The following is a 69859-nucleotide window of genomic DNA, read 5'->3' as shown; positions in this document are numbered from 1 at the left end:
TGTAACATATCATTCTTAGTTCTAAGGTCGGAAATAATAGTATTGCAAACTTCAAAAATTTTGGCCTTAGCAATCAAATTTTCATTTTCTACTCTAAGGCTAGCAAGAGACTCATTCAATTCCTTAATCTTTGCAGGCAAATCATCATTATCATTTCTAAGATTGGGAATTGAATCAATACAAACATGAGAATCAACCTTAGCAATTAATCTAGCATTTTCATTTCTAAGGTTGTTAATGGTCTCATGGCAAGTGCTTAGCTCACTAGACAATTTTTCACATTTTTCTACCTCTAGAGCATAAGCGTTTTTAACATTAACATGTTTCTTGTTTTCCTTGATTAGGAAATCCTCTTGGGAGTCCAAGAGATCATCCTTTTCATGGATAGCACTAATTAGCTCATTTAATTTTTCTTTTTGTTCCATGTTAAGGTTGGCAAAAAAGTTCTGCAAATTGTCTTCCTCACCACTAGCATTATCATCACTAGAAGATTCGTATTTAGTGGAGGATTTAGATTTAACCTTCTTCTTTTTGCCGTCCTTTGCCATGAGGCACTTGTGGCCGACGTTGGGGAAGAGGAGTCCCTTGGTGACGGCGATGTTGGCGGCGTCCTCGTCGTCGGAGGAGTCGCTAGAGCTTTCGTCGGAGTCCCACTCCCGACAAACATGGGCATCGCCGCCCTTCTTCTTGTAGTACCTCTTCTTCTCCTTTCTTCTCCCCTTCTTGTCGTCGCCCCTGTCACTATCACTTGATAATGGACATTTAGCAATAAAGTGACCGGGCTTACCACACTTGTAGCAAACCTTCTTGGAGCGGGACTTGTAGTCTTTCCCTCTCCTTTGCTTGAGGATTTGGCGGAAGCTCTTGATGACGAGCGCCATTTCCTCATTGTCGAGCTTGGAGGCGTCTATAGGTTGTCGACTTGGTGTAGCCTCCTCCTTCTTTTCCTCCGTCGCCTTGAATGCGATGGGTTGAGCTTCGGATGTGGAAGGATCATCAAGCTCGTTGATCTTCCTCGAGCCTTCGATCATGCACTCAAAACTTACAAAATTCCCGATAACTTCCTCGGGGGTCATTTTAGTATATCTAGGATTACCACGAATTAATTGAACTTGAGTGGGGTTAAGGAAAATAAGAGATCTTAGAATAACCTTAACCACTTCGTGGTCATCCCACTTTACGCTCCCGAGGTTGCGCACTTGATTCACCAAGGTCTTGAGCCGGTTGTACATGTGTTGTGGCTCCTCCCCTTTGCGAAGCCGGAACCGACCGAGCTCCCCCTCGATCGTTTCCCGCTTGGTGATCTTGGTGAGTTCATCACCCTCATGCGCGGTCTTGAGTAGGTCCCAAATCTCCTTTGCATTCTTCAACCCTTGCACTTTGTTGTATTCCTCCTTGCTTAAAGAGGCGAGGAGTATGGTTGTGGCTTGAGAGTTGAAGTGCTCGATTTGGGCCGCTTCATCCTCATCATAATCCTTATCCCCTACAGACGGTACCTGTGCACCAAACTCAACAACATCCCATATACTTTTGTGGAGTGAGGTTAGATGAAATCGCATTAAATCACTCCACCTAGCATAATCTTCACCATCAAAAGTTGGTGGTTTGCCTAATGGGACGGAAAGTAAAGGTGCATGTTTAGAAATGCGAGGGTAGTGTAGGGGGATCTTACTAAACTTCTTACGCTCTTGGCGTTTAGAAGTTACGGAGGGCGCATCGGAGTCAGAGGTCAATGTTGATGAAGTGTCGGTCTCGTAGTAGACCACTTTCCTCATCCTCTTTTGCTTGTCTCCATTTCGATGCGGCTTGTGGGAAGAAGATTTTTCCTTCTTCTCTTTGTGGTGAGAAGAAGATTTCTTCTCCTTCCCTTTGTTGGAGGAGCTCTTCTTCTTCTCCCTCCTTTTGGTGCGGGGCTCTTCCGATGAAGTGCTCCCGTGGCTTGTAGTGGGCTTTTCGCCGGTCTCCATCTCCTTCTTGGCGTGATCTCCCGACATCACTTCGAGCGGTTAGGCTCTAATGAAGCACCGGGTTCTGATACCAATTGAAAGTCGCCTAGAGGGGGGTGAATAGGGCGAAACTGAAATTTACAAATATAAACACAACTACAAGCCGGGTTAGCGTTAGAATTATAAACGAGTCCGCGAGAGAGGGCGCAAAACAAATCGCAAGCAAATGAAGAGTGTGACACGTGGATTTGTTTTACCGAGGTTCGGTTCTTGCAAACCTACTCCCCGTTGAGGAGGCCACAAAGGCCGGGTCTCTTTCAACCCTTCCCTCTCTCAAACGGTCCCTCGGACCGTGTGAGCTTCTCTTCTCAAATCACTTGGGAATCAAACTTCCCGCAAGGGCCACCACACAATTGGTGCCTCTTGCCTCAATTACAAGTGAGTGTTTGATCACAAGAAAGAATCAAGAAAGAAGAAAGCAATCCAAGCGCAAGAGCTCGAAAGAACACAAGCAAATCTCTCTCTCTAGTTACTAGGGCGTTGTGTGGAATATGGAGAGGATTTGATCTCTTTGGTGTGTCTAGAATTGAATGCTAGAGCTCTTGTAGTAGTTGGGAAGTAGAGAACTTGGATGCAATGAATGGTGGGGTGGTTGGGGTATTTATAGCCCCAACCACCAAAAGTGACCGTTGGTGGAGGCTGTCTGTTCGATGGCGCACCGGACAGTCCGGTGCACACCGGACAGTCCGGTGCCCCAGCCACGTCACCAGTTCCGTTGGATTCCGACCGTTGAAGCTTCTGACTTCTGGGCCCGCCTTGATGTCCGGTGGCGCACCGGACATGCACTGTAGGGTGTCCGGTGCGCCAGCATGGGCGTGTCTGACCTCTGCGCGCGCTGGCGCGCAATAAATGCGCTGCAGGTAGCCGTTGGCGCCTGAAGTAGCCGTTGCTCCACAGATGCACCGGACAGTCCGGTGTACACCGGACAGTCCGGTGTACACCGGATAGTCCGGTGAATTATAGCGGAGCGGCTGAAGTGAAAACCCGAGGCTGGCGAGTTCCTGAGGCCGCCCTTCCTTGGAGCACCGGACATGTCCGGTGCACACCGGACAGTCCGGTGAATTATAGCGGAGTGGTCTTTGGAAAATCCCGAAGCCGAGCAGTTCGAAGTTGGAGTCCCCTGGTGCACCGGACATGTCCGGTGGCACACCGGACAGTCCGGTGCGCCAGACCAGAGGAGCCTTCTGTTGCTCCTTTGCTCTTGTGTTGAACCCAACTCTTGGTCTTTTTATTGGCTAAGTGTGAACATTTTGCACCTGTATAACTTATACACTAGAGCAAACTAGTTAGTCCAATATTTGTGTTGGGCAATTCAACCACCAAAATTATTTAGGAACTAGGTGAAAGCCTAATTCCCTTTCAAAGGGAAAGAAGAAGGACAACGCGGGGAAGAAGAACAACGCTGCCAGAGAACGAAGAACGTGATGTTTGTTATTTTCTCGATAGCTCCTTCCCTCGGCCACCAATCGCCTATATATGGTTTCTGGTATGCCATTCTTACAGTATGTGATACATGGCCCAATTAGCAGGCCCATTGTAGTCCAGTCTATTCTGTGTTTGGCCTCCTTTGGCACTCGGCTTCTCGCCTTCGCTGCTCACACCGATTCCTTTCTTCTCACCGTCGTCCTTGTGCTCACTCGGATGAGGGATGTTGACATTCCCCCGACCTTCAGAACCAGCTTGCCCCCAAGCTGGCGTGGCTGGGAACTGCTCGCGAAGTGCATCAGCATCCTCCCAATTCGCAAACTCCTTCGCCATGCCCGACCATGTCACTTTGAGTTGAGTGAGGAATTCGCCTCCACGCTCCACCAGGCGTGTTTGCATAATGGTCAGAGGCACCTGCAAGGGATCAGATAGCTATGCAGCTAAGGAATTAGTGTAGAATCACAACCCACTGCTCGCTTCAACGACGACACATGAAAGATATGATGAATAGCACCTATGGCGGGTAGTTGCAACATGTCTGTCACTTCTTGTTCAATTTCATCATTCAGGTTAGGAGGGTATCTATAATGTTTCACTGAAAATGGTTGTGCACCAGGTACGAGTGGAATGATATGCTCACACTCTCGTTTGGGTGGTAGTCCTCTTGGGTCCTCAAGGACTGAATCATATTGGTGCAATATAGACTGAATCCTGGGATGCCAATTACAGTGTGGTACTGAAACAATAGATGAATCCACGATAGCAACTTAATGATAGTACAAGTAGGGATGACTTCAGATTTCCCTTGCAACATTACAGTGCTACCATTATAGGGAATGGTCAACCATTTTTTAGCCCATGCAACTCTCATGGAATTGAAGGAAGCTAGCCAATCCATGTCCATAGCCAAGTCATAATAGGGTAGAGGAAAAACATGACGTCAGAAACAAATTCATACTCCTGAATATACCAATGGGCTTGAAGTAACTGATGGCGACAGACCACCAAAATGCCATTTGCTACCCACCCTTTTAGAGAATGAGAGACTGTCTGAACACCTTGTAGAACCGACAAGAACTTCTCATTCACAATTGTATGAGAACTAATACTGTCCAATAGAATGAGCAAAGGCTGCTGTTGAATAGTACCATGTAGCTTAAGAGTCTGATGGGCTTTCAGATCCCAACCAGGTAGAATGAGACAAGTTCTTGAACAGTTAATCAACGGGTGCTTCGATAGACTCTACGTTAGGTGCAATAACAGATTCTTCAGCAAACAAATTCCACACCTCCTCCATGGCATGTAGTTGGGGCTGTTGGGTTGTGGCTGCACATTTACGACTTGAGAACCACTTTTCAACACAACCAGCGCATAACCCCTTCGCATGCCGATACTTTTTGAGTGATGCAACACGATTAGTTGGTGACGAATGGCGACTATTGTCAGGAATGGTCTTAGCCGCAACCAGAAATGGACCTGTGGAGCGCTTCATTCGGCCAGTACCTGATGACGGATTCCCAGTCGACCAAGCCATCATGTTGGTGGTCCTTGACAATATCCCTAGCACCTCACTTTGGTACCCAGAATAGCACTAAGCTGAAGGTATCCATGCTGGAAGCATGAGCAAACTAGAACACCCCCACCTGGCAGTAGCTTCATGGAATGCTCTAAAGGAGGGCCATGGTATTGGTCGCAGTTCGATACTGATGTTCTGTCGAAGTTGAAGTGGCCATGGCGGTTTCCAACGAACAACCCAACGCATGAAACAACAATTGCTCAATAGGAAGGAAATACAAAACTGAACTGAATCTTGCTGAATTTACATGATGACATTTGTGTCACATTCGCCTCCCTTGTGACTCTTCTGCTGTTGTCGTACGATATTCCTGTCCTTGGAAACATAGAGCTGGAAGGAACATATCCGCGGCCCAACAGAGTTGACCGCTTCAGCTCTTTGTTGCATTTCATCAAACGCCACCTGAGCATCAAATGAGGTAGATGAAAGCTTGCTTACAATCGTCACCATGGAGCCGACGCGGGCCACGTCAGTGAGCACCGTGGAGATGTCATACACGGTGGAGAGTCATGGCCTGCTGGGCTTATCCATTCTCAGGGAAGCCATGGCCAAGTCGATACGCTTCCGCGCACCATCGATGCCCTCAAGCAACACCACCCGCATCACATCGCTTGAGCGATCGTGCCCCAGAAGGTGGTGCTGGTCAAAGGGCTGGAGCAGACGATCATCGGGCGCGGGGCCCCTGTTGGCGGCCTTGCGGATGGTGGTGAGCACGCCGGGGAAGATGGGTTGCACAACGTCTCAAACGAGTGGGCGCGAAGCATGTCGTTGAAGTGCATGTTGTCGACGTTGAAGGTACCATGCTCCTCGTCGAATATGGGGCCCTCGTCGAAGATGGACTTCTCGTCAGAGTCGTTGATATCGAAGGGCGCCGCGCCATAGCCGTCGTGGTCGCTTGACTCGTCATAGACCACCACATCCACTTCCTGCTGGATGGTGTAGCCACGCGCTGTGAAGCGGCTGTGGAGCTCGTTGCATCGTGCGTCCACGCGACGCTCGGCGATGTCACAGCGACCGACAATCTTCTCGGTAAGGTGGACTTCCATCAGGTGCATTGCATCGAGCACCTTGCGAACGATGGCGTCGGATGACTACATAGTGGACGAACGGGGACACTGCGGGATGGCGCACGACAGATCCAGGAAGCCTAGACTGATACCAGATGTTAGCAGAGGGTAGCGTGGGGAAGGGAAAGAAAAAGGATAACGTGGGGAAGAAGAACAACGCCGCCAGAGAACGAAGAACGTGATGTTTGTTATTTTCTCGATAGCTCCTTCCCTCAGCCACCAATCGGCTATATATGGTTTCAGTATGCTGTATGCCATTCTTACAGTATGTGATACACGACCCAATTAGCAGACCCATTGTAGTCCAGTCTATTTCGTACTAGGCCTCCTTTGGCGCTCCTCGACTTCTCGCCTTCGCCGCTCACACCGTCTCCTTTCTTCTCACCGTCGTCTTTGTGCTCACTTGGATGAGGGATGTTGACACAGGCACTCCGATCGGCCCCGCCACATTAGGCCCCGTTCGGCAGCCCCATATTCGGCAGCCCCATATCTAAGCCAGACCGGTAACCAAGTCAACCCAAGATCGGGTGGAACATGGCTTGTTACTCATTCCTGGTCACCAACCCATTTTCAGATCAGGAACCAATCCAGGAGATAGACCACCTATACTCGTTTCAGGCCGAAATTTGAAGGAGGGAAGTTGAAGTCAAGTGGAATTGTTTCTGGCCCAACTTAAAACGAACATCACTAATATACTGGACCGGATTCTAACCTAGCCTGATTTATTCCACATAGAACTAGACCCGTAATGGGTAGCCTTAGGCGTAGCGAGGCCGGTTGCTCAGTCGGTCGGGCATACGATACCTGCTGGCTGCTGCAGTGCCGAGTGCATCCACTTCCGGTTGCATGTGCCCGACGGCTCCCACATCCTTGGGAGGCGGCTGCGAACACGAAGACAGAAGAAGACACAGAGGAAACGAAGCGCCTGCGTACGAAAAAGAGGGGATAAGACACGGGAGGAAAAGAATAGGAAACGACGAAGAGCGTTTTTGAAGCATCGTTTTGGTGCTTTGTGAAAAACGTGAAGTTAACCCCAACTTCACTTTTTTTTGGCAAAGTACACTTCTTGAAGCTAAGGTGTTTGACTTGCTATTTTCAAAGATGAGTATAATTTTGTTAAGTGAAGCAATACCAAACGCCCCTTATGATCTGTTTGGTTGGGCTATGGCTGTAAAAAAATGAATTGAGCTATGAAAAAGCTGCTGTGGAATCTGAGTTGTTAAAAAAATAACAATTATTAGGTGGAAACCACTAAAAGTCGATAAAATTTCTTTCAGATATATTTTCACAGTTTTATCCAAAAGCCACTAAAAACAGGTCTAGAGGTGATTTCAGTTTTGCAGCGCGAGAAAAGTCGACTTTTAGAAAGAGTTGTTTCCTGGATCCAGTCCTTTGGGTTAGCTTTTGGCTTTGAGAGGACAAAAGACTTAGACAAAAGTCAAACCAAACACACCCTTAAAGCCTATTTGAAAGCAATGTCTATCAAAACCATAATTTTTATAATGCTACACTTTACATTTGTTATGAGGATACTGTGGTTTTGGTAAGCTCAAAAAATACCATAGTTTTGACAAACATTGTTTGGATACAACATTATAAATCATGGTATTATACAAAAGATAATCATGCCATAAAAACTTAGGATTGAAGTGGAGTTTTCAACACTCTCAAAACTACCATGGTATCTAGAATACCATGTTTTGAAAACATATTTTTCAGAAATGCAACAAAACATCTCATACCATAAAATGCTATAGTATTATAAAAACCATAATATTGACCAGAAACTATACAAATACTTCGCTTCGAAACAGAGTCGCTTCTAAAGAGGGCCTTAGACCCTTAGTTTGTTCTAACGACGCAGGCAGACAAAAAATGACCTTGCCGCCCTCCCTGACTGAAGAGGAGCAAGAGACGGCGGAGCCGCGGAGGAGCTGCTGGAGCTTGTCCGGGGCACGGTGCCTGTGGCGGCACGAACGGCGGGTAGGTTCTCTGGCCGGTGGAAGGCGATCACCGCAAAGCTGGACAAGCTGCCGGCGTGCCTGTCTGACCTGTCCAGCCACCCTTGCTTTGCCAGGAACTCGCTGTGTCGGGAGCTGCTGCAAGTCGGTGGTGCCACGCACGCGGCGCGGTGCCCATCCATCGGCGGACGGCAAGTTGAGGACGTAGAGCGCCGTCAACGTGCTCGCCGGGAGGCTCGACCTCGCCTCCGCGACTGTGCGCTGCTCGTCAAGACCGACGTCTTATCGGACGTCGCCGGCCCATTCCCGCTGCAGGTGCCCGACGTCCAGGAGCTGCTCGTGCGGCTGCAGATCGGGCACACCGAGGCTAGGAGCCAGGTCGTGGACGCGCTGTGCAGGGACGAGCGGGGCGTGCTAGCGGCGCTCGGCCGTGCCATCGTCGCCACGCTGGTGCAGCTGCTCACGGCGTCAGCGCCAGCAGTCCGAGAGAAGGACGCCACAACCGTGTGCCACGTCGTGGGGTCGACCGCTGCTCGTGTTGAAGGGTGGGCTGCGCAGCCTACTGCTTTACTTGGAAGGCCCGGTGCCGTAGGAGCCTGCGGTGAGTGCGCTCCGGAACCTAGTGGGTGATGGACGAGAGGCTTGGTTGGGTCATTGGGTGCTGAGGCGAGGGGGAGGAGGAAGTATAGATGGCTAAATGGGCCGTGCCTAACGGGTTGGTCCGAAGCACGGCCCGTTTAATAGTGCCGGGTCCGGCCCGACACGAGAACCGTGCCGTGCTTGGACCGCTGCCTCCGCACGCAGTGCCGGCCCAGCCCGACACGATTATATATTTTTTATTTTATAAAACAAAGTATATATATATTTACATTTTATATTATCTATTTATAACAAACACACTCAAGTTATACTGGTTAGTGTCTTTTAGTTAGTGTTTTCAGCCTTATAGAGGGAGGTCGCGTGTTCAAATCCTCACTCAAACATATTTTTTTTGCTATTTTCTTCAATTAATGGGAAAACATGATCAGTTAAACGGGCCGGCCCGGCACGATTACCAGGCCGCCGTGCCTGGGCCGCGGCTGCGGCACGCGGGCCGGTCGGGCACGACCCGATTATCCGTCGGGCCTGACGGGCCCGTGCCGAGCTGGGCCGGGCCGCCCGTTTGGGCACCTCTAGGAGGAAGCGAACAACGCATTGAGATGGCCAAACGGGCGGCCCGGTCCGGTATGGCACGACACTGGCATGGCCCCCGCTTAGGGCACGACCCGTTTAGCACGATTATCATTCACAAACACAGTTAAAACATAATAAAATAGCTAATATTAAGCTGTTTAGTGAAATGACTGACTCATTAAAAACCTATCTAGGTAAAAACTCACTCTTGTGATAAAACCCTAGATAGGAAAAAGAGTACAGCCCACAGCTAACTAGTCGTGCTTTGATCTAATCATGCATAATCATGCATAATCGTGCTTTAGAGCTAATCGGGTCGTGCCTGTGCCGGCCCAGCGTGCTCGGCACTCGGCTCAGGCACGAGCCAGGCTCCACCCGTGCCGTGCCCAGGCACTACGGGTCGTGCCGTGCTCCGAGCCGGCCCGATTAGTCCGACACTATTGGCCATCTATACAACGCAACAGTACTGGAAAAAGAAACAGGGGGCAAATACTTCTTAGTTCCCAAATTTTTTTGATTAAATTTGATAGATTCTTCTTATTTGAAATTTTCACGAAAAACTAAAAATTCAAAGATAAAATTAAAACATATTATATGCTAAACAATACAATAGTAAAAAGTTATTATAATTATGTAATTTTTTAAATAAGACTTATAATTAAAAGGTAAACAAATTATAAATGAGAACAGAGGACAAACGAGCATGCTGCGGCAGGGGAAGGAATCATCCCCTCGTGCGTTTGAGATTTTAGCGGGAGTAACGTCATTTTTTTTTGTCTGCCCGAACTGTTAGAACAGGTTAAGTGGACGACGGCGGCAATACCAAACTGACGAGTACGCGCTGCGGGATGCCATTCCGGCGAAGCCGCCACGGGCGTATCATAATCCCCAAAAACATTGTGAGTGCGGATATCCTAAGCGAGGAAGCAGATAGGCCCCCCGCGACAGGAAATTAAGTTAGTATTTAGTTGAGTGTCAACGAGAGATGGGACAGGATCAACTCTAGGTTAACCCCGTCCCTTAATTTTTGAGGTATGGCCTCATCCATCATTTTTAAAGAATATTCCTTGACCCTAACTTTGAATCTTCAAACCAAACACATATCAAATTAAAATGATTCTATCTCATCCCTCTTCATCCATCCTCGTCCCTGCATCCAAACACCCTATAAGCTTACAGCCCCACACCGCCGGCCACCGCCACCGCCTCGCTGCCGATGGCGGCCGCCGCCGCCGCCCGGATCCTCCGCCTGGCCCCGCGCCGGATTCAGGTTCCCAAGACCTCCCCGCTCGCCGCACTCTCGTTCCCACTCCCTCGAACGGCGCCGATCGCCGCTGCCTCGGGAAGGCGGCAGCGCTTCTGCGCCGTGGCGCAGGCCCCCGCCCCCGCAGCCGCGGCGACAGGGGCGGCGGGAGAGGCCGTGGGGGAGTTCAGGAAGCGGCTGCGGGTGGCGGACGTGAAGGGCGGGGAGGACGAGGGCGCCGCGTGGGTGGGCAAGGAGCTCGCCGTGCGCGGGTGGGTGCGCACCTGCCGCGCCCAGAGGACCATAACCTTCGTCGAGGTGTCACATCTGCAACTCCATTTGCTATGGTTTTGATCAATTGGAATCTGGTGCAACGGTGATGCGTGCCGTAGTGAATGTAGTTATTGCTTTGCTTTTGTACCAGGAACCAGGCTATTAATAGGACTAGCGCCCGCGTGCAAGAAATTATGAAATTAAAGAGAATAGGAAGTATTATACTATAATGAAAAGAATTGAAAACTAAACATGTTTGAGCAGGACTGCAAGTGAAGTGGCACAAATAAAAGCTCCATTTCCAAGATATCTCATGTTGGTAACTAAATCCAAACTGTATGTGGAGAAAAGGTAAACACCATAATCAGCTAACAACATAGTTACTCCAGTAGACTTATTAGTGAATTGTACCTATGCTTGGATGCATTCTTCAGCATAATTTTGTCTACAAAAACAGCACCATACCTTCATCTAGACATGCACTCAATTATAGTTTTGTGAATACAGTGTTGTACAAACTGCAAATATATATATATATATATATATATTGTCGGCGTCTCGAGACCGGGGGGTCCCTCAGGCCGACGAGTGAGTGTGCCGCGTGCCCCAGCCCAGATGGGTCGAGCGCGTGGGCGAGCGCGAAGGGGGGAAGAGAGGTGGCCGGAGACGGGCGTGAGAGAGGTGGAAATCCCGCGGCCTTCGTGTTCGTCCCGCGCCCAGGTCGGGTGCGCTTGCAGTAGGGGGTTACAAGCGTCCACGCGGGTGAGGGAAGCGAGCGGCCCCAAGAGAGCGCCTGCCCCGTCCTCGTCCCCGCGCGGCCAACCTTTTTCTAAGAAGGCCCTGGTCCTTCCTTTTATAGGCGTAAGAGAGGATCCAGGTGTACAATGGGGGTGTAGCAGAGTGCTACGTGTCTAGCGGGGGAGAGCTAGCGCCCTAAGTACATGCCAATGTGGCAGCCGGAGAGATCTTGGCACCCTGCTGGTGTGATGTCGTGGCTGTCGGAGGAGCAATGGAGCCTGGCGGAGGGACAACTGTCGGAGCGGTTGAGTCCTTGCTGACGTCCCCCTGCTTCCGTAAGGGAGCTGAGAGCCGCCGTCGTCACAGGGCTAGCGGGGCGCCATCATTGCCTATCTGGCGGAGCTAGCTAGATGGGACACCGGTCTTGTTCTCTGTGGCCAGAGTCGGCTCGGGGTAGAGTGATGATGGTGCTTCCTGTTGACGTGGCGGGCCTGTGCCCTAGGTTGGGCGACGTGGAGGCTCCTCCGAAGCCGGGGTTGAATCTGTCTTCCATGGCCGAGGCCGAGCCCGAGCTCCTGGGTCGGGCGAGGCGGAGGTTGTTCGGCAGAGGCCAGGGCGGAGTCCGAGCCCTGGGGTCGGGGCGAAGCGGAGTTCGTCGTCTTCTGGGGCTGAGCCCGAGTCCGAGCCCTGGGTCGGGCGGAGCGGAGTTCGCCGTCTTCCGGGGCCTTAGCCCGTGTCCGAGCCCTGGGTCGGGCGGAGCGGAGTTCGCCGTCTTCCGGGGCCTTAGCCCGAGTCCGAGCCCTGGGTCGGGCGGAGCGGAGTTCGCCGTCTTCCAGGGCTTTAGCCCGAGTCCGAGCCCTGGGTCGGGCGGAGCGGAGTTCGCCGTCTTCCGGGGCCTTAGCCCGAGTCCGAGCCCTGGGTCGGGCGGAGCGGAGTTCGCCGTCTTCCGGGGCCTTAGCCCGAGTCCGAGCCCTGGGTCGGGCGGAGCGGAGTTCGCCGTCTTCCGGGGCCTTAGCCCGAGTCCGAGCCCTGGGTCGGGCGGAGCGGAGTTCGCCGTCTTCCGGGGCTTTAGCCCGAGTCCGAGCCCTGGGTCGGGCGGAGCGGAGTTTCCTATGGCGCCTTTGGCAAGGCCTGACTGCCTGTCAGTCTCACTCTGTCAAGTGGCACTGCAGTCGGAGTAGCGCAGGCGGCGCTGTCCTTTTGTCAGACCGGTCAGTGGAGCGGCGAAGTGACGGCGGTCACTTCGGCTCTGCCGGGGGGCGCGCGTCAGGATAAAGGTGTCAGGCCACCTTTGCGTTAAATGCTCCTGCGACTCGGTCGGTCGGCGCGGCGATTTAGTCAGGGCTGCTTCTTAGCGAAGGCAAGGCCTCGGGCGAGACGGAAACCCCTCGGGGTCGGCTGCCCTTGCCCGAGGCTAGGCTCGGGCGAGGCGTGATCGAGTCGCTCGTATGGACTGATCCCTGACTTAATCGCACCCATCAGGCCTCTGCAGCTTTATGCTGATGGGGGTTACCAGCTGAGAATTAGGCGTCTTGAGGGTACCCCTAATTATGGTCCCCGACAGTAGCCCCCGAGCCTCGAAGGAAGTGTTAGCACTCGCTTGGAGGCTTTCATCGCACTTTTTTGCAAGGGGACCAGCCTTTCTCGGTTACATTTTGTTCCGGTGGGTGCGCGCGAGCGCACCCGCCGGGTGTAGCCCCCGAGGCCTCGGAGGAGTGGTTTCACTCCTTCGAGGTCTTAATGCCTTGCGTAATGCTTCGGCTGGTCTGGTTGTTCCCTCATGCGAGCAGGCCGTAGCCCGGGTGCACGGTCGGGGCCCAAGTTCTCGGGCTGGTATGTTGACGCTGTCAACGGTTCGGCCGGAGCCGGGTTTGCGAGAGCAGCCCCCGAGCCTCTGCACAGAGCGAGAGGGCGATCAGGGACAGACTCGGCTTTTTTATATACGCCCCTACGTCGCCTTTCCGCAAGGAGGAGGGGGGGAGAGCGCCATGTTACCCTCGATGGGCACCGAACATGGTGTCTCCGGTGAGCTGCAAGCGGGTAATCCGAGTGGACGTCCGTGCCCCGTTCGTTGGGGGTCGGCTAGGGGCCCAGAGGCACGCCCAAAAGTACCTGCGGGTGATCTGCCGTACCCGGTCCCCTGGCGACGGGGTCCGATGGCTCGATGCCTCCCTCCGATGGGATTCCGTTACAAGATCGCTCCCGCTGGTCTCGGAAATGTCCTAGGGTACCTCGGGAGCGCAGCCCGAGCCTTGGTTATGTATCGAACGTACCCCTGGTCATCCCTCGCGCGGCGTCTGAGGCGACTGTGAACCCTTCGGGGGCCAGCCTTCGAACCCCTGATCAGTAATGGGCGCGGAGCTCGAGTAGCCTGAGGCGGCCGTGGAACCCTTCGGGGGGCCGGCCTTCGAACCTCTGACCAGTAGTGGGTGTCGGGCCCACGCGATCTGAGGCGGCTGTTGAACACTTCGGGGGGCCAGCCTTCGAACCTCTGATCAGTAAGGAGGCTCGGAGCCTGGTTCCTTCACGGGGAAGGATCCCTTTCGGGGTATCCCCCTTTCCCGGTCCCTGTCGCAAGAGATAGAGAAAAGAGGAAAAAAGGGAAAAGGATACAAAACCGAACGACGCGGCGTACCTTTTTTGGCGCGGTTGTTTCGGCGAAGGCGAAGCGTCGCCCGCTGCTCCTGCCAGAAACGCCGCCTGTCCAGCCGCGGAGTTAATGCGACGGGGCGAGTAGTTGGCGGGGCAGCCGTTGCGCGTGCGCGAGCCGTTCGAGGAGCGGCCGTTTCGCTTCGCGTTTTTGAATCCCGCGTCCGGTCCGGGCGGAACGTTGGAACCGTCTTCGCCTTGGTCTTTATATACCCCGGAGAGGGTCCGGTGACGGTTCTTTGCTCCGCTTCCTGCCTGCCCCTTAGGTTTTCGCAACCCGAGAGATCTAGCCAGAGAAGAGAGAACCGCCCTTCTTGCCCTTCGCGCCGCCATCCCCTTTAGCTTGGTGATGGCTAAGCGGGTGACCATCATTCCGTCGCGTGATCCATGGCCCCTTTCCACGGTGACGGCGAGCGACCTGGAAGATCTGGTCGGCGAGGGTTTGCTCCGTCCCCTCACCGATAAGCAGCGACCGGAATGGATTCCTCCCGCGGGTGAAGCCGCTCCGTCCCCACCGCCGGGGTACATCGTGAGCTTTGTCTCCTTCCACGAGCGGGGATTCGGCGTGCCGGCGGGCCGCTTCATGCGGGCGATCCTGTACCACTATGGGGTGGAGTTGCATAACCTCACCCCCAACTCCATCTCGCAGGCCGCCATCTTCGTTGCGGTGTGTGAGGGGTACTTGGGGATCGCCCCCCATTGGGATTTGTGGACCCATTTCTTTTGCGCGGAGCTTTTCGCCTCGCCGACGGGGGAGAGGAAAGTCCGTGCAGCGGTGCGGGCCGGCGACTGTACCCTTCTGCTGAGGCAGTCGCGGGCGTCGCTGTATATTCCTGCCATCCTTGCGTCCTCGAACAAGGGGTGGCAGCGCCGGTGGTTCTACCTCCGGAACGACGGCGAGTTGCTCCCGCCGTTCTCCCAGCGAGTAATCTCCGCTGCCACCGACGCCTGGCGCCACGGGACCCCGCACGAGAGGCAGAAGAACCTCGAGCCACTCCTTCAGGCCCTGGAGGCGTTGCGGGAAGGGGGACTCACCGCTGCGGGAGTGATTGACGCCATCCACCGTCGGAGGGTGCTTCCCTTGGCGGAGCGGCGGCTGTCGCTTTGGGAGATGACCCCGGAGGCCGACTGGGAGGGCTCGCGGATGTCCCCTGATCCTCTTCCCTTCGACGCCCTCCAATGGCGGGTGTCGGCTGCGATGGGGAAGCCGGACTCCCACGCCTTCTCCCAGCTTCGGATGCGCCCCGACCAGGGGTGCGTAACTCTGGTGAGTGTTCGCTCCTTCCTTCTTCATACATCGGGTTGCTCCTGGCTCTTACGATTGGGTTTCTTTCCCCCCTTCTTTAGGAGGTGGGGTGGCACAAGCCCTCCCTGCCACGGGTCCCGGAGGACGCGGTGGACCGAGCAGCGCGGCGGGTCGCCGCGGAGGAGAAGAAGAAGAAGAAGAAGGACGCGGAGAAGGCCCGGGCCCGCGAGCGGAGGCGGGCTCGGGACGCCTTGGAGAAGCGCCGTCGCCAGCAGGAGAGGGAAGGACTCCCAAGGGAGCCGTCGCCGGAGACACCCGACGACGATGATGACGACGATGATGAGGAGGAGGACGACATGGCCGCCCGTCTCGGCCTCAGCCCCAGCTTGGGGTGCGGCCAGGAGCCGTCGAGCCAGCCCCCGAGCGGGCCGACACCGTCAGTCCCCGGAGTTGGGGCGTCGGGGTCCCGGCCCGAGGCACGGGGACGACCCGAGAGGTCACCTGACCCCTCGGCTAGAGGAGCTGAGGTGGCTGCGGAGGGCCAGGTCAGGGCGTCTGCTCCCCAGGGGCCGCCGCTCGTACCGGCAGCGCATGGGGGTGACCCTCGAGTCATCGCGGCCGTGCCCGGGCCATCTGCTCCCCGGGCGTCCAAAGCAAAGGTGGCGCCGAAGTTGCCGGCGAAGCGGACCTCGGCGGCTGTTTCGGGAGCCGGGATCCAAGAAACCTCCCCCCAGGCGCGGTGGATCATGGCCCGAAGTGGGTAAGTACCTCGGAATGTCTTCGTCTTGGCTTCCCATTCATAGGTCTCAGCCGTGATTTTTCTTTTCTCCTCAGCAAGCGAAGCCATGGGCTGACCGACCTGGCACCCCGGAAGGCACTTAAGAAGACGCCGGCTTGTGCGGCCAGCGCCGCTTCGGGCCTTGCCATTCAACCGACCCTCTCGCACGGCGTTCCACCTCAGGGGGCTCAGACGGCGCCGGTCGCCGTGGAGCAGGTTCCCGAGGCCGGCTCCTCTGCCGAGGCGGCCATTGCGATAGGAGAGGCGGCTGACGCCGACGTGGTCCTGAGCCCACCGGTGGTGCCGACCATGCCGGCGCCTGTCGCTACCGAAGTCGCCGCCGTCCCGGTTGAGGAGCGTCCGGTGGCTGTCGACGCCGAGTCGGTTGATGTGTCGGCGCCTGGTGCCTCGGAAGAGGCGGGTGGGGAGGCTCGATTCGTCCTGCCGGGCGACGGCCTCGTCGCTGTGCAGCGAAGCCCCGAGGTCCGGCGCCAGCTGCTCCGGTTCCGGACCCGTGAGGCCTCGGACCCCGTCTTCGTTCTCGATGATGAACGGGAGGACCAGTCCTGGGACGAGCTCCGCGAGCGTGCCGAAGCAACGGTGGGGTCGCTCCGGTCGTTGCTGGAGGTTTTCTGCGGGGACGTCCCCAAACTCCTCCAGGTAACGGTTTCGGACATACCTTTGTTTTTCTTCTGTGACCGAGGCGTTTTTCGTGACGCCCCGCTTCCTTCCCTCAGGATCTGTCGGGTCGGAGCACCGCCAAGTCGTCGTTCATCCGCCGCGAAGTCGATGTCTGGGGCTCGCTGCGGTCCCTGAGGACCTCGCTTGCCAGGGCCACTGCGCGCCTTTCCCAGCAGGGTGCCGAGGTAGCGGACCTCCAGTTGCTCTGCGCTGACCTGAGAGCCGAGGCGGCAGCGGCGCGCACAGAGGCGACCGCGGCGCTCGCAGAGGTGCAACGGCAGCGGTCGGAGCTCGTCCAGGTCGTCGAGGAGCGGGACCGATCTCGGGGCCGGGCTGCCGAGGCCGAAAGCCGGGCCGACGCCCTCGCGGCCGACTTAGCCGCGGCCCAGGCCGCGACTTCGGAGCAACGCGCCCGGGCCGGGGGTAAGCCTTGACCATCCTTGGTTCTTGCTCTTGTTTGTTTCCTCTCCTTGTGTTTGAGATTTTTCTTCTGGTTGTTCGCAGAGCTCGAGTCCGCCCTCAAGGAGTCCGCCAAGGCGCTTGCCGAGGCGCTTGCCGGGGCGGCCGAGCAGAGGGAAGCCGACTTCACGGCCATGTCCGAAGCCATCTCGGACGTTTATCGGGTCCTTGGCTCCGACGACGTCCCCTCAGGAAGCTCCCCTCAAAGCCGCCTTCAAGCCTTGGGCGATCACGCGCGCGGCAGGCTCCGCGAGGCGCTACACCACGGCGTCAGGCGAGCCTTCGCCGTGCTCGCTTCCCACTACGTTGTGGACCTGGAGCGGGTTAGCGAGGGGTATTGTCTTCCTGACGAAGACGAAGCTGCCCTGGCGGAAATCCAGCGACTCGACGCGGTCGCCGCGGGTCCGAGCGCAGTGCTGGCGACCACCTTTGAGGCGGAAATCCTCCCCCCTGCGCCGTCGCCGGAAGCCGAGATGGACCTCACCGAAGGCGGAGACGGAGCTGAAGGCGCGGCTCCTTCCCAAGGCGACGCCTAACTCTTGCTGGACCCGTTTCTGTTGGATGTGCGCGCGTCCTCCTGTGGCCGCCGAGGCCTGAACACTTTGCTTCTATTGCATGAAGTCGTACTCTTCCTTTTATTTTGCGTGTCCGACTTTGTTCGTCAATAACAGGGTGGCTTCCCGAGCAGGGGTCATTCTTCGTGGCGGGTGACGAGTGAGGGTGTCCTTAACCCGGAGGTATAGGAATCCCTCGGCCCAGTCGGCCTTGCCACTTACATGCACCCACGTTTGCTCCTTGGGGCCCTGCTTCTGATATAGCCGGGAGAACGCAAAAAGCCTTTTTTGATCGAAAATTTTGGACGCGGAGAGGTACACCCAGTCTTGACGCAGGGAGGTTCCCCCTTTTTAGCCCCCGAGGGAGGGTCGGGCTCTGCCGAGGCGAGGCCGGCCCTTCCTTGATGACTGAGACTTGCGCGGGAGTGAGGTGTACGAACAACTTGAAAACGTCTTAAGGGTAGAAGCGACGTAGCTGTCGGACGTTCCGAGCGTTGCTGTAGACCTCGCCTTGACCGCCGGCCAACTTGTGCGTTCCGGGCTCCAGAACGCCGACGATGACAAGCGGCCTTTCCCGGGGGTGTGCGCAGCCCCCGGGTGTCATCCGCGCAGAGGCCATTTGACGGGTCGGGCTCCTGCCCGAATATCCAGCGAGTGCTCGGCAACATCCCTTGGTAAGCCGGGCATGCCCGAGGGACTCCTCGCGAAAACGTCGGCGTTCGCGCGGAGAAAGTTGCCGAGCACTGCTTCTTACTTGGGGCCGAGCTCGGAACCGATCCGGATCTGCTTAGAGGCGTCGCCACCGGGGTCGAGGGGGACGGCCTTAACCGTCTCCGCTGGCTCGAAGTTGCCGGCATGTCGCTTCACGTCTGGCACCTCTTTGGAGAGGTTCTCCAGGTCGGCGATGAGGGCCTCGGACTCGGCGAGGGCCTCGGCGTACTCCACGCACTCCACGTCGCATTCGAACGCGTGTTTGTACGTGGGGCCGACGGTGATGACCCCGTTGGGGCCCGGCATCTTGAGCTTCAGGTAGGTGTAGTTGGGGATGGCCATGAACTTCGCGTAGCATGGCCTCCCCAGCACCGCGTGGTAGGTTCCTCGGAACCCGACCACCTCGAACGTCAAAATCTCCCTTCGAAAGTTGGAGGGCGTTCCGAAGCAGACGGGAAGGTCGAGCCGTCCGAGGGACTGGACGCGCTTCCCAGGAATGATCCCGTGGAAGGACGCAGCGCCTGCTCGGACGGAGGACAGATCGACGCGCAGGAGCCTGAGGGTCTCGGCGTAGATGATGTTGAGGCAGCTGCCCCCATCCATCAGGACCTTGGTGAGCCTGACGTCGCCGACGATGGGGTCGACGACGAGCGGGTATTTCCCCGGGCTCGGCACGTGGTCGGGGTGGTCAGCTTGGTCGAAGGTGATGGGCTTGTCGGACCAGTCTAGGTAGACTGGCGCCGCCACCTTCACCGAGCAGACCTCCCGGCGCTCTTGCTTGCGATGCCGAGCCGAGGCATTCACCGCATGCCCTCCGTAGATCATGAAGCAGTCGCGGACCTCAGGGAACTCTCCTGCTTGGTGATCTTCCCTTTTGTCGTCGTCGCGGGCCCTGCCACCCTCTGCGGGTGGCCCGACCTTGTGGAAGTGGCGCCGAAGCATGACGCACTCCCCGAGGGTGTGCTTGACGGGCCCCTGATGGTAGGGGCACGGCTCCTTGAGCATCTTGTCGAAGAGGTTAGCACCTTCGGGGGGCTTCCGAGGGTTCTTGTACTCGGCGGCGGCGACAAGGTCCGCGTCGGCGGCGTCGCGTTTCGCTTGCGACTTCTTGCCTTTCTTCTTGGCACCGCGCGGAGTAGACGCCTCGGGAGCCTCTTCCGACGGGCGGCCCTGGGGCTGCTTGTCCTTTCGGAAGATGGCCTCGACCGCCTCCTGGCCAGAGGCGAACTTGGTGGCGATGTCCATCAGCTCGCTCGCCCTGGTGGGGGTCTTGCGACCCAACTTGCTCACCAGGTCGCGGCAGGTGGTGCCGGCAAGGAACGCACCGATGACATCTGAGTCGGTGATGTTGGGCAGCTCGGTGCGCTGCTTCGAGAATCGCCAGATGTAGTCCCGAAGAGACTCTCCCGGCTGTTGCCGGCAGCTTCGGAGGTCCCAGGAATTCCCGGGGCGCACGTACGTGCCCTGGAAATTGCCGGCGAAGGCTTGGACCAAATCATCCCAGTTGGAGATCTGCCCCGGAGGCAGGTGCTCCAACCAGGCGCGAGCAGTGTCGGAGAGGAACAGGGGGAGGTTGCGGATGATGAGGTTGTCGTCGTCCGTTCCACCCAGTTGGCAGGCCAGGCGATAGTCTGCGAGCCACAGTTCCAGTCTCGTTTCCCCCGAGTACTTTGTGATAGTAGTCGGGGGTCGGAACCGGGCCGGGAACGGCGCCCGTCGGATGGCCCGACTGAAGGCCTGCGGACCGAGTGGTTCGGGCGAGGGACTTCGATCCTCCCCGCTGTCGTAGCGTCCCCCACGCCTGGGGTGGTAGCCTCGGCGCACCCTTTCGTCGAGGTGAGCCCGACGGTCGCGACGATGGTGCTCGTTGCCGAGGTGGCCCGGGGCCGCAGGCGCGGTGTTGCGCGTGCGCCCGGTGTAGACCGAGGCTTCCCGCATGAATCGGGAAGTCGCGGCATGAGGTTCCGAGGGGTATCCCTGCCTTCGGGAGGTAGAGCTCTCGGCCCGTCGGGCCGCAGCGCCTTCCAGAAGATTCTTGAGCTCTCCCTGGATTCGCCGACCCTTGGTGGTTGATGGCTCCGGCATCGCGCGGAGGAGCATCGCCGCGGCTGCCAGGTTCTGACCGACCTCGCTGGATGCGGGTGGCGGCCTGACCCTGACGTCGTTGGCGACGCGATGCTGGAAACCCTGGGGCAGGTGACGTATTTCTCCGGCCGGGGGCTGGCCCGCCCATACCTGCCCGACGTCCCGGCGGATCGACTCGAGCGCTCCTGCTCCCTCGTCGAGCCTGGCCTGCGCCCCGCGGACTTGCTCGAGCTGTGGGTCGTGACCCCCCGCCGGAACGGGGACCACAGCTAGCTCCCGCGGGATGTCGGCGCGAGGCACCGGCCTAGGGAGATCACCGTCCTCCGGCATGCCGAGATGGTTGCCTTCGGAGGGATCCCCTAGCTCGACGTGGAAACATTCGCGGCTTGGGCCGCAGTCCTTGTCGTCAAGGCTGCGGCTACCGTCGGAACAGTCGGAGAGGCAGTAGTCACATGCGGTCACAAAGTCCCGCATGGCACTGGGGTTGCCAAATCCAGAGAAATCCCAGCAGATGCTGGGATCGTCATCTTCCTCAGACCCAGAGGGTCCGTAGTTCAAGACGTCCGTCAACCGGTCCCAAGGCGACCGCATACGAAACCCCAGAGGGGTTGCACTCGCCTCAACGAGAGCGCCCGCCCAAGCGAGGTCGCTAGGCGGGTTGAGGCCGAGTCGAAATGACGTAAGATGGGAATCAGTCAGTATCTTTTGGTCGACGAGGAGCGACATAGTCACGTCGGGGACTGATTGCGCCGTCGTCTTAGGTACGAGGGCGACGTCCTGCAGGCCCTCCGCGAGCGCGCTGGCGTCGTCCACTTGCTCGGGATTGGCGTGTCGCGGGGGGACGGCGCTCGCCTTCGTCTCAAACGCGAGGTCGACGCCCGACGCGCCCCCCGTTGGGGCGCTGGGGACGTCGATTCGCTCGACAGCCGACGAAGCGCGGCCTCCCGCTTGGCCTTGGTTGCCCCGCCTCCTCCTCCGTTGGCGGGGGAGAGGACGGGGCGAGCTCGAATGTCGTTCTTCCACCACGCGGGGAAGATGTCGTCGGTTCCGCCGCCGGCGGGCGGGTTGTCGGCCGCCATTGTCGTTGTCGCGCGGCGGTGGAAGGAGTATCATGTCGTAGCTGCCGTCGAGGGACATGAACTCAAGACTCCCGAAACGGAGCACCGTCCCGGGTTGGAGAGGTTGTTGGAGACTGCCCATCTGGAGCTTGACGGGAAACTGCTCGTCAACACGCAGCGTGCCCCTACCTGGCGCGCCAACTGTCGGCGTCTCGAGACCGGGGGGTCCCTCAGGCCGACGAGTGAGTGTGCCGCGTGCCCCAGCCCAGATGGGTCGAGCGCGTGGGCGAGCGCGAAGGGGGGAAGCGAGGTGGCCGGAGACGGGCGTGAGAGAGGTGGAAATCCCGCGGCCTTCGTGTTCGTCCCGCGCCCAGGTCGGGTGCGCTTGCAGTAGGGGGTTACAAGCGTCCACGCGGGTGAGGGAATCGAGCGGCCCCAAGAGAGCGCCTGCCCCGTCCTCGTCCCCGCGCGGCCAACCTTTTTCTAAGAAGGCCCTGGTCCTTCCTTTTATAGGCGTAAGGAGAGGATCCAGGTGTACAATGGGGGTGTAGCAGAGTGCTACGTGTCTAGCGGGGGAGAGCTAGCGCCCTAAGTACATGCCAATGTGGCAGCCGGAGAGATCTTGGCACCCTGCTGGTGTGATGTCGTGGCTGTCGGAGGAGCAATGGAGCCTGGCGGAGGGACAGCTGTCGGAGCGGTTGAGTCCTTGCTGACGTCCCCCTGCTTCCGTAAGGGAGCTGAGAGCCGCCGTCGTCACAGGGCTAGCGGGGCGCCATCATTGCCTATCTGGCGGAGCTAGCCAGATGGGACACCGGTCTTGTTCTCTGTGGCCCGAGTCGGCTCGGGGTAGAGTGATGATGGTGCTTCCTGTTGATGTGGCGGGCCTGTGCCCTAGGTTGGGCGACGTGGAGGCTCCTCCGAAGCCGGGGTTGAATCTGTCTTCCATGGCCGAGGCCGAGCCCGAGCTCCTGGGTCGGGCGAGGCGGAGGTTGTTCGGCAGAGGCCAGGGCGGAGTCCGAGCCCTGGGGTCGGGGCGAAGCGGAGTTCGTCGTCTTCTGGGGCTGAGCCCGAGTCCGAGCCCTGGGTCGGGCGGAGCGGAGTTCGCCGTCTTCCAGGGCCTTAGCCCGTGTCCGAGCCCTGGGTCGGGCGGAACAGAGTTCGCCGTCTTCCGGGGCCTTAGCCCGAGTCCGAGCCCTGGGTCGGGCGGAGCGGAGTTCGCCGTCTTCCGGGGCTTTAGCCCGAGTCCGAGCCCTGGGTCGGGCGGAGCGGAGTTCGCCGTCTTCCGGGGCCTTAGCCCGAGTCCGAGCCCTGGGTCGGGCGGAGCGGAGTTCGCCGTCTTCCGGGGCCTTAGCCCGAGTCCGAGCCCTGGGTCGGGCGGAGCGGAGTTCGCCGTCTTCCGGGGCCTTAGCCCGAGTCCGAGCCCTGGGTCGGGCGGAGCGGAGTTCGCCGTCTTCCGGGGCTTTAGCCCGAGTGCGAGCCCTGGGTCGGGCGGAGCGGAGTTTCCTATGGCGCCTTTGGCAAGGCCTGACTGCCTGTCAGTCTCACTCTGTCAAGTGGCACTGCAGTCGGAGTGGCGCAGGCGGCGCTGTCCTTTTGTCAGACCGGTCAGTGGAGCGGCGAAGTGACGACGGTCACTTCGGCTCTGCCGGGGGGGCGCGCGTCAGGATAAAGGTGTCAGGCCACCTTTGCGTTAAATGCTCCTGCGACTCGGTCGGTCGGCGCGGCGATTTAGTCAGGGCTGCTTCTTAGCGAAGGCAAGGCCTCGGGCGAGACGGAAACCCCTCGGGGTCGGCTGCCCTTGCCCGAGGCTAGGCTCGGGCGAGGCGTGATCGAGTCGCTCGTATGGACTGATCCCTGACTTAATCGCACTCATCAGGCCTCTGCAGCTTTATGCTGATGGGGGTTACCAGCTGAGAATTAGGCGTCTTGAGGGTACCCCTAATTATGGTCCCCGATATATATATATATATATATATATATATATATATATATATATATATATATATATATATATATATATATATATATATATATATATATATATATATATATATATATATATATATTAGGAGCCCTGGGCTTCCAATAACTAGAGGAAGCTCAGGTCGGACGGTGCAATCCGGTCGAGTCGGACCACATCCAGACGTCTATAAAACAAGACCCGGAGTGCTAGGGTTCAGTTTTTTACGCTCCACCCCGATTCATTAGCGACGCCGCGTGCGACGACGGCGGTTGCCCCAGAGCGTGCGCGACGGTGGATCCCCAGCCGGTGGCCGCAACTCCATGACCTCGACGCACGGTGGCGGAGGTTCCTCGATCCGGAGTAGTGGCGGCAGTTCCCAGGTCGGTGGCGGCGGCTCCCCGATCCAGAGGGCGAGCGACAGCGGGGCCCTTGTGCGGGCAAGCGGCGGCGTCCCCGAGGTCCCGAGGAGGCGGCACTTCCAAGGCCGGCGAGCAAACGACGCCCGTCGACGTGCGAGTAGCGACGGCGACGCATGAGGCGCGATCTTCGAGCGAGCGGCGTCACGGAAGGCCCGAGATGCGCGCAACGATGATCGCGCGTGACATCCTCTGATCCGGCGTAGTTTTCTTTTCGATTATTGTGTTTTATGCCTATCACATGTATTATTTACGCCAAAAACTGTACGATTTTATGCTTAAACACAGAGTTTGTATATCAGTTTACTGCATGCACATTGGAAAGGCAATTCCTTGATTTATGCTGTTTGTAATTTGCGCGCATGCAATGGAAACTCCCACGATTTTTGCCATAATTTTTGGATCTGTATAAAAATAGAAACCGCATGCATGCGGCTGCCATATTTTTGGATCTGTCATAAAAATAGGATAGTAATAACAACCTACTAGAGCTATCAACCTCGCACATTGATTCGGTATTTACGCTTATAATTTAGTGATTTTATGCTCAAAACTTAAGGTTTTTACGCTCCACCCGGGGATGCGTCCACCAGTGAACAACATGCCAGATTTTTTACGCAGTGTAACGAATTGCATAAATACCTACACAGTGTGACATATTTAGTATGAGTATATATCATAAAATGGTTATTACGATCTATCTGCATGGCTGTTGGAGCGATCCTAAATTTATGGAGGAAATAAAGCATTTAAAGTAGAAACCGCCACACATATCTTTCCTAAATTTACGCGCATGCAAGGGAACGTGTTTGATTCATGCATGCATCTTGCCATAATTTTTGGATCTGTATAACCGCATGCATGCGGCTGCCATATTTTTCGGATCTGCCATAAAAATAGGATCGTAATAACAACCTACTAGAGCTATCAACCTCTCACATTGGCTCGGTATTTACGCTTATAATTGGAGGATCTTATGCTCAAAACTTAAGGTTATTACGCTCCAACTTGGAGATGCGTCCACCAGTGAACAACATGCCAGATTTTTTACGCAGTGTAACGAATTGCATAAATAGCTACACCATGTAGTATAATTTGTATCAATATATATCATAAACTAGATCTAGTGTGTTTAGCTGCATAGCTGTTGGAGGGATCCTATATTTATGAAGGAAATAAAACATTAAATACGATTTTTTGTTTCTATGCGTGCAATTTATTTCCTTTCGTTGCACATTATTTTTATCATAAATTCGTGTGCATGCAGCTGGTAACAGATTTTTACGTAGTATACTGAATTGCATAATTATCTACACAGGATAGCATATTTAGTAGCAGTACATATCATAAAATGGTCCTTACGAGTCTAGTTGCATGGCTGTTGCAGAGATCCTAAATTTATGGAGGAAATAAAGCATTTAAAAATAGAAATTGTCACACGTATCTTTCCTAAATTTATGCGCATGCAAGGGGATGTGTTTGACTCATGCATGCATTCCTTTTTGCGCGCAGAGACGTGGGCGCGGGTGGTGCAACCGACAGCCTGGTCCAGTCGGTGCGCTGGGTTGAACCAGGTTGCAGGGATGATCGACCTGGGCTTCCTTTAACTATTGGAAGCCCAGGGCTCCCGTTATACCTGCCCTATATATATATATTGGCATTGAGGTTGTTATATACTTTAAATACTAAATTTGTGTATAAAAAAGTTAATAATCTTGAGTACTGTTTTTTCCATGGCGCTATTAATGAGTAATTGGTCCTATGAGTTTTTCCCTCGATCTTGTATATGCTTAGCAGCCCTACAAAAAATGACTTTACTTGTTTGTCACTAATATGATAATAAACAAATGCTGATGCACAAATATGAATTTGTTGTTGCATAATTTCTTTGGTGGTTTAGCAAACATCTGAAATTAATTAAAGCAAGCATAGAAGTAAATACATCAAAAGGAAAATGCGACCAGTAGCTGACAAATGTATTAGTAAAAGTACCAAAACACGTTGATATGTACATGTAGAGCATAAATTAAAACTTTGAAATCAAAATGGGATGGATATCTGCCTGAAGTTGCTTGGCAACCAGTTAAACAACCAGTTTCACGCAATTTGAATGGATTTGTACAGGCTGCGATTAACACTCCCGATTCAGGGAAGGAGAAGAGACTGACCTGAATCTCAAAGAAGACGACAGTGAGTAGCATGAGAATGGTTCCGCCCACGACGAACCCCATCTGCGCGTCGAGCTCAGCCATCATCCCAGGCCGGTAATCAAAGCTGGCGATATGCGCGAGGAGGTCGTGCTTATTGACAGCCAGCAACCTGGCGACATCAGCCATTAAGTTGTTAGCCGTTAATCTTTCTGAGCCAAAACTTCTTCGAGAAACTAATCTGGAAACATCAGCCCACGACTCCGACACGAACCGCTGGGTGGAAATCCATCACCGCTGTGGCAAAGTATTCTAGTTGAGTTGCTCGCCGCGGCGCGGATGACCATACCGGGGCGGAGGCACGGCAGCCCTGTAGAGGGCAACCCTGTAGAGCACGGCGAGGTGGCGGTGTGCGCCGACGCTTGGGAGAGCTCTTGACGGGGGTGGAGGGGACGACGAAGCACCTAGGTAACGGCGTTTGAGGGCGGGGAGTGGACTGTCTAGAACCTTCACGGCAAATGGAGACACCGGATAGGGCCATAGGGGTAGCTGGGGGTTATACGGAAACGGTCGCTTGATGGCTCCTTCGTGCATCATCTAGAATGGTCCTTCGCTTGGAGGAGAAAGAGCGTGTGTTAGAGACCGCTGGGATGCGTGAGATGTGATTATGACCGTTGGATTTGGATCATGCGGCTAAAACAGAAAGTGCTGACGTGGAGGCACCTGAAAGCAGAATTGCTCCCTGCTTTACCGTTGGATTTGGATCATGCGGTTAAAACAGAAAGTGCTGACGCGGAGGCACCTGAAAGCATAATTGCTCCCTGCTTTACCGTTGGATTTGGATCATGCGGCTAAAACACAGAGTGCTGACGTGGAGGCACCTGAAAGCAGAATTGCTCCCTGCTTTAATATATAGAAATGCTCAATGAGCGTTTCACAATGTTATCAATGCCTTGATGCTTGGTTAAATATTCTGAATGAAATATAATGTTTTATGTTTCAACTGATAGTGTATCTAGGGGTGGTAATGGGTTCTAGATTTTACACTATAAAATTTAAGGATCGAATCGGATTAGGATCAGACTCTATTTCTATTCATTTTTGAACTAAAATTATTTAAGGGCCCTAATTTATTGTGAAGAATCATTTTTTATCATGATCCATTACCACCCCTAAGTGTATCTCCTTTGCTTCAGTAATAAACAACGAGACCCTAGCTAACATGTCATGACACTTGGCTAATGAGCCAGTCGTACCATAATGCTTTTGCACACCACAGAGGAATTTATATTTGTCGACTCAAGTAGCTCTTATCCTTTAAGAGTCCAATGCATTCTAAAACTCCAACTTTTAGGTCAATGATGGCTCTTGCTTATCCAATATGCAATGTGTATTGACTCCTGAAACAGAAGGCTATGACCAGGTACTATGTTTTGCCCATCTAGCGAAGGTTGCAAGTTTATACTTTCGTAAGGGTGCTTAAACGTGTCGTCCTGTGTCATTCTAGTCGACAAACCTTTAAAGTGTGTTAGCCTGGTCCTAATTGCTGTTCGGGTCTCAGTTAGGTCCAAACGAGTCGTGGTTGACATATGGACCCCACATATCAGTCTGTGTATCTATTTTCTCTGTCTTTTCTCGGTTCTCTCATCGGACACGTGGAAAAGAGAGAAAAGTGATACACAGGCTAACATGTGGGGTCCATATGTCAACCACGACCCATTTGGACCTAATTGAGACCCGAACAACGATTAAGGACTGGGCTGACACACTTCAAAAGTTTGTGGACCAGGATGACACAAGGCGACAAGTTGAAGGACCAAAAATGTATTTTACTCCTTTCGTAAGCTTCTCTTAAACTGCATTGGCTGCAGTTGATAAGGCTATAATATGTTTTATTCGTCATTATTTTCAATGATGACTGTCAGATAGACTCTGTCACTACTGGAGCATCTGTACTAGTTGAGGGAGTTGTTGCAAGCAGCCAAGGCGGTAAGCAAAAAGTGGAGTTGAAGGTTTCAAAGATCACCGTGGTAATTATTCCAGTATTTATAATTACTTTTAGTTCACACCTCACACATTCTTGTGAAAGAGAATAGTCTGTAACTAATTAGCTTGTTAAGATGTCAACAAATTTCTTTCTGTTTCTGCATTTTTAAAAATACAGGGAATACTTATTTCGTAGTTAGTTAATGTCTCATTTAGTCATTTTGCATGCCAACTGTAGTCAATTGAAGTATCAAACAATTATCTTTCCTTTGTCGAATTGTAGACCAAGAACTTACAGAGTCCAACGACCTTATTTTTTGTGCCTTTATTTCTTTTATTGTGCTAAAGTTTATTTTTACTTTCTTTTTGCAGATTGGTAAGAGTGACCCCACATCTTTTCCTATACAGAAGAAACGGGCATCAAGAGAATTCCTTAGGACCGTAGCCCATCTCCGTCCTCGGACAAACACTTTTGGTGCAGTATGTTCTACTCACCGCTGGCCCCCTTTTCGGCATTCTGAGGATTTGAAAAGCTGCCAGTTTGCTATTATTTTGGTTCATTTCTAGTATAAAGGCTCATAGATTTGTTGACCAAGAAATTGGGGACAATACATTTACTATCCTTTCATCACTCAAACAGAAATTGAATGCCCTTTATCAAGTGCTATTGTTTTTCTATTTGTGTTATTACTTTCCTATGTTAGCTTACAATTTCATACAGATCTGTAAAACGCTTGCCCATGCAAATTTTTAGATTTTGGAGTCATATGGTTATAGAGTTTTTCCCCCTGCCTGAATACGGCCCACTCGGACACTGACTTGCAAGATAACGGGTTATCGTCTATGCTGATGATCTAGTTACACAAATATCTCTAAAAATGATACTCCCTCCATCCTAGTAATCAGGTGTAACCACATTTGGTTCAAAGACCAAGAAATGTATTTAATTCTCTCTACCAACACTAGTACTACTGTTTCGATGTACACATGTCTAGAGAGAGCACGGTTTATATTATTGGATTTGAATAAAAAGTGGTTATGGCTTATATATTAGGATGGAAGTATGAAATATTATTATTTATCCTAAGTTTTCTTGTTCAGTAATTACGCAAGCTTCTCTTGTGGATTTGCTTACTGGAACTGGATATGTGTGCTATTTAGGTTGCAAGAGTGAGAAATACTCTGGCATACGCAACTCATAAATTCTTTCAAGACAATGGATTTGTTTGGGTTTCGAGCCCAATTATTACGGCCTCAGATTGTGAAGGAGCTGGGGAGCAGTTTTACGTGACTACTTTGGTTAGTTTTTCTTCAATATGTTTCTTTAGATAGACTACTTGCACTATTAGAATTTGGTTGCTGCATAGGAAATGTTCTGTTCATCTATGTTAAACTGAATCTATGCCCATCTCTGTGTTTACCCAAATATTTCAATCAGAGTATATTCTCTGAATTAGAAACCATACAACCTGATAAGCTTCTCAATACAGCTGTATCATTTTTGGAGTGGACATGTTGCAATTTTTTTTACCAATATTGCTTATAGCCTTATAGAACTTCCTCAAAGTTGTGCCTATCAGGTATCTGATGTATGGAAGCCATAGAAGTATCAATGTATCATCATCAGGTTGCAAGCAGGAGAATTGTAAATGTAATCATTGAAACTATACTATAACAGTCATATCAGAATCTTTCAGTCATTATCCATATGTGTTTTAATGCATATATGTATAAGAATATAACAAAGTTCATGATTACTTGTGGCATCGGTCTTTCCGCAACTTTTCCTTTATGTAGCCATCCATTTTGCCTTCTTGCTCCTTGTTTTTTCTTGTTGCATTCTGGTTTGAATACGTTTAATATTTTTGTCCACTTCTATAATATAGCTTTCAAACAGCGCTGATGGTGGTTCTCTACTCAAAGATATTCCTGCTACCAAGGATGGAAGGGTTGATTGGTCACAGGTAGCCTTTGCCTTTGTTAGCATGTTACCTGAGTCAATTTGGTTATAGTTATACCATATAATGCCCTATATTTAATGTTATTTAGTTGCTCAAAACTGTACGAATAATATGAATATTTTCAATGTTACTTATGCTAGGATTTCTTCTGCAAACCAGCATTTCTGACAGTGTCTGGACAGCTTAATGGTGAAACATATGCTTCAGCTCTATCTGATGTAATTCTTTTTCCACATTCATTTGAAACAGTTAACCCTGTCATGTTTGATGGCTTTAGTTAGTTTTTTATTTCCTCATTGATTTTTTCGCTCCAGATTTACACATTTGGTCCAACGTTTAGGGCTGAAAATTCAAACACTTCAAGACATCTGGCTGAATTTTGGGTATTTGAAATCCTCAAACCTCTATCTTTAGAATCCGACATAAACACTGAATTCACATCTTTTGCTGTTTTATTGTTGTGGGTCAAGATGATTGAACCTGAGCTTGCCTTTGCGGATCTGAACGATGACATGGCTTGTGCAACTGCATATCTCCAGTATGTAGTAGGTGCCTTCCTCTATCATTTTTGTTTGATTATCAACTCTAGTGCTAGCCATTTCTGCAGTGTAGCTTTATCAAAGTCTATTGTGCATTAAATTAGGGAAGTTTCAAGCAGTGGTCTAGACTCACCTTTAACCTAATTACTGATGTTTCATGCAGGTAAAGTATATTCTGGAGAACTGCAAAGAGGATATGGATTTCTTCAATACTTGGATTGAAAAAGGCATCATAGATCGGTTAAATGTATAGCTTTCCTTTTTTTATCATATCTATAGCAGCAGTATATAGCTTTTTGAGTTTTGACTCTATTGTACATTTTGATTAAGAGGAATGCTGTCAGTGAATTATCTTCTACTTGCCCACAGGATGTAGTAGAGAAGAACTTCGTTCACCTGTCTTACACTGATGCTGTTGAGCTACTTCTTGGGTCCAAGAAGGAATTCGAGTTCCCGGTAATGCATGAGTGACAGCTTCTAAGAATAAATTTCTCATGTTTGTCACAACAATACTTATCTGATTTACTTTCTTGCAATTTGAGTTTTATTTACAAATGTAATGAAGATTCAAGCATAAACTTCTGAAAATGGCCGAATGCTTGAAATGTTGATATTTGTCTACATGGTTCAATGTTGACTGACCAAATTCGGGTTGTTTTGATATGTATGAAATCACCTGTGTTCTTTCTACTTGTACTGTCCCACATACCAATATTCATTTTCTGAGCTTAAATGAGAGAGGCAGAACCTTAAGTGATATTCATACGAAAATAAATGTCCTAGCTGACCTTTTTTTCTCTCTCCAAAAATCATCAGGTAAAGTGGGGTTTGGATCTTCAAAGCGAGCATGAGCGATATATCACAGAAGTTGCCTTTGGTGGGCGCCCTGTAATAATTAGAGATTACCCAAAGGTTTGTAGTGTACAGTTTTGAGTGATACTATGTTTTGAAACAAAGTAATCATACCTTTTCATTTCCATTAGGAGATCAAAGCTTTCTATATGAGAGAAAATGATGATGGGAAGACAGTTGCTGCAATGGATCTGTTGGTTCCTCGGGTAAGCACATACAAGTAATAGATCATACATAAAATTCTTAGCATGTGAATGAATAAAATGAAACAAAAGCTTTTAGCTATTGCTAATGCGACTGTCTGTTCAATGTCAGGTTGGTGAACTTATTGGAGGAAGCCAGAGGGAAGAGCGTCTTGATTACCTTGAAGCCCGGTTGGACGAGCAAAATCTGAATAAGGAGAGCTACTGGTGGTATTTGGACCTACGACGATATGGATCAGGTTGTAATACATTAACCCATGTTAAAATTTTTAAAAAATATGAATACTGTTATTTTTCCAGTTTTGGTTATAAATAGTCGGACACCTTTTTTGCCCCTTCCGTGATGACCCATAACAAACTGTGACCTTTTTCTTTGGTCCAGTTCCACACGCTGGTTTCGGTCTCGGATTTGAGCGGCTTGTACAGTTTGCTACTGGAATGGACAACATCAGAGACACCATCCCATTTCCTCGAGTTCCTGGCTCTGCCGAGTTTTAGCGCCCTGAAAGTGTTGTCGTATACGTATACTTTAGAAACATTCTTTCCTAGGATGTAATGTGAGAAAGGCATACGTTGTACTGTACTACTGTTTCATCATTGTACAGAGTTAAGCTGAGACTTGTGATTAATCGGAGGCAAGCAGTGCTGTGGCAAGCTTTGTCGTTTGTTGTAATTGTCGTCAAAGAATGTCACTGGTGGATGATGCAATTTTTTCACGGGTAAGACTGAGACCAACACGAAGACTTGCATCAGACAACGCAAACGCAAAATGAGTTGCGCAGAGTACTGTGCGTGGTGGGAGCATGCAAAGGGCGCAGGACGATCTAAAAATAGAATCCTCTCTTCTCTACGCATAACTATATAGTCATTTTATTGGCTATAAGAACGTTCAACGATTATTAAGATCCACCTTTGTAATCTTATTGTCACCACATGTTTTGGAACCAGCTCTTAGCTATAATTAGTCGCCCACTTCTACTCTTTCTTCACTTAGCTATAATTAGTCTACTTATATCAATTTATTATACCAAAGGGTATCTTGCGTAATGGTTTAAGGTTTTCGAGTAACACCTACATGTCCCGGGTTTGATCCTCTCATAGATGATTTTTGGGCTTGGTTAAAAAAATCATCTCGCTGTGCATTGCTCGCTCCGGATTATGTCCTGCGAGTCACCCTCCGGCTAAGCCGTTACAGAGTGGGCGATGACGGTCCGCTAGTGATGGGGGCTAGGGTTCGGAGATTTTCTCGCCGGAACCATATTTGAGTCTTCTTAATATAATACTGGGAGGATAGACGAATTTTCGGACTTGGTTAAAAAATCCTCTCGTTGTGCACTACTCGCTCCCGGATTATGTCCGGCTAGGTCGTTGTAGAGTGGGCGATGACGACCCGCTAGTGATGGGGGCCAAAGTTTAGAGATTTTCTCGGCCAGAACCATGTTTCGAGTCTTCTTAATATAATACTGTGAGGATAGTCTTTCTCTCCCCAGCCAAGTTTTTTATATCATTCTACTTCCTATCTCATAAAATAAGGAGCACATGTTTTTAGAAAAGTCAATATTTTAAAACTTTGACAAAAAATTCAGCAATAAAATATATATTTTTAGCGTATGCATGCAACATGCTTAAATTTGTATTAAAAATACTTTAATATGATGTTTAATTTGCTTTTGTTGGTCTCATATTTAAAAAAAAAATTAATGGTCACAGTTTCACTCTAAAGACGTCAAAAAAATATATGCCTTATTTTATAGGATGGATGGAGTATTATATTTGCTTTAAACAAAAGCTTGTGGTTCCAAATTTGGAATATCTATTTGGATCGCACATATCCTGTGCGATCATGCTGTAGTAAATCCTGTTTGTTTTGTTATCATTCAAGTAGTGCTATGCTATAATCATCCCATTACCAGCATAAGAAGTTATCACACACACGAGTTTATCTATTTTCTTCTATATAATTCCGATGTTAACGAAGCCAATCCAAATCACAGGGGAAATGGGATGATTGATGTTTTATCATCCAACGGAAAACGGACTACCGCCCGAATGTCTGGAGCATCACAGCACATGAGTTTCGTCGTCACGTCTCACTAGCTGGAGAGACCTGCTCGCTTCTGAACAACTAGTGTGCTATTTACAACACCAATGGGCTACTCACGCCTGGGCCCATTTGTCACCGAAGTATTTTGGGTTGGGCTTCCGAAGTCGCTGGGAACGCCGCGGACCAGCTTCCTCTGGTGCAATTGCATCTGCTGCATTCACCAGCACATCATCAGTGTTCATTCAGAGGAGCACGGTTCGCAAGATGCGCGCGAAAGACGAACGAACCGTGTACAACGACGAACTCCAACTCCAACGGCGCGAGCTTGTAGGCGGCGTGGAGCAGCGACGAGATCCTGGCGTCCCCGAGCTTCAGGTTGCCGGGGAGGTGAATGCAAAGCCGCCTGAGCTTGGGCCGGACCTGGGTCCGCTCACCAGCAAGCCGGCAGAGGGCGCCGGCGAGCGAATCGGGACCAACGCTGCCGTCGAAGGCCAGCTCACGGAGCTGCGTCCAGAGGCCGCGCCATGCCCTGGACAGGACGCTGGTGCGCGCAGCCCCGCGCGCGCACCGGAGACGTGCGAGCACCTCTAGCTGCAGGTCCAAGGGGAGGCTGCTGAGCCGGTCCTCCCCAACGCCGTCGCCGCTATCCGCGGTGTGCCGGCGCGGGGGACCAACGCTACGCGCAGCTCCTCTGGGTGCGGCCACCGGCGGCGAGACGAGGCGACGGCCAGATCGCAGCCGCATGGCTCGCCAACTTCACATGCAACTATGCAAGGCGCACGATCGAGGTGCACTCTGCAGAGGACAAAGCGAGGGAAAAATCAGTCGGAAATGCAACGGAGAGAGGGCAACTCGATGCTACCACTACGGAAAATTAAGGTTTATATACACGGAATCATGCCGAAGCCAAGTCTGAAACGGATCGGCAAACTCAATGCACGAGAGAAGAAGAAGCAGCAGCAGCGAGTACCGTTAGGGTTTAGTGACACTGACGCAAGGCTTCAACGACAACTGCAAGCAAGACGGACTGACGGAGTGAGCCAGAAGCAGCTGCCATGCCAGCTAGTATATTTGTAGCCAGCCCCTCCCGTCCGCCGTTCCGGCCACCCTTCGTGTTGCTGTTGCCGCGGGCGCGCGCGGCAGTAAATGCTGGTTCCAAATCCCGAGATAACGTTTGAATTTTGATTCCAAATTTGAACTTTTGCTTCGGTCGTCTGGTCACTTCGGCCGCCGGTACGTGCGCCTCGTTTCTGCGCACGTACGTAGGTAGCAGTTCGAATTTGAACTAGGCAGCCGCACGAACGCACACGGCTGTGTGTGTGCACGAGGATACTAGTAGAGAGAGATATCATCTGCCAACGCAACGGAACTAGTAGCATGTGTGTGAACGCAAGCAGTGGCTGGTGGCAATTGTTTTTGGACACAAAGACCTGTGAGTCGATTCCGACGCCGGACGGTCCAACCCGAGCGAGTGAAGAAGCTCCCGGCGCGCGCGCGCGCAAACGAGAGGATGTGGCGACCAGCAAACGGCAAGGCGGCGCAGCGGGAGGAGGGGAATACGCCACCGCCAGCGGGGTCGATCGGCGGGTACGTACGAGTCCCTGCACAGGCTACTGGAGGCCAACCTCTCTCCCCCCGAGCTTTTTCAGGTACTACCACTCTCCCATTCCCTGGGGGACCAGATTCGTACGTCCCGCCATGCCTTCGCCCGGCCGTGCCAGTTTCTTGCTTCTTCCATGGATGCTGTATCCAATTTCAGTTGCGCACGCATGCTCGGGCGAACTTTTTTTTTTCTCATGCTGAAATCAACGCTGTTGGATAACCAAATTATGACCGGAAAGAGTGGGCCATAGTGCGTGTCTTTGTTCTATAACTCTTTTCCCTCTTTAATGAAAGGCCTGCCATTTGCGTTTCCAGAGCCATTGGCAATTTTGCCATTATCATTTGTGGGCTTCGCCAGTATGCCATCGGACCCACAAATCATAGACACAGACGGTCCCACCAGTCATAGACACGGGATGGCATAATAACAGGCAGCCAAATTTGAGAGTGGCAAAATAGCAAATTTCTCGCGTTTCAAAAAGGGAAAAAAAAGAGTGGGCCCAGCTGCCCCCGGGAAATCTTGTGAATTTTGTGAGCAGTTTTGTTGATCTGAATTGACCTAATTAGTTATCAAGCGGCTCTGTTGTATACGGACCCACAAATCATAGACACAGACGGTCCCACCAGTCATAGACACGGGATGGCATAATAACAGACAGCCAAATTTGAGAGTGGCAAAATAGCAAATTTCTCGCGTTTCAAAAAGGGAAAAAAAGAGTGGGCCCAGCTGCCCCCGGGAAATCTTGTGAATTTTGTGAGCAGTTTTGTTGATCTGAATTGACCTAATTAGTTATCAAGCGGCTCTGTTGTATACGGACCCACAAATCATAGACACAGACGGTCCCACCAGTCATAGACACGGGATGGCATAATAACAGGCAGCCAAATTTGAGAGTGGCAAAATAGCAAATTTCTCGCGTTTCAAAAAGGGAAAAAAAGAGTGGGCCCAGCTGCCCCCGGGAAATCTTGTGAATTTTGTGAGCAGTTTTGTTGATCTGAATTGACCTAATTAGTTATCAAGCGGCTCTGTTGTATATGCCAACTAATCACTTTCTCTTCACGTATTAGCGAGTTATAATTATCTGACATCGAGTATAAACATGTTTCTTGTAACATCCATACTAATGGTTAGGTGCCTATCCCTAGCCGTGTTCGCAGGCCTCTTCGAACAAAAAAAAATTGATGGAAATTGTGTCCTTTATTGTTCCTAGTCAGAGCTTCAGATGTAATGGTTAGCCTGATTCCAGAGAATCATAAATATTATACCCTGCTGTACATGTACTCAACTCCCAGTTTATTCCATTGCGTCGTAGGATATGAGGATATTTTTTTTTTTTTGAAAGGAAGCGGCAAAAGACTTGCCTCTTCATTGTATTAGATGAAGGAAAAATAAGATAACCCACAGGACCAAATACAAAACACAAAAAAAGCCACCATCCACTGATCTATCTAAGCTACACTAAAAAAAGGTTCTCAACTTGATCTTTCACCAGTTGTGCAACTTCGGCCGTAGATCTCTGTTGTCCCTGAAAAATTCTGTTGTTTCTTTCCAACCATATATTCCACCAGAAGCAGATGAGAAGCCCATCGAAAATCTTCTTTGACTCTTTGCAGCAACGACTCCTTAATCTCTTCCACCAATCGTACAACGATCTGGGGCTAGAAATGCCACGTAGGAAGGACAGATTGGCCCAAGAAAGGATCCTGCCCCACGCCTCGACAGAAAACGGGCAGTCTTTACATAAATGGGCCACAGTTTCCTGTGATAAGTTGCATAGGCAACAAATTGGATTGCAAGGTCATCCCCGCTTTCGGAGGTTGTCCGCAGTCAGAATTCTGTTATGCAACAAGGTCCATGCAAAGAAGCGACATTTGGGCTCAGTTCTCGCCTTCCAGATAGGACAGATTTTCATTTTACAAAAGTTCGTGGTGAACTGAATTTTGTAGGCGCTACTTGTGCTGTATTTCCCATCAGCCGTCCACCTCCATAAAATAGTATCCTCGAGATCATTGAGTCCATGTGTGTTACTGATACCCTGCCAGAGGGAGATGAATTCTTTTATTTCTCCATCTTGTGTGTAAGGAGAGCAGAAGTGCATCCAGCGATTGTTTCTAAGGGCTTGGTACACCGTGATATTCTTCCTCTTGGCTTTCATGTATAAGGTTGGTGCAATGTTCCTTGGCGTCTGACCTTGAATCCAGTTCGATCTCCAAAAATCAGCTGTTTTGTCGTTTCCAATTGCTACAGTTGTGATGCATTGAATAGATCAACATCTGTTTTATCACAAGGGAGTTGCAAGCTAGTCCATGCTTTATCTTTATCTGTCCACCGAAGCCACAGCCAACGAAGTCTTAACGCTCTTGCAAAGCGCTCTAGATCAAGGATGCCAAGCCCCCCCTTATTCTTTGGTAAACAAGTTGTAGCCCAATTCATCAGACAATGACCCCCTTTGCATGAGTCCATATTTTCTCCTTTCCAAAGGAAATTTCTTCTGATCTTATCAATCCTTTTAAGTAACCATTTTTGAGCTGGGAAAACAGTTAGTAGATAAATCGGTTGCGCGGTCAACACAGATTTAACCAAGGTTTCCCTACCTGCCTTTGAAAGAAGTCTACCTTTCCAGCCGGCTAGCCTTTTATTGATTTTCTCTATTATTGGCTGGAATTCAATTCTTTTTATATTCCTAAAGTGGAGTGGTAGACCGAGATACTTTCCAGGGAATTTTGAGTACTTTCCAGGGAAAACTTCCACTAAATTTGGCCATAAAGATTCTGGATACCGTATCGGGAAAATTTCCGTTTTTTCAAAATTGATCTTTAGACCCGAACAACCTTCGAAAGCTTCCAGAATTCTTTTCAGGACTTTGAGGTCTATTTTATCTGCTTTAACAAACACTCCCGCATCATCTGCATATAGGGAGCAGCGGAACTTCGCCCCATTAGGTAATACCCGGCCCAAGAGCCCCTCATGGGCTGCCATTTCAATCATACGCTGAAGTGGATCCATTGCAAGAATGAAGAGAAAAGGCGATAGAGGGTCTCCCTGACGTACCCCTCGCATGTGCTTGATTGCTTCAGTTTGTTGACCATTAATAATGATTTTGGAAGACGATGAACCAAGGATGGTGGCTATCCAATCTCTCCACTTTTGGGTGAAGCCAAGAGCTCTTAGGACATCTAGGAGATATGCCCAATTAATAGAATCGAAAGCTTTGGATATGTCTAGCTTGACGAATAGAGCTGCCTGTTTGCTCTTGTGAAGTTTTTTAATTACCTTCTGGACATATAGAAAGTTATCATGAATTGATCTCTTTTGAATGAAGGTGTTTTGGGTAGTGGAAACAATTTTATTCGTTCGCGGTGCCAGCCTTGATGCCATTATTTTGGTTATAATCTTCATAAAACTATGGATTAGGCTGATTGGTCTAAACAGGTCTATCTTGTCCGGGTTCTCCCTTTTTGGTAGAAGAACGATGTTTGCCTCATTGACCAGATGTAGACTTTTGCATTTGTGATGATAAAAATCATTGATCGCTTTGGAGAGGTCTTCTCTAATCATCTCAAAACAGCCCTTGTAGAAAAGTCCTATGAAGCCATCTGGTCCAGGCGCTTTCTGATATGAGGATATCTAGATGACATTTAGGTTCAGCTCGTTAATATTGTGCAACTTTTTCCTGTTGCCAGGAAGCAAGCCGGTTGTTGTTGGGACTGAATTGTGCACGACCTCTTGAGGCTATCTCACTGCCTGACGCCACAACCACTCCTGCAGAAACACACAATTTTGATTTGCAGGTTATCTCATAATAAACTGTCCGTTTCTCATTAGGGATGGTTCCTTGTCAAGTGATTATGTGATCAGAGACAGCATTCCAAGAGTTGGTGAATCCAATGAGAGCACATATATACTACATGGAGGGTAACACTGGGCATCCAGTGTTTGAAACAGCTTATCCGTGTGCTATTTTTATACATCCATGTGTAACATTTTGGGTGCATGATTTTTGTTTGCTATTACTTCAAGAAAGTAACACCGCAATTGCAAACAGCTACTTCGTTGGATCAATTAACCGGACACTGCTGTCTATATAAAGACTAAACAAGATATTAATGCACCCAGTTGGGCCTAAACACCTTCACATTCTTCTTCCTGGGCCTCTTGGCATCCAATGAAGAGATACCATGCAGTAATGTATTACTAGGCTACAATGAAGAGATTGGCTATAGACTGCAGAATTGGCATCAGGTGCAGTCGAGTTCCCTAGTCCCTCTTTGTCAGAGGTTAACCCTAAAGTCATCAACAGATACTAACAACTGCTTGACTGTTATTCGTTGTGCTTCTTCTTCCTCCTTCCATTTCACTAGTCTCTTCAGGAAGTCCATGACCTACAGTTGGAATGACAAGTATCTGAATACAAACAATTGTCCCCCCCCCCCCCCCCCCCCCCCCCTGAAAACTACTAATCGTGAATTTACCTCAGGTGGATCCAACAGGGAGTACAACGCCTGAGATTCCTTCGGTACAGATGACACCAAAATCCCCAAACCCCGTTTGTTTCCCCGTAGAACCTGCAGGTTTTAAAGCATCGAAGTCCATTTTCTAACATGACAAGGAAAGAACCAAATTGACCACGGACCTTGAACGCGTCCTCGTCCGTTCGGTCATCTCCGATGTAGATAGGGAGCACCTCGTCGGAGTCAGCTAGCCCCAGGGAGTCCAGCAAGAACTCCACAGCCTTCCCCTTGTTCCAGTCTACCATCGGACGAACTTCTAAAACCTGCATCTCCCAGCAGTTAGTTTCATCTCCAGCCCTCAAGAGCAACAGGTTGTCAGGGGGTGCAATGCAACCTTTCGTCCATGACTCAGTCGGAGGCGAGGGTAGGCTTTCAGGACGTCGTCTGTGCACCGTGCAACGAGCGCCCAGTCCTTGAACGAGAAAAAAAAATTCAAATTCGTCAGAAGCGGTAAACCTGTGAACGTGTCAACGTGACGTACCTGCGTGGTTCTCCATTCCACATCGTGTTTTTAGTAAATTTAAAATTTTCCACCTTCTCGTTAACATTGCGGTAGTGCACCGACACGCAGAATTTGTTGTTTTCAACTCGCGCGCCGTCAATCCCCCTAACCTTATCGACGAGCAATCCAAACACCTGCATCACATGGCGCTGCACTGAGAATACCTTGATCTCGCTAAGTATATGGAGCTGGATTTTTCTTTTTCTTTTTCTTTTACCTCGTCGATCATTGGTAAGAATTCGCTAGCAGCCTGAAAGATCTGCATCTCCTTGTCCTACCAAAAAAAACATTAATAAGAGAAAAAAAAGAAACTCCAGATTGAAGAAATATACATTGCTTCTTTGCACTAAACGTGATAAAGATTGAAAAAAAATACTAAAGTATTTTTCACACCTGCTTCTTACTGGAGTTAGTGCCTCTGCTTCTATGGTCAGTGACAGAACCAGTTTTTCCCACTGGACCCATGATGTCCATCCCGTGGCTACCAGCATAGTACAGTTCGGTGAGTCTAACAAAATCAAACACCTAAAGTAGTTTGAAAAGGCCAGGAAGAGAGATGAGTGCAGGTATAAAATATAACCCACACGGGGAAGGATAATCTACAGTGCGTTCACCACCTTATCGCAAGATCTTCCGCTGATAATCGCAGTGGGAAGATGCAGTGCAGCACTCCTCACCACCTCCCGCATCTGTATATATGATATTGAAGAAAAAAAATATCAGTGAAATAAAACGCGATCTTAATTTGATTAAGAGATTGGTTGATGCTACAACGCGATTACCTGATCAGACATGACAGCATTGTCAGGTTCATCGACAATTGGCGAGAGGGTTCCATCGTAATCCAAGAACAGCGCAATCTTCTTGCCTTTGCCGCAGGCAACAATTCTTTCAAACGCGTTCAGAGCTGAAGGATACTTCTGCTGCAAATGACAAGGAAACTGGCTGTCAATGCCAGCTCTTACAGCTACGACTACGAGTGTCTCAGTACGTTAGTAGGTAAGATGTAGACTCACAGTCCAAGCTCGGTAGATGGGATCAAAAGCAACACTGTTGCTACCAATGTTCACAGGGACAGCAGTAGGCGAGGACAGCTTCATGTCGTTCAACCAGCCGTTAGCATGCAGTGGCATTGTTTTAAGAGGAAAAGCCGGTTCTTTCCGCTTCTCCATTGGTGGAGGACCGTCACCTGCACAGGTGCTGCCATTAGCATGGGAACCCATGCTGGTCCGTTCTTGTCCGCTGAATGATAGTCAGACTCTCCTGGGCTCCTGGCTACAAAGAAACACATGTCTTGAGCACCTTCCTGCCATCATAGCCCATTTGCAATGAAATCAAAGCACCAGAGCGACAACACACTTCTGCTTCCATTTCATACAAATCCAGAAGAAGAAGAAGAAAAAGAGATGGGAAACAATGTTCATATACATACTTCAAGAAGCCCCTTAGTTGCTAGATCAGCAGCACCAGGCAATTGCAAAGGGAAACAGTCTTTATATAAACTTTTCATAGACACTGATAAACAATAGCCACTTGCAGAGGAATCCGATGCATCAAGCAACTTAGAGGTTGGGAAGTCAAGAAAATGTTATGCTAGCTATCGGGGAATTAATGAAGGGTAATGGGTGGCTTCAAGTCAACAACAACCCGATGAGACAAAGTCTTACGAAGAACCATAGAATCCTCTGTACACACAGATCAAGGCAGATTGGCAGAACATATATATTTTAACCCAAACGATCATAGTCAATTAGGGATTCAAAGACATCATGGTCGACTGCGTAGCAATATTCTGCTCACAACCATGAATGTTACGCTGGCATGCGGCAATATACTACGTATATTATAGTATAAAAGAATCTGGCAAGCAACAATGACGACGGCGCCTAAAGAAGTTTAGCCTTACCAAGGAAGACCAATGGTAGAGACAATGAAGGAACGGGGATGTGTGACCATACTTGTCCAAGGAGACGATGCAGTAAGCAGTGACATCTGCTGTAACCTTGGCGAATCCGCGAATGGTAGCTCTAATGAAGTTCTAATCACATAAGGCAACATGTTCGCTGGTTTCAAGAAGAACCCAGTGTCCTTGTAGAATCATACAAGTTAAGGGTATCATCTTCTTGGCCAGTTAGCTTTGGTTGTCTGCAAACTCCCTGCTATTTCCTTTTTAATAATGGTGATGTGACGTTCTTAGACTTACTCAAAGAGAAACAAATTAAGGTTGTGCCTACCTTGATAGCTCAGCAAAATAGCTAGGTTGGAAGAAGAAGGCACAAAATGCAGGAACGTGGACATACATCGACATCCAATTTATGCCATGGTTTGAAACTTCAGGTGCATCAAACAATCTCAATTAGGATGTCGTTTTCACTCTTAAAAGTTCTCTCTGCGAAAAAGCTAACAGACCAGTAGCACAACAAATGGGCAAGCCCTTCGCCAGTCATAGAAGCATCGGACTACATGAAGCAACAGAACGAATTGCAGCTTTGTCTAAGGCATGACACAAACATGCTTGACAAAGTAGAAGATGGTGTGTACGACATCAGAATTCAAAACGATGTGGCATTTGTCGCAACATTTAAAACTACACATCCAAGAAAATGGAACTAAGTCAAAGACTCAATACAATAGTTAGGTGGGCGGAAGTCTATCTGATTACTCTAAAAGCCATATGATATGTCGCACGTCGGTGGACCAGCTCTACGAGTTGTATGTTCTCATTTAACAAGTCAATTAAGACTGTTTGCCAACGCAATGCAAAACAAAACCATGAATCAAATAAATTCGACTGTGCGCTGATGTTGAATGGTACACTGTTGTGGATAAAAGAACTATATTTATATCCTAAATAAGGAACCTCAAATGAGGACACTTGAAATATTTGTAGCTTCTGTTGGCCATAAAAATAATATGTTTTTTTCTCGAATGTGCAGGAAAGCTGCGCATCATTATATTAAAAAGAAAAAGAAGGTCCAAAGTAGACCAAATACAGGAACAAAGAGGAACACCAAACGGTGACAAAAAAACAGTAAATAAACTACACAACAACCTCAGACGATAGACTGCTAAAGGAACTATACCCAGCTAAAACACAGGAACGAGAGCTGTTAGGAGAGAAAGACTCTTGGCCCCTGCCATCTCCCACAGCTCCAATTCCTCCTCAATTTTCCTAATGGGCGAAGCAACATCAGGAATGAGCATCTCAAAAATACAGCAGTTCTTGTGGTTCCAAAGTGTCTAGAACCCTAGAATGAGAAGGGAATTAAGCCCTTCCGCAGCAATGCCCTGCAATTGATCAGAGGCCTTCTTCCACTAATGCATAGTGCTCTTATCGCCCGGCTAAGGAGTGAGGCCCTGCAGGTTGACCTGTCCGAGCCATCTGTACCAGAATTGTCTAGAAAAAACACACCCCACCAACAGGTGATCAATATCTTTAAATTCTTGATCACAAAGAGGGCAACTTTCAGGGTGTGGGAGTCCTCGTTTCTGCAGCCTATCAGCAGTCCAACATCTTTTGTGAGCCACAAGCTACATGAAACAGCCCAACATATTTTGCTCTCTTGCGTGTTCTCTAGAAACATTTGGTAGCAGGTTTTATGTAAAGTGGGGCTACAGTTCTTGATACCAGGGCCTCAGGATATGAATTTCCAAGATTGGTGAGTAGTGCTGAAGGCCAAGTATCAAAAGTTCAGAAGAAAAGGTTTAACATGCTGGCAATCCTTGTGGCTAGTCGGCTTTGGAAGCATCAAAACACATGTGTCTTCGATGGAGCATCCTCGAGCACTGGAAATATCTTTCGGCACATCCAGGAGGATGCAATTATGTGGGGTATGGCTGGGGCTAGAGGTCTTAGGTGCATCTGGCCTTAAGGCTTTCTTGTTGTGCCTCTCTCTCGCCCGTGTTAGCTAGATTAGTGGTGGCTTTTGACTTATGTTTTAGGTGGTGTTTGAATGCACTAGAGTCAATAGTTAGTGACTAAAATTAGTTGGAGGCATCTAAACACCCTAGCTAATAGTTCAACTATTAGCTACTTTTAGTAAATTAGTTATTAGTTAGCTAGCTATTTGTTAGTTAGCTAATTCCACTAACAATTTTTTAGCCAACTAACTATTAGCTCTAGCGCATTCAAACACCCCCTTAGATGAGTTTTTTTTGTTCTTGTGTTTTCGACCTCCATAAGGAGCCGTTTGTATCTGGTATGTTTTTAGACCTTTTCCTTTCTTTCTTAATATATTAATACACAGTTCTTCTGCGTATTCGCGAATAAAATTACGTGAAGCAAACTAAGGATCTGTTTGGTTCCTTTAGTCCAGGGACTAAAGTTTTGTTAGGAGACTAAAGTTTAGTCCATATCATGTTTGGTTCTATAGGGACTAAAAGTATTTAAAATACATTAAATGAATCATAAGAGGACTAAAATATCCCTTAGCATTCTTCCGCCATTAGCGCAACTGAAACAAAGGAGGGACAAAAAGTGGAACGATTTAGTCCCTTATAGTCACCCCTTAAGGGACTAGAGACTAAAACAGCTTAGACTCTGTTTTAGTCACCCCTTTAGTAATTTAGGGACTAAATATGACAAACAGAGGGACTAACCAAACGGGGTCTAAATAACAGGAAATCACATAGACAAAATCAAGCAGTCATTTGTGTTGGTTCCAAAGTACAAAAGGCCAAACATTCGTATCCATGTAATTTCGCCACCTAAAATTTTGTAATCTCTTGATTCATCAATAACTTAGAATTAAAATGAACCGGCAAGTGCATCAATAGGTTGATATGGGACAAGAACGAAATAAATTTCATGCAGATATTATATATTGCAACGATTTTGTTTCTGATCTAATAATCTTTTTGCATGTTTCTTAAACGAAACGAAAGTTGATTTGGAACAAAATAGTTTATTTCATATACATTACAACGAATTCAATCCGTTATGTGCAAATACCTAATGATTATCAGGGATCAAAATTAGTCACCAGATAGGATCTTACCTGATTCGGAGAGGGAGGTGGAACCAGAATTGGAAGGGAACGAGATTGTGCATTGCATGTTACGGTTAGCCAAAGAGAGAAAAGAGGACGAGAAATAAGTGGATCTTCTGTTTATTTTGAGGCGGGTGTGGTTAGAGCATCTCCAACAATAAATTTTAAAATAGTGTTCTAAAATTTGAAATAGGACTATATTTAAAGCATTTAGAGACCCAAAAAAGTTTATACTTCAACGGTTTAACAAGTCACTTTCCTTCCAACCATTCGTCATATATGATTTTTCTTTATATATACTTTCTAATATATTTTACTACCTCTTTCTAAAGATTCATCCCCAACATTTACTTTGTCTCCCACCATTCTCCCTATACAACTCCCAATATACAATATAACTCAGTTAATTAATATATATTTATCATTTTTGAAATTTTAAAGAATTATACAAAATTTGCAGTACGCAAGTACCGTAATACATATTTTTATCATCTCATAATACTTAGGGCCCCTTTGGTAGGGCTTATTTTTCAGCTTCCGCTCTGGCTCATGCAAAAGTTGTGTCAAACACCTCTTTTTTAAATGGCTTCACCAGTGAAGTGCTTTTCCAAAATGAACTAGAGGGCATGAGCCAAAAAAAGTGGCTCACCCGGCTTCAGCTCACGTCATTTTTGCACAATAGCCCTCCCACCAGTCCAAATTATTATTTTTTGGTCCTGCCCTCAATCCCTAGCCACGTACAGAAGAGATATACATATACAAGGGTCTTTCTGAAAAACAACCTATAAGCCGTTTTGTCAAATGATTTTTTAGAATAGCTTTGGCTCATCTAAAGAAGTGGTTTCACATCGTGAGCCAGAGCCAAAGCCGTTTTTGGAGAAGCCAGAGCCCTGCCAAAGGGGTCCTTAATTAGAGTTAAAAATGACCTAAATAAAGTATAGGGAGGCAAGGGGAGATGTAGGGAGAACCGTTGGAGATAGACTCCCTGTACGTAGGGCTGGAAAAAAAGCTCGAGCTCGACGAGCTAGCTCGGCTCACAGCAACCCGGTTCGGCTCGGACCGGCTCGACGCTCAGAACGAGCCCGAGCCGAGCCTATTTTTCTGGCTCGTGAAAAGAGCGAGCCAGCTCGGCTCGGCTCGGTGCAGCTCGTGAGCTGGCTCGTGGCTCGACCCAAAACAATTCGTTACATAAAATCTTAATTAGCATATAATATTAGTACCGAGTAGACAATTAATTTATGTTATTTGAGATTACTATACAAAAATAATCTATTTTATATATTATATTAGTGATATATCTATTTTACTAATTTAAAATATGTTATTTAAAATATTTTTTAAGATTTTATATTATAATTTATAGAGCATATTTACGTTTATGTCTAGGCTCGGCGAGCCAGGAGCGAGCCGAGCCGAGCCGCTTTTTCGAACTCGCGAGATGGGCGAGCCCTCAATACATGAGTGAGCCGCAGCGAGCCGAGCCGAACTCGGCTCGGCTCGTTTCCACCCCTACCTGTACGTGTGGTGCGAGGACGTTTCGAGGGATGACATGATGGTGTTTTGCCGCTCATAAACTCAAGAAGTCAGAGAGTCACAGGATGCGAGGAGTTTCAGGGAGGAGTTTGGAAGTCGGGGAGTTAGCGTGTATATTTGGCATGACTCTATACCAAAACTCTAAAAAGGAGCTGACCCGAGCATGTTAGACACCATAACTCCAGAGTTAAAAACTCCTTAGGGCTAGTTTGGGATTCCAAAAACCACATGGAAATAGGGGGCTAGAATCCCCCTCAAATTCAATTTTGAATAAGAGAGGGATTTTAGCCTCTCCAATCCCCTCCGGTATTGTGGATCCCAAACTAGTCCTTAGAGTTTCTAGAGACGTGGTATAAATTTTTGGATATTGCTGCTTTGAAATCTCTAAAAAGAACCTAGATATAAAGTTTTAAGTTATTTATCTGTCACTGCTACTGGTTCTAAATTCTAGCCCTCTAGAATTTTGTAGTAAAGCTACTCTAAGATGAAGCAGAGTCATGTCAAACACGTCCTTAGTGTTGTAGGGGAAGTTATCGAAAGTTTTCCATCATAACTTCTAGAGTTATGCATATGATGACGATAAGTTTTCTATCTCTTGATCTCCCATGCTTAATTTTTTCCTAGATTAAATTGCTATCGAAATTGGCTTCTAACATTTATGACTATAGGTACAAGAAAATAGTGCATGCATATAATTATATATTATTAAAAAAGAAAAGGCCTCATTTATTGGTCGGTGCAGTACAGAAAAGCTACGAACTAAAATTTCTGGTCTGCAACTACTGTGGGACTTCAGGAAGCCAGTGTGCTCCGGGGGCAGTTGTCGATGGAGCAAGCGAGGATGTCCCGGTAGTCGCGTGAGATTGTGAAATGGTCATACACGTTGCCGTCGCGGCTCTTCTTGTACTCGAACAGCAGGGAGGAATGGTTGAGGGCCGTGAGCTTGACGAACCCGTGGTCGAAGTCGGTGAAGTGGCTCCACTGGATCTTCGAGGTGGTGAACTCAGAATCGAGAATGCTGGCTCCTGCGCCGCCGACAACGACGTGCGTCGTCGCCTGGAACGGGCCGCTGTAGTGGTCGGATCCATCGACGACGCACTGAGACTGCGAAAATTGGAAGATCCTAGTCATATGTTTGTAAATGGAAAACGGAAGGCGCGCGCGCGCATACACACACACACACCTGGTAGACCGGGCATGTCCTTTCGTAGCTGTGGACGTGGCCATAGAAGGCGATGTCCACCTTGTACTTCTGCCAGAGCTCCTGCAGCGCTTCCCGCCCCATGGGCTCCTCGAACGTGCCCTCCGATTCGTAGTAGGTGCAGGAGGAGTAGCCGAGAACGCGGTGCGCGAGGAAGATGAGCCACGGCTGCTTCTGCCTGTCGACCGACGACAGGCATTGCTCGATGAACTTGTACTGCTCGGTCCCCGGCCTCCAGTCCTCTTCCGTGTTTGCGATGCAGAACCTGAACATGCCGTAGTCCGTCGCGTACCTGATGACGAAGGGATTGTGTTAATGTTGAGTCAGTGTGAGCAGAACCAAATTAAGGCGCTATACTGACTGAGACACTATTGCGGATACCAGAATTTTGCACGGTTCTCAGCTGGAGTGTAGAACACAGTTTGGGCAGGGACGCCGCACTCTCCACCGGAGTCAAGGTTCCCGTAGAATGAACCAGTGCCAGGCCAATCCCTCTCATGGTTACCGCTGCAAAAAAAAAGGAAGAAAGAAGGATCTCGTTATCGTAAACGGCGGTGTGCATGAACATGGGAGGAACACAAGGGAGTACTGTACAGGCCAATCATGTATGGCACCCTTGAAGCAATCGGTTCGATCTGTGCAGTGAACTGATCCCACTGAGACAAGTAGCCATCCGCGTAGCAGATGTCCCCAATGTGGACCACCATGTCGATGTCTTCGAGGTCCCTGATGATCTGGTAAGTAGTATTCAACGAACCGGGCTGGAAGTCGCTGAACTCGTTCGAACCATCAGCCTCTGCCTGTGAAGAGCTAGCTCATCAGAAGGTTCAGTACAATTGCGAATGGAAGAAGAAAAAAAAAATACCAGTTTGTTTTTATCTCACTGAAACTAGGTAGACATTTTCAGAAACGATGTAGGTAGGTAGGTACCTTTCCCATGTCCCCAAATACGACAACTCGCTGCAAAGAATCTTGCCCAGGGTAAGGCGACGCTTTGAAGCTGTATGACTTGCTCCAGACGCGGGTCCCATTCATCAGCCTATGGCCAAGCCTGTAAGTATACCTGAAATTTCGCAATGGCCATGTCGCTTATGGTCTCTGAATCTGTCACGGTTCCGGAACATGTTAAAACATGGAAACTTCTGAATAGATGATATGTATGCAAGACAGAACCCATACGGCGAGTCTGGCCACAGATCCTTCAGGAAGCTAGTATGGATGTAACCAGGATGGCGCCAACCAACAGTTCGTGCCGGTGAGCCTGAGTTTGCAGATTAGGATGAAAAGATTGGTGACACATCACATGTAATGTAAGCAGTGAACTTCTCAAAGGCCTCTTTTTTTTTTTCTTGTTCATCCCCACAGAGTTCGGCAGTATAGTAGCTTCTTACCACACATGCTATTTCGGTCAAATGTTAATGTTCCAGCTGGAGCAAGAAGTCGTCGACCTCCTTTCTCACCCCACTCAACAAAAGGAACTGCTTCTGTAATATCGTAGCCGCTTGTCCAGGTGACTGTCATCTACGAAAAAAAAACAATAATAATATAGTCGCCATTCTTAGATTGGTGACTACTGGTCGTCTACAGTTAAGTTATCTCCACAATGCGATCTTCTCCCGTTCTGATACAAAGTTGAGTTCAGAGCAGAATACTACTCCTACGATCTTTTTGTCGAATGGCAAGAAGGCTTACTTCATTCCAAGACTTCCCTTGCGCCAAACGCGGGTACACTGGTGCCTTTGGATTAGCAAAGGCTACCTTGTTGGAGACAGAAATCAGCTTGGGCTGGTACAGGAGTGTTTTGTTTTTTGTTCATCAGATGGGAAAAGCAGACGAGTCTAAAAGGTACTGTCTTTTTTTTCTTTCAGAATTACCTTTGAGAGACCACCTGAGAAAAGCGCGAATGAGAAATCTTCCCTCTGGTTGATCAACTGAAGCTTGAGGTAGCCCTTTCCAGTCTTGTTATAGCCATCGTTTTCGAAGTTTGCAAACTGGTACTGCAATGAAGATACGGGGAGAGAGAGAGAGAAAAAGGACATTCAGAGGCTCTGAAACTCGGCGTGCTATTGTACACAAAGTCAAGGGCACTACATGCCGACCTTGATAGGTGCAGTGCACAGCACTGGGGTACCCGTATTCTCAGCCTCACAGATCGCATCACTGACAAGCGCCCAAACAAGAACATCAAATCATATGGTTTTGCAAATCTAGCATCGTGATCCCCCAACTGATTGGGTTGGGTAATTGGGTTGTGCCACTCAGTTCGGCCATGGCCGGTACCTGAAATTTGCGGGAGAGAAGACGCCGATCCAGTCGTCGTCGGACGGGTTCGGGTGGAAGAACTCCACGTCCGCCCACTCACTGTTCTCGCCCTGCAGTGAACCACAAATCGACTTTCCAGCAAGACCGCAAGAGCGGTGGTGAGAGAGAAGCGAACTGGAGCCGAGCTTTACCTTGTGCCCGAGAACCAGAGGGGACGCCTTGACGTACGCCGCGTCGTTGACGGCGAGGACCACCCTCTCGACGGCGATCCTGGACAGCGGCTGCTCTCCGGCGACGCCTCTGCCGAGGCGAGTCACGGCGCTGACGGACACCCATGTGGCGGCCGCCCACGCCCACAGCAGCAGCAGCAGCCGCCCCTTCATGCTGCTCTCCCTGACGATACGATTTCCCAGCCTGGACTGGCAGCAACTAGGTGGCGGCGACCGGACGACGAACCTGACTGGATTGGCGGAAGGGGTGACCCATGGCATATATACCCAGTCAGTCATCGAGGACCGACGTCGTGTTAGTTGGGGCGCGCCTATCAAGCACGCCCGTCGCCATTGACTCTGTCAGTCAGTGTCAGTGTGAGCTCGTGTCCACGATGACCATAGGCTGAGAGACTGCAAGTGTGTCGTATGGAAAATTGGAAACAGACGAAGCTGCCATGCGTACACATAAGGTTCGTAGGAGTATCTGATGCCCCTAAACTAGATTATAAATAATATATACACCTATTGGACAACATGTTAGAAGCATCACATAGCTTCTTTCTGTGTGAACGTGTGAAGGTGCCATGAACCTACCGAATCCCTCTAAAATTCGCAGAATTAGAATTAGAATTAGAATTTTCTTCCCCTCTTTAATTAGAGAGATGACTGACCGTGGGTTGGCTGCTAGTGTTCATTGTTTAGAGTGCTTGATGCTCTCGCACTCACTAGTTTTTTATATTGATCATTCTCAATAGTGAGCGCTCTTGGTACATTGCTTTGAAAGATTGTATCCGCTTGTACCTGGACAAAACTGACCCTTGCTATTCACAAATAAACTAATTTAAGGTCTGTTTGGTTGAACTGTGGCTGTGAAAAAAGTTGTTGTCGGCTGTTAGTTGTGAAAAAAGTTGTTGTGTGATGTGAGCTGTTAAAAAGTTAAAAACCGTTTGGTGGAAACCGCTAAAAGCCGTTAAAAGTTGTTCGATAAATGTTTTCACAGTTCCATCCAAAAGTCACTAAAAGCAAATCCGGGAGTGCTTTTAGTTTTGCACTGCGAGAAAGTCGGCTTTTAAAAAAAGTTGCTTCTTGTATCCAGCTCTTTGGTTGGCTTCTGACTTTTAGAGGGTAAAAGCCAAAGTCAAAAGCCAAACCAAACACACCCTTAGTAAGTTACAAAGTTTGTCTTGCCACTTTTGGGGTATAAGCCTAATCTCTCTTTGTCGAGAGAAAATCTTTGACTATCTAAACACATAGTGGGCCTCGTTACCATAGCCTGTAGGCTTACCTAAAGGCTAAAGCAGTGAGCGCATTTAGTGTCTGTTTGGTTGGGCTGTGGCTGTGAAAAAAGTTGTTGTGTGCTGTGAGCTGTGGAAAAAGCTGATGTGGGCTGTGAGCTGTTAAAAAACTAAAAATCGTTTGGTGGAAACCACTAAAAGTCGTTAAAAGTTCTTCGATATATGTTTTCATAGTTCTATCTGAAAGCCACTAAAAACAGGTCATGTTGTGCTTTCAGTTTTGCACTGCGAAAAAGTCGGCTTTTACAAAAAGTTTCTTTCTGGACGCAACCCTTTGGTTTGGCTTTTGGCTTTTATGGGGCAAAAGCCAAAAGTCAAACCAAACACACCCTTACTTCCTTCTTAAGTGTCTCGTGTTCAACTATAAGTGAGGTATTACTGGTGATAATATTACTCATAAATAATTGTTGGTGTAGGGTTTTGAGAAGTCTCTCGAACACACACATGCAACTGATACAATACATTTATACACAAGCCTCTTGGGCTTCACACACAGGACAGACACGGCCCAACACTCCCCCTCAAGATGGGTGATAGATATCAATCATCCCCATCTTGTTACATATATGATACTCTTTTACTCCTAGACCCTTAGTTAAGCAATCATCTATTTGATCCTTCGAACTTACAGCTCTAATGTTCTATCATCTAACTTCTCTTTGATAAAGAACTGGTCAATCTCCACATGTTGTGTTCTATCATGTTGAACATGATTATTAGCTATACTTATAGCTGATTTGTTATCGCACCATAGCTTTAGGGGGCTTTTCCTCAATACATTCAACTTCAATAGGAGATTCTTAACATGTAGCATCACACATAACACAAGTGACATAGCTATATATCCCGCTTCAGCAGTGGAACGATATACAACTGATTGTTTCTTGTTTCTCCATGATATCAAATTTTCCCCAACAAACACACAATAACATGAGGTCGATCTTCTATCGTCAAGACAACTGGCCTAGTCTACATCAGAGTATACTTCCACCTTTAGTTGACCATGACTCTTAAAGAATATTCCCTTTCCAGGACAAGACCTTAAGTATCATAATATATGATAAACTGCATCAAGATGTCCACTTATGGGATCATGCATGTATCGACTCGCCACATTGACAACATATGTGATAGCAGGCCTTGTGTGGCACAAGTAGATGAGCTGACCAACAAGCCTTTGGTAGCTTTACTTGTTCACAGGATCACCAGATTCAGCACATAATTTGTGATTCAAATCAATTGGTGTTGCTATAGGTCGCCATCCAAGCATACATGTTTCATCAAGTAAGTCTAGAACATACTTCCTTTGGGAGAGAACTGTTCCTTGTGGGGATCGTGCAACCTCAATACCAAGAAAGTATTTGATACGGCTAAGATCTTTAACTTCAAACACCTTACTCAGATTCTCTTTTAGACGAGCAATCTCAGGCTCGTCATCACCTATGATGATAATATCATCCACATATACAGCTAGAATTGCAATTCGACGCCTGAAGTGTCGATAAAATACAGTATGATCACCATTGCATTGTTTATATCCCATACCACATATAGCACGTCTAAATTTATTAAACCAAGCTCGTGGGGACTGCTTGAGACCATATAATGATTTTTTTCCAATCGACAAACCTTTTCGGTTGCCTCAGGCTTCGATACTCCAGGTGGGACCTTTATATAGACCTCTTGTAAATCACCATGCAGGAAGAGATTAGAGCCCTTATTGTAAATCACCTTAATGTATAATTGATACAAATGCCACCCAAAGCTCGCGACACAATAGATTAGAGCCCTTATTGTACTCATTTTTGCCACTGGTGCAAATGTCTCATCATAATCAATTCCATATGTTTGGTTGTACGCCCTTGCAACCCTTGCAACCAACCTTGCTTTATATCGTTCTACCTTTCCTTCTAGGTTTTGCTTCACGGTGAATAACCACTTACAACTAACTGTTCTTTTTTCCTTCAGGCAATTTCACGAACTCCCATGTTTGATTCTTTTCAAGAGCCTTAGGTAATGATGCAACAAACGCTTTGTATGATGGTGACAAATACACATAAGAGACATAATTGCTAATGTCATGTTCATATTCATACCTTGTTGGAGGCACTCTGGCCTTAGAACATGCTCATTTTCATATTGCAATATGCAATTCATAAGTTGAGGGATCTTCAATTTCCTTGTTAGAGATCAATGGTGCATCTGTAGTCTCTAATGTGTCTGGAGAAAACTGCTTAGTATTGGATGATGGATTTGTTTCATGAGACTCAGAATGCAAGCGAGACTTTCTTCTTGTATATACTTCACCTTTGTATCATAAATTATCACCACAAGATCTATTGTTCTCATGACTGGAGTTTGAGTCTAATTCATTTGGCACTACTTTTTATTGGGAAGCACTGATCATCTTCTCCCCCTCTCGACTAACATCATATGTGCTAGTAGAGGCAGACTCAAGAAAGAAATTTAAAAATGTCTTCTCACCGTAGAAAGGCATTGTCGCTGAATGTAACATACATGCTTATAAATATACGTCATTCACAAGGGCTCCAACACTTGTAACCTTTTTTACCTGCATGATATCCAACAAAAATGCATTTCACAGCACGAGGATCTAACTTCCCACTTGAGGTCTTTAATCTCTTACAAAGCATGTACATCCAAAAATTTTAGGTGGAACACAGACTTATTTTCACCAAGAAGAACCTCACATGGAGTTTTCATTGCAAGTATTTTCGAAGGAGTGCGATTCATGAGATATGTGGCAGTCAATACAGCCTCACTCCATAGAAACTTCGGAACATTCATTGTAAACATAAGTGAATGAGCAACCTCCAAAATGTGACGATTCTTTCTCTCAGCCACCCCATTTTGTGGAGGTGTATCAGGACAAGAGGTCTGCTTAATATACCATTTCTTGATACAAAGGCATTAAAATCTTTGTTTACATACTCAGTTCCATTGTCTGTTATGATCATTTTAACTTGAGTATTGAATTTATTGTTGACCAATTCATGGAATTTTTGAAAGCAATTCAACACTTCATCTTTATGCTTCATCACATAGAACCATGTCATCCGAGAAAAACAATCAATAAAAGTAATAAAGTACTTCATCCCATTAATAGAAGTCACATGACACGTCCAGACATCAGAATGAACTAGCACAAAAGGAGATATACTCCTGATACCTCGACTTATATAAGATGTCCTCGTGTGTTTTGCAAACTCACAAGCATCACACAATACCTTGATTTTATCCACCCATACATTACATCAGGAAAAGTTGTGCATATCTTATCAAAAGAGAGATGCCCCAATCTATAATGCAAAAGCATCACTACAACTTCATTCTCTTCCAACTTCATTGCCAACATAGTGCATCTCGTATCATTTGTCTCCTCATGATCCATATACCACAATCCACTACGCCTGGTAGCTATCACAAGTCTTTTCCATGTTCCCCTCTCTTGAATTAAATAGTTATCTCTATCGAGTATAATCTGGCAGTCTAATTGATTAACCAAAGCACTTAGTGATACCAAATTAACAGGAAAAGTTGGCACATACAAAACTAATGACAACTTAATAGATGAAGTGCATTGCACTGTGCCAACACCCTTAATGAGTTGAGGAGTACCATCAGTAGTTTGAATCATCTCTTTACATGTAGGGGGATATCTCATATATGATGTAAACTCACTTGACGTGCCTGTGACATGCTTTGATGCTCTCTAATATAAAATCCAATTTAATTGAGTGACTTGTGTGGATAAAAGAGCATGGGCATAATTACCTTCATCTATGTAGGCGAAGTTGACAAAATCCCTGGTGTAGGACTCCTAATTTTTATCTCTAGAAATTTAATGTTGCTCACTCAACTTTGTTGCAGCTTCATTCTCCATAAAGGTATCAAGGTCTTCTTTTGTAGTTGCTGCATTAGCTCTTGCCCAACTTCTACCTCCACGACCTCTACTGCCTCTAGAAGGCCCTCTTCCTCTCCCATGGTTAAACTTGAAAGGTTTAGTACAATTACGAGCAATGTGTCCAACATCACCACAATTGTAACTCTCTCTAGTGTCTTTGGTTCTCATAACTAAAAACATTGGGTGATGATGACACTGGAGGACTTTCCCTCATCACTTTGAGTCACGACTCCTCCTGGGATATAGTAGTTATTGCCTTTTGTGGGCTAGAAAGAGTGGACTGATGAAACATAGAGGCGTGTCTTCCCTCAAACTCTAGGAAGTACACATCTTTTTTCCACCCAAATCTTTGCCCAAACAACACACTTTGAGTGTGATAGCTCAATAGGATCATAATGGTCGACATTGGCCCACAAACACTATAATTTCTGAACATACTTCGCGACAGACCGCTCCCCCTGTTCGATATTATGGAGGCTATCTTCAGTCTCCACCATCAACATAACATTTCTAACTTCCGAGTACATTTCTTCAAGCACTTTCCACATTATGTAGCACTTATAACGGTATCGACATTGCTAGCAATTCCTAGGATCATAGAACTTAACATCCACGCTGCTACCAAAGAGTTTAAAGCATCCCAATCCTTCCATTCATCACTTGGCTTGTCTTTGGGTTCAACGACAATTCCATCAATATAGCCCTCGAATCTTTTTGCCTTCAATAATCACAAAGCTCTCCTAGACCAAGCCAAATAATTCTTTACCCCCTATAGTTTAACCTCATTTGGCATGAACTCTAGCTTTTGAACTGGTTCTATATGGACAATATTTTCTTTACTTGAAGATGGAATTTCATGCCTTTTACTAATAACAGTTCAACCAGCTTACCAAGAACTTGCTTGATCCCTTGATTTTCTCCCATTTTATTAGTGGCGCAACTAGATTAGACCCAACTACTTCGCTTACACTGGATATCACACATAATTTTGCTCCTCTTTCTTATTCAGCAACACAAACAAAGAGCTAGTCTAGCAGTTCACCTGTCGGAAGCGTCACGCCTAAAACTTTTCGGACTGCTCTTCTCTTTGGCTTGTGCGCCACACGCACAAAGTCACCCACGCATGAGCTACTGCTCACTCTTCAGTCTTCACACCGGCTGCTTGCTTGAGCACCTGCCTTCCACTTCTTCTCCTTGGTAGTCCAACCGCACTCGCATGAGGCAACAAGTTCACCACATGGTCAGGGACCATCACCTTCTCTAGCTTGTCGCTCGGCTACTTCTCCTTGAGCTCCTCCTTCGCGAGAGCTCACGACTGTGCCATCACCGCCCCCTTTGCCTTCTCAGTCGCGACCATGCCTTTCCCTCCTGCCTACTACGTGTATCCGACCGTCGGATGCCTTCCTCCCAACACCCTACACGCCCACCTTCTCCTTCCTTCACACATGTCGTCGCTGCAACCTCGCTTCGGTACCATGTTGATGTAGGGTTTTGAGAAGTCTCTCGAACACACACACACACATGCAGCAGATACATTACATTTATACACAAGCCTCTTGAGCTTCACACACACACCAGACATGGCCCAACAATAATCAAATTCGTATTGCTACGAAAAAGATTGGTAGGAGCAAAAATGATAGGTTGACAAATAGTTTGTTTTTCAATAAACTCTTTATTTTGACAAATGTGGATGGAACGAGCTTCTTTTAACTTACCATGAGTTTCAATACGAACCCCATGAGTAGCTAAAGGCTCCTCAAAGGATCGATTAATAGTTTTGTGCTTCTTGCGGAGTTCTTTATATTTTTCCTTCTTTTGTTCAAGTAAGAATGACTCTATTGTAATAGCTCAATAAATTCCTCCTTATAAGGTTTCTTTTATCCTCACTTTCTCTCTCGTCAAATTGCATCTTAGTGCCTTTGACCATAAATCATGGAGTGTTAAAGAGGGAGGACTTGTTTATTGATGGTGATTCTTGCAAGTACATACTCTCTCAAAATCTTCTTGTCATCATTATCACTTGATGAGGCATTAGAATCTCAATCAATATAGTATCCATGCCCCTTCTTGTTCTTGAATGCCACCTTCTTGCTTTTCCTTGTCCCGATTGTTTTCTTTCTTTTCTTTATCAGTAAGATGTCCTAGGCTACCACACTTGTACCATCTTCTGTCTTATTTTCTCTTGTATTAAGCTTTCCTCTTCTTTCACCATATCCCTCTTTCTTTTTGCAAGTTATAAATCGGCGCACAAAGAGATTCATTTCTTCGTCTTCGTCATTTGAGCTTGAGCTTTTATCTTCACTTGATTCTTCCCTCCTCTTGCTCTTACCCTTGGATGAGGTGGTGGCTTCGAATGCTACACTCATCTTTTTTTATCTTATTCTTTATATTTTGTATTCCTTTCCACATGGTATGTGTCCACATCATGTAATACTTGGATTGGGTTGCTCTTTTCAATCTACCTCCTACAATGATGGTGGCTATAGTTGTCAGGTACCGTAATTAGGGGTACCCCCAATGCTCCTTAATCTGGTTGGGAAACATCTTCAGAACAAATCGTAAACAGCTGATAAAGCGCGGTTCAAGTCAGGGCCTCGTCTACCAAGGGACGCAACCTCATCTGAGCCCAGCCTCGGCTCGCCTGGAGCCCAGATCGTATCGCCCTACCAACCGACCGTATCGCATGCGCATTTAATGCGGGGATCGCCTGACACCTTATCCTGACACGCGTGCCTCAGTCGGCAAGGTCGAAGTGACCGCAGTCACTTCGCCCCTTTACTGATCGATCTGATAGGAAAACAGTGTTGTCCGCCCTGCTCCGGCTACTGTGCCAACCACCAGGGTAAAACTGAGTCACGATCTCCCACGAGTTCGGCCTCGGGCGCAACAGGGAGCTCCGCCTCGCCTGACCTCAGGCCTCGGCCTCAGCCTTGGCCTCGGGAGAAGGTCTCCGCCTCGCCCGACCCCAGGCCTCGGCCTCGGCCTCGGGAGGAGTCACATCCTCGCCCGACCTTGGCCTCGGCCTCAGGAGAAGTCTCTGCCTCGCCCGACCTCAGGCTCGGACCGACTACGCTATAGGGGATACATCATTACCCTACTCCTAGCTAGCTGCCTCAGGCTATGTGCTAGTCGCCTAGAGGGGGGGTGAATAGGGCGAAACTGAAATTTACAAATATAAACACAACTACAAGCCGGGTTAGCGTTAGAAATATAAACGAGTCCGCGAGAGAGGGTGCAAAACAAATCGCAAGCAAATGAAGAGTGTGACACGCGGATTTGTTTTACCGAGGTTCGGTTCTTGCAAACCTACTCCCCGTTGAGGAGGCCACAAAGGCCGGGTCTCTTTCAACCCTTCCCTCTCTCAAACGGTCCCTCGGACCGAGTGAGCTTCTCTTCTCAAATCAAAGTCGGGAACAAAACTTCCCCGCAAGGGCCACCACACACTTGGTGCCTCTTGCCTTGATTACAATGGAGTTTTGATCACAAGAACAAGTGAGAAAGAAAAGAAGCAATCCAAGCGCAAGAGCTCAAAAGAACACGGCAAATCTCTCTCGCTAGTCACTAAAGGCTTGAGTGGAATTGGAGAGGATTTGATCTCTTTGGTGTGTCTAGAATTGAATGCCTAGCTCTTGTAAGTGGTTGAGAAGTGGAAAACTTGGATGCAATGAATGGTGGGGTGGTTGGGGTATTTATAGCCTCAACCACCAAAAGTGGCCGTTGGGAGGCTGTCTGTTCGATGGCGCACCGGACAGTCCGGTGCACACCGGACATGTCCGGTGCCCCCGCCACGTCATCACTGCCGTTGGATTCTGACTGTTGGAGCTTCTGACTTGTGGGCCCGCCTGGGTGTCCGGTGCACACCGGACATGCACTGTTCCTTGTCCGGTGCGCCAGTATGGGCGCGCCTGACTCCTGCGCGCGCAGAGCACGCATTAAATGCGCTGCAGGTAGCCGTTGGCGCCGAATAGCCGTTGCTCCGGAGTTGCACCGGACAGTCCGGTGCACACCGGACATGTCCGGTGAATTATAGTGGACTAGCCGTTGGAGATTCCCGAAGCTGGCGAGTTCCTGAGGCTGCTCCTCCTTGGCGCACCGGACACTGTCCGGTGTACACCGGACAGTCCGGTGAATTATAGCGCGAGTGCCTCTGGAAATTCCCGAAGGTGGCGAGTTTGCGTTGTAGTCCTCTGGTGCACCGGACAGTCCGGTGCCCCCAGACCAGAGGTGCCTTCGGTTGCCACTTTGCTCCTTTGTTGAATCCAAAACTTGATCTATTTATTGGCTGAGTGCGAACCTTTTACACCTGTATAATCTATACACTTGGGCAAACTAGTTAGTCCAATTATTTGTGTTGGGCAATTCAACCACCAAAATTATTTAGGAACTAGGTGTAAGCCTAATTCCCTTTCAATCTCCCCCTTTTTGGTGATTGATGCCAACACAAACCAAAGCAAATATAGAAGTGCATCATTGAACTAGTTTGCATAAGGTAAGTGCAAAGGTTGCTTGGAATTGAGCCAATATTACTACTTACAAGATATGCATGGATTGTTTCTTACTTATAACATTTTGGACCACGCTTGCACCACATGTTTTGTTTTTGCAAACTCTTTTGTAAATCCTTTTCAAAGTTCTTTTGCACATAGTCAAAGGTAAATGAATATGATTTAGCAAAGCATTCTCAAGATTTGAAATTTTCCCCCCCTGCTTCAAATGCTTTTCCTTTGACTTAAACAAAACTCCCCCTAAATGAGATCCTCCTCTTAGTGTTCAAGAGGGTTTTGATATATCATTTTTGAAATACTACTTTCTCCCCCTTTTGAACACAATAGGATACCAAATGATAAAGTTCTTTGAAAACACGAAATTTTGGAAATTGGTGGTGGTGCGGTCCTTTTGCTTTGGGCTCATACTTTCTCCCCCTTTGGCATGAATCGCCAAAAACGGAATCATTAGAGCCCTTGAAGTGATTTCTTCCCCTTTGGTCATAAATAAATGAGTTAAGATTATACCAAAGACGAAGTCCGATCCTTTTGCTTTGGGCTCTTACATTCTCCCCCAAAGACAAAGTCCTTTTCTTTGATGCTCATGCTTTTCTCCCCCATGAGTGGAGAGTCTCTTGGAGCGACGGCGAAGGATGAGTTACGGAGTGGAAGCCTTTGTCTTCGCCGAAGACTCCAATTCCCTTTCAATACACCTATGACTTGGTTTGAAATAGACTTGAAAAACACATTAGTCATAGCATATGAAAGAGACATGATCAAAGGTATATAAATGAGCTATGTGTGCAATCTAGCAAAAGAAATTGCGGGAATCAAGAATATTGAGCTCATGCCTAAGTTTGGTAAAAGTTTGTTCATCAAGAGGCTTGGTAAAGATATCGGCTAATTGATCTTTAGTGTTAATGTAAGAAATCTCGATATCTCCCTTTTGTTGGTGATCCCTTAAAAAGTGATATCGAATGGCTGTGCTTAGTGTGGCTATGCTCGACAGGATTGTCGGCCATTTTGATTGCACTCTCATTGTCACATAGCAAAGGGATTTTGGTTAATTTGTAATCGTAGTCCCGCAGGGTTTGCCTCATCCAAAGCAATTGCGCGCAACAATGACCTGCGGCAATGTACTCGGCTTCGGCGGTGGAAAGAGCGACCGGATTTTGCTTCTTTGAAGCCCAAGACACCAAGGATCTTCCCAAGAACTGGCAAGTCCCCGATGTGCTCTTCCTATTGATTTTGCACCCTGCCCAATCGGCATCCGAATAACCAATTAAATCAAATGTGGATCCCCGAGGGTACCAAAGCCCAAACTTAGGAGTATAAGCCAAATATCTCAAGATTCGTTTTACGGCCGTAAGGTGGGATTCCTTAGGGTCGGATTGGAATCTTGCACACATGCAAACGGAAAGCATAATGTCCGGTCGAGATGCACATAGATAGAGTAATGAACCAATCATCGATCGGTATACCTTTTGATCCACGGACTTACCTTCCATGTCGAGGTCGAGATGCCCATTGGTTCCCATGGGTGTCTTGATGGGCTTGGCATCCTTCATTCCAAACTTGCTTAGAATGTCTTGAGTGTACTTCGTTTGGCTTAGGAAGGTGCCTTCTTGGAGTTGCTTCACTTGAAATCCTAAGAAATACTTCAACTCCCCCATCATAGACATCTCGAATTTCTGTGTCATGATCCTACTAAACTCTTCACATGTAGATTCGTTAGTAGACCCAAATATAATATCATCAACATAGATTTGGCATACAAACAAATCATTTTCAAGTGTTTTAGTAAAGAGTGTAGGATCGGCCTTTCCGACTTTGAAGCCATTTGCAATAAGGAAATCTCTAAGGCATTCATACCATGCTCTTGGGGCTTGCTTGAGCCCATAAAGCGCCTTAGAGAGCTTATAGACATGGTTAGGAAACTCACTGTCTTCAAAGCCGGGAGGTTGCTCAACATAGACCTCTTCCCTGATTGGTCCATTGAGGAAAGCACTTTTCACGTCCATTTGATAAAGCTTAAAGCCATGGTAAGTAGCATAGGCCAATAATATTCGAATTGACTCAAGCCTAGCTACGGGTGCATAGGTTTCACCGAAATCCAAACCTTCGACTTGGGAGTATCCTTTGGCCACAAGTCGAGCTTTGTTCCTTGTCACCACACCATGCTCATCTTGCTTGTTGCGGAAGACCCATTTGGTTCCTACAACATTTTGGTTAGGACGTGGAACTAAATGCCATACCTCATTCCTAGTGAAGTTGTTGAGCTCCTCTTGCATCGCCACCACCCAATCCGAATCTTGTAGTGCTTCCTCTACCCTGTGTGGCTCAATAGAGGAAACAAACGAGTAATGTTCACAAAAATGTGCAACACGAGATCTAGTGGTTACCCCCTTATGAATGTCGCCGAGGATGGTGTCGACGGGGTGATCTCGTTGGATTGCTTGGTGGACTCTTGGGTGTGGCGGTCTTTGCTCTTCATCCTCCTTGTCTTGATCATTTGCATCTCCCCTTGATCTATGCCGTCATCTTGAGGTGGCTCATTTGCTTGATCTTCTACTTCATCAACTTGAGCCTCATCCTCATTTTGAGTTGGTGGAGATGCTTGCGTGGAGGAGGATGGTTGATCTTGTGCTTTTGGAGGCTCTTCGGATTCCTTAGGACACACATCCCCAATGGACATGTTTCTTAGCGCGATGTACGGAGCCTCTTCAATACCTATCTCATCAAGATCAACTTGCTCTACTTGAGAGCCGTTAGTCTCATCAAACACAACGTCACAAGAAACTTCAACTTGTCCAGTGGACTTGTTAAAGACTCTATATGCCCTTGTGTTTGAATCATATCCTAGTAAAAAGCCTTCTACAGTCTTAGGAGCAAATTTAGATTTTCTACCTCTTTTAACAAGAATAAAACATTTGTTACCAAAGACTCTAAAATATGAAATGTTGGGCTTTTTACCGGTTAGGAGTTCATAAGATGTCTTCTTGAGGATTCGATGAAGATATAACCGGTTGATGGCGTAGCAGGCGGTGTTGACCGCCTCGGCCCAAAACCGATCCGAAGTCTTGTACTCATCAAGCATGGTTCTAGCCATGTCCAATAGAGTTCGATTCTTCCTCTCCACTACACCATTTTGTTGAGGTGTGTAGGGAGAAGAGAACTCATGCTTGATGCCCTCCTCCTCAAGGAAGCCTTCGATTTGAGAGTTCTTGAACTCCGTCCCGTTGTCGCTTCTTATTTTCTTGATCCTTAAGCCAAACTCATTTTGAGCCCGTCTCAAGAATCCCTTTAAGGTCTCTTGGGTTTGAGATTTTTCCTGTAAAAAGAATACCCAAGTGAAGCGAGAATAATCATCCACTATTACAAGACAATACTTACTCCCGCCGATGCTTATGTAAGCAATCGGGCCGAATAGATCCATGTGGAGTAGCTCAAGCGGCCTGTCGGTCGTCATGATGTTCTTGTGTGGATGATGGGCGCCAACTTGCTTTCCTGCTTGGCATGCGCTACAAACCCTGTCTTTCTCAAAATGAACATTTGTTAGTCCTAAAATGTGTTCTCCCTTTAGAAGCTTATGAAGATTCTTCATCCCAACATGGGCTAGTCGGCGGTGCCAGAGCCAACCCATGTTAGTCTTAGCAATTAAGCATGTGTCGAGTTCAGCTCTATCAAAATCTACTAAGTATAGCTGACCCTCTAACACACCCTTAAATGCTATTGAATCATCACTTCTTCTAAAGACAGTGACACCTACATCAGTAAAGAGACAGTTGTAGCCCATTTTGCATAATTGAGATACAGAAAGCAAATTGTAATCTAAAGAATCTACAAGAAAAACATTGGAAATAGAATGGTCAGGAGATATAGCTATTTTACCAAGACCTTTGACCAAACCTTGATTTCCATCCCCGGATGTGATAGCTCGTTGGGGATCTTGGTTTTTCTCGTAGGAGGAGAACATCTTCTTCTCCCATGTCATGTGGTTTGTGCACCCGCTGTCGAGTATCCAACTTGAGCCCCCGGATGCATAAACCTACAAAACAAGTTTAGTTCTTGACTTTAGGTACCCAAATGGTTTTGGGTCCTTTGGCATTAGACACAAGAACTTTGGGTACCCAAACACAAGTCTTTGACCCCTTGTGCTTGCCCCCAACATATTTGGCAACTACTTTGCCGGATTTGTTAGTCAACACATAAGATGCATCAAAGGTCTTAAATGAAATGCTATGTTCATTTGATGCATTAGGAATTTTCTTCTTAGGCAACTTAGCACGGGTCGGTTGCCTAGAGCTAGATGTTTCACCCTTATACATAAAAGCATGGTTAGAACCAGAGTGAGACTTCCTAGAATGAATTTTCCTAATTTTGTCCTCAGGATAACCGGCAGGGTATAAAATGTAACCCTCGTTATCCTGAGGCATGGGAGCCTTGCCCTTAACAAAGTTGGACAATCTTTTAGGAGGGACACTAAGTTTGACATTGTCTCCCCTTTGGAAGCCAATGCCATCCTTGATGCCCGGGCGTCTCCCATTATAGAGCATACTTCTAGCAAATTTAAATTTTTCATTTTCTAAGTTATGCTCGGCAATTTTTGCATCTAATTTTGCTATATGATCATTTTGTTGTTTAATTAAAGCCATGTGATCATTTATAGCATCAATGTTAACATCTCTACATCTAGTGCAAATAGAAGTGTGCTCAACGGTAGATGTAGAGGGTTTGCAAGATTTTAGTTCTACAACCTTAGCATGCAATATTTCATTTTTACTTCTAAGGTCGGAAATAGTAGCATTGCAAACATCAAAATCTTTAGCCTTAGCAAGCAATTTTTCATTCTCAGTTCTAAGGCTAGCAAGAGAAATGTTCAATTCTTCAATCCTAGCAAGCAAATCATCATTATTATCTCTAGGGTTGGGAATTGAAACATTGCAAACATGAGAATCAACCTTAGCTAACAAATTAGCATTTTCATTTCTAAGGTTGTCTATTGTTTCATGGCAAGTGCTTAGCTCACTAGATAAATTTTGACATTTCTCAATTTCTAGAGCATAAGCATTTTTAACCTTAACATGCTTCTTATTTTCTTTAATAAGGAAGTCCTCTTGGGTGTCCAAGAGATCATCCTTTTCATGGATGGCACTAATCAATTCATTAAGTTTTTCCTTTTGTTGCATGTTGAGGTTGGCAAAAAGGGTACGCAAATTATCCTCCTCATCACTAGCATTGTCATCACTAGAAGACTCATATTTAGTGGAGGAGTTGGATTTAACCTTCTTCCGTTTGCCGTCCTTTGCCATGAGGCACTTGTGGCCGACGTTTGGGAAGAGAAGTCCTTTGGTGACGGCGATGTTGGCGGCGTCCTCGTCGTCGGAGGAGTCGCTTGAGCTTTCGTCGGAATTCCACTCCCGACAAACATGGGCATCGCCGCCCTTCTTCTTGTAGTACCTCTTCTTCTCCTTTCTTCTCCCCTTCTTGTCGTCGCCCCTGTCACTATCACTTGATAATGGACATTTAGCAATAAAGTGACCGGGCTTACCACGCTTGTAGCAAACCTTCTTGGAGCGGGACTTGTAGTCTTTCCCTCTCCTTTGCTTGAGGATTTGGCGGAAGCTCTTGATGACGAGCGCCATTTCCTCATTGTCGAGCTTGGAGGCGTCGATTGGTTGCCGACTTGGTGTGGACTCCTCCTTCTTTTCTTCTGTCGCCTTGAATGCGACGGGTTGAGCTTCGGATGTGGTGGGTTCGTCAAGCTCGTTGATCTTCCTCGAGCCTTCGATCATGCACTCAAAACTTACAAAATGCCCGATTACTTCCTCGGGGGTCATTAGTGTATATCTTGGGTTGCCACGAATTAATTGAACTTGAGTAGGGTTAAGGAAAATAAGAGATCTTAGAATAACCTTAACCACCTCGTGGTCATCCCACTTTTTGCTCCCGAGGTTGCGCACTTGGTTCACCAAGGTCTTGAGCCGGTTGTACATGTGTTGTGGCTCTTCCCCTTTGCGAAGCCGGAACCGACCGAGCTCCCCCTCGATCGTTTCCCTCTTGGTGATCTTTGTGAGCTCATCTCCTTCGTGCGCGGTTTTGAGTACATCCCAAACCTCCTTGGCACTTTTCAACCCTTGCACTTTGTTATATTCCTCTCTACTTAAAGAGGCGAGGAGTATTGTTGTTGCTTGAGAGTTGAAGTGCTCGATTTGGGTCACCTCATCCTCATCATAATCTTTATCCCCTATGGATGGTACCTGTGCACCAAACTCAACGACATCCCATATACTTTTGTGGAGTGAGGTTAGATGAAATCGCATTAAATCACTCCACCTAGCATAATCTTCACCATCAAAAGTTGGTGGTTTGCCTAATGGGACGGAAAGTAAAGGTGCAAGTTTAGAAATGCGAGGATAGTGTAAGGGGATCTTACTAAACTTCTTACGCTCTTGGCGTTTAGAAGTTACGGAGGGCGCATCGGAGCCGGAGGTCGATGTTGATGAAGTGTCGGTCTCGTAGTAGACCACTTTCCTCATCCTCTTTTGCTTGTCCCCACTCCGATGCGGCTTGTGGGAAGAAGATTTTTCCTTCTTCTCTTTGTGGTGAGAAGAAGATTTCTTCTCCTTTCCTTTGTTGGAGGAGCTCTTCTTCTTCTCCCTCCTCTTGGTGCGGGACTCTTCCGATGAAGTGCTCCCGTGGCTTGTAGTGGGCTTTTCGCCGGTCTCCATCTCCTTCTTGGCGTGATCTCCCGACATCACTTCGAGCGGTTAGGCTCTAATGAAGCACCGGGCTCTGATACCAATTGATAGTCGCCTAGAGGGGGGGTGAATAGGGCGAAACTGAAATTTACAAATATAAACACAACTACAAGCCGGGTTAGCGTTAGAAATATAAACGAGTCCGCGAGAGAGGGTGCAAAACAAATCGCAAGCAAATGAAGAGTGTGACACGCGGATTTGTTTTACCGAGGTTCGGTTCTTGCAAACCTACTCCCCGTTGAGGAGGCCACAAAGGCCGGGTCTCTTTCAACCCTTCCCTCTCTCAAACGGTCCCTCGGACCGAGTGAGCTTCTCTTCTCAAATCAAAGCCGGGAACAAAACTTCCTCGCAAGGGCCACCACACACTTGGTGTCTCTTGCCTTGATTACAATGGAGTTTTGATCACAAGAACAAGTGAGAAAGAAAAGAAGCAATCCAAGCGCAAGAGCTCAAAAGAACACGACAAATCTCTCTCGCTAGTCACTAAAGGCTTGAGTGGAATTGGAGAGGATTTGATCTCTTTGGTGTGTCTAGAATTGAATGCCTAGCTCTTGTAAGTGGTTGAGAAGTGGAAAACTTGGATGCAATGAATGGTGGGGTGGTTGGGGTATTTATAGCCTCAACCACCAAAAGTGGTCGTTGGGAGGTTGTCTGTTCGATGGCGCACCGGACAGTCCGGTGCACACTGGACATGTCCGGTGCCCCCACCACGTCATCACTGTCGTTGGATTCTGACCGTTGGAGCTTCTGACTTGTGGGCCCGCCTGGGTGTCCGGTGCACACCGGACATGCACTGTTCCTTGTCCGGTGCGCCAGTATGGGCGCGCCTGACTCCTGCGCGCGCAGAGCGCGCATTAAATGCGTTGCAGGTAGCCGTTGGCGCCGAATAGCCGTTGCTCCGGAGTTGCACCGGACATGTCCGGTGAATTATAGTGGACTAGCCGTTGGAGATTCCCGAAGCTGGCGAGTTCCTGAGGCTGCTCCTCCTTGGCGCACCGGACACTGTCCGGTGTACACCGGACAGTCCGGTGAATTATAGCGCGAGTGCCTCTGGAAATTCCCGAAGGTGGCGAGTTTGCGTTGGAGTCCTCTGGTGCACCGGACACTGTCCGTTGGTGCACCGGACACTGTCCGGTGTACACCGGACAGTCCGGTGCCCCCAGACCAGAGGTGCCTTCGGTTGCCACTTTGCTCCTTTGTTGAATCCAAAACTTGATCTATTTATTGGCTGAGTGCGAACCTTTTACACCTGTATAATCTATACACTTGGGCAAACTAGTTAGTCCAATTATTTGTGTTGGGCAATTCAACCACCAAAATTATTTAGGAACTAGGTGTAAGCCTAATTCCCTTTCACTATGAAGGAACAAGACCGATGTCCCATCTAAGGTTACTCCGGTAACAGGTAATGATGGTTCCCCGCGTGCGCCCATGACGTCGGTTGCTCTCAAACCCCCTACAGAAGCAAGACAACGTCAGCAGGATCCATGTCGCCCGACATCTGTGCTTCTACAGGGCTCAAGGCGCTTCTCCGACGGCCACGTTATCCTGTCTACAGGGCTCAAGGCGCTTCTCCGCCAGCCACATTAGCACAGGGGCGGACTCACCACCCAGGCACCGCAGGCGGTGGCCTGGGCTGGCTCGCCGGCTGCAATGGAGGGCAAGGCGCGAGCACAGTGCACGGAAGCAAGCAGCACGTGGCACGAGCACAGGCGTGGGGATCACACCGTATTCTCGCCTAGGCTGTCATCAGTTCCTGGGTCCGCCACTGCATTAGCACATAGCTACACCCCCAATGTACAATTGGGCATCTCCTTGTATCTATAAAAGGGAATGTCCAGGGCCTTCCTAAGGGGGGGGGTCACATTCAGGTTCACGCTGAGATACATTCACGTTGACGCAGGACGCGGACATAGGTCGCGGGGCAGACGAGACAGGCAGCACGCAGAGACTCTCTCGCTCTCTCGCTCTCGCCCTCGCTCTCTCGCGACGCTTGTAACCCCTACTACGAGCACCCCGGTGCGAGATAACATAAGCCTCATTTCCCTCTTGTGTTCTATCTCGCATCAACCCATCTGGGCAGGGACACGCAGCAACAAATTTACTGGTCGGTTGACGGTCCTCGTGGGTCCGAAACGCCGACAGTTGGCGCGCCAGGTAGGGGCTCGCTGCGTGTTAAGGAACACTTTCCCGTTGAGTTCTATATGGGTAGCCTCCAGGAGCCTCTTCAGCCGGGGACGGTGCTCCGCTTCGGGAGTCTCGAGTTCATGTCCCTTGACGGTAGCTACGACATGGTACTTCTCCCCCCGCAGCGCGACAGCAACGACAGTCGTCGGCTCACCCGGCAGCGGCGAACTCGACGATGGCTTCCCACTGTGGCAGAAGAGGAACACCCAGGTTTGCCCCGCCACCCTCCTCGCTGGAGGAGGAGGAGACGGGGCAACCGTGGCCGTGCAGGAGGCGGCACCTCGTCGGCTGTCGGGCCAGAGCGAGTCAACGACGCCGGCACCCCTGCGGGGGCCATGTCGGGTGTTGTCCTCGCACCTGAGACAACGACGGGTGTCGCTTCCCTGCAACGCGCCAACCCCGAGCGGACTGATGATGCCAGCACCCTCGCGAAGGACTTGCTGGACGTTAGCCTCGTACCTGAGATAACGGTGCAGTCTGTCCCCGACGCGACTTCACCACCGTCCATCGACCAAAAGGTACCGTCCGTTTTCCACCCTGTCCCTTTTAGATTCAGCTTCGATCCACCGAGCGACCCCACTTCGGTGAGCGCTTTCGC

At 48.6% G+C, this 69859-nt stretch overlaps 4 protein-coding genes across 5 annotated transcripts; 1 reads left to right on the top strand and 3 right to left on the bottom strand.

Annotated features, from left to right (window-relative positions):
- Window positions 1-4870: 4870 nt before the first annotated feature.
- Window positions 4871-6213, bottom strand: LOC103647674 (uncharacterized). The gene has a single exon (XM_008672187.3). It carries the CDS (start codon window positions 6060-6062, stop codon window positions 5610-5612), a length of 453 nt encoding a protein of 150 aa, XP_008670409.1. The 5' UTR covers window positions 6063-6213; the 3' UTR covers window positions 4871-5609.
- Window positions 6214-10409: 4196 nt separating this feature from the next.
- LOC100217176 (uncharacterized) lies at window positions 10410-32456 on the top strand. Its single transcript, NM_001359650.1, has 15 exons — window positions 10410-10769; window positions 27564-27632; window positions 28135-28239; window positions 28568-28675; window positions 29357-29494; window positions 30082-30159; window positions 30297-30374; window positions 30471-30539; window positions 30627-30701; window positions 30859-30942; window positions 31065-31151; window positions 31512-31607; window positions 31679-31753; window positions 31863-31989; window positions 32133-32456. The coding sequence occupies exons 1-15, from the start codon at window positions 10425-10427 to the stop codon at window positions 32246-32248; spliced, it is 1650 nt and encodes a 549-aa protein (NP_001346579.1). The 5' UTR covers window positions 10410-10424; the 3' UTR covers window positions 32249-32456.
- A 6987-nt stretch (window positions 32457-39443) lies between these two features.
- On the bottom strand, window positions 39444-45468 carry LOC103647672 (probable trehalose-phosphate phosphatase 10). Of its 2 annotated transcripts, none has more exons than XM_008672182.2 (11): window positions 45408-45468; window positions 41427-41685; window positions 41193-41333; window positions 41028-41099; window positions 40804-40935; window positions 40628-40684; window positions 40443-40544; window positions 40243-40320; window positions 40031-40171; window positions 39870-39962; window positions 39444-39779 (listed from the first exon to the last, which is right to left on the bottom strand). In XM_008672182.2, exons 2-11 carry the CDS (start codon window positions 41631-41633, stop codon window positions 39669-39671), a joined length of 1134 nt encoding a protein of 377 aa, XP_008670404.1. In that variant the 5' UTR covers window positions 41634-41685; window positions 45408-45468; the 3' UTR covers window positions 39444-39668. The 2 variants fall into 2 exon arrangements, with proteins under 2 accessions (XP_008670404.1, XP_020404158.1); XM_020548569.1 differs by lacking the exon at window positions 45408-45468 and adding an exon at window positions 41843-42076.
- A 2085-nt stretch (window positions 45469-47553) lies between these two features.
- Window positions 47554-51034, bottom strand: LOC100217141 (uncharacterized). The gene is made up of 12 exons (NM_001415918.1): window positions 50586-51034; window positions 50413-50504; window positions 50232-50292; window positions 50007-50129; window positions 49825-49917; window positions 49524-49653; window positions 49312-49393; window positions 49063-49195; window positions 48727-48932; window positions 48514-48639; window positions 48115-48424; window positions 47554-48035 (listed from the first exon to the last, which is right to left on the bottom strand). The coding sequence occupies exons 1-12, from the start codon at window positions 50901-50903 to the stop codon at window positions 47724-47726; spliced, it is 1986 nt and encodes a 661-aa protein (NP_001402847.1). The 5' UTR covers window positions 50904-51034; the 3' UTR covers window positions 47554-47723.
- Window positions 51035-69859: the final 18825 nt, after the last annotated feature.

This window comes from Zea mays, chromosome 2 (assembly GCF_902167145.1).
Source record: "Zea mays cultivar B73 chromosome 2, Zm-B73-REFERENCE-NAM-5.0, whole genome shotgun sequence".
NCBI lineage: Eukaryota > Viridiplantae > Streptophyta > Magnoliopsida > Poales > Poaceae > Zea > Zea mays.
The sequence above is the reverse complement of the archived record's forward strand: the minus strand, read 5'-3'. Positions and strand labels throughout refer to the sequence as shown.

Coding starts and splice junctions, on each gene's coding strand:
- LOC103647674 (XM_008672187.3), bottom strand. CDS start 6,062: ATGCACCTGATGGAAGTCCACCTTACCGAGAAGATTGTCGGTCGCTGT.
- LOC100217176 (NM_001359650.1), top strand. CDS start 10,425: ATGGCGGCCGCCGCCGCCGCCCGGATCCTCCGCCTGGCCCCGCGCCGG. Junction 27,633..28,134: donor AAACAGAAGGCTATGACCAG/GTACTATGTTTT, acceptor GATGACTGTCAG/ATAGACTCTGTCACTACTGG. Junction 31,608..31,678: donor TAATTAGAGATTACCCAAAG/GTTTGTAGTGTA, acceptor CATTTCCATTAG/GAGATCAAAGCTTTCTATAT.
- LOC103647672 (XM_008672182.2), bottom strand. CDS start 41,633: ATGGGTTCCCATGCTAATGGCAGCACCTGTGCAGGTGACGGTCCTCCA. Junction 41,334..41,426: donor CCATCTACCGAGCTTGGACT/GTGAGTCTACAT, acceptor TGTCATTTGCAG/CAGAAGTATCCTTCAGCTCT. Junction 40,321..40,442: donor ACCGCAATGTTAACGAGAAG/GTGGAAAATTTT, acceptor TTCTCGTTCAAG/GACTGGGCGCTCGTTGCACG.
- LOC100217141 (NM_001415918.1), bottom strand. CDS start 50,903: ATGACTGACTGGGTATATATGCCATGGGTCACCCCTTCCGCCAATCCA. Junction 50,293..50,412: donor TTCTCTCCCGCAAATTTCAG/GTACCGGCCATG, acceptor GGCGCTTGTCAG/TGATGCGATCTGTGAGGCTG. Junction 48,425..48,513: donor GAGAACCGTGCAAAATTCTG/GTATCCGCAATA, acceptor CTTCGTCATCAG/GTACGCGACGGACTACGGCA.